The sequence below is a fragment of the Melozone crissalis genome, unplaced genomic scaffold (genome assembly GCF_028551555.1).
Source record: "Melozone crissalis strain CALT ecotype California unplaced genomic scaffold, PUWL_Pcris_2 ptg000139l_1, whole genome shotgun sequence".
NCBI classification, from domain to species: Eukaryota; Metazoa; Chordata; class Aves; order Passeriformes; family Passerellidae; genus Melozone; species Melozone crissalis.
Window position 1 is genome coordinate 4,041,124 of NW_026535912.1, and position 71,351 is coordinate 4,112,474.

At 50.4% G+C, this 71,351-nt stretch overlaps 1 protein-coding gene across 1 annotated transcript; it reads left to right on the forward strand.

Annotated features, from left to right (window-relative positions):
• Positions 1–20,860: 20,860 nt before the first annotated feature.
• On the forward strand, positions 20,861–33,132 carry LOC128948600 (serine/threonine-protein kinase pim-1-like; the record flags this gene model as incomplete). The annotated part of the gene is made up of 5 exons (XM_054293371.1): positions 20,861–20,947; positions 31,547–31,639; positions 31,763–31,813; positions 32,011–32,377; positions 33,020–33,132. Coding segments are annotated over exons 1-5 (711 nt in total), but the record flags the coding sequence as incomplete, so codon positions are not given.
• Between the last annotated feature and the right edge of the window lie 38,219 nt (positions 33,133–71,351).

Sequence of the window (71,351 nt, forward strand, 5' to 3'; positions counted from 1 at the left end):
CACTGGTTTAGAGAGGGGTGAGATGGCTGCTCTGAGCAGGGTTGGTGCTTCCTGGTGCCTTTAGTTCAAATCCTGCGCTGGCACAACCTCCCTGAGCCCTGCCCTCCACGCTTCTCCAGAGGCTCTGACACGGAGTCCTCTGCTGGGGCAGAGAGCAGGGAATAAACCTGACCTTGTGCGAGTTGTGTCACCATGCCGGGTGTCCCAGTTTTTGCTGAAGTTGGTGGATAAATTTACTGCAAGGTGCCAGTGGAGGCCAGGCTGAGCGACTCTTGAAGGAACAGGGGAAAAAAAGAGCAAAAAGTCAGGGTAGAAGTCCAAATCACTGACTGAATGTAGCACCAGTCTGCTGGTATTGGTCCTGACCCACAAGAAAAACAAGGAGCACAGCATCAGAGGCCAACCAATTGAAAAATCACAGTAACTCCAGTATCAGAAGGAAAAGCTTGAATGACCCCTGATTAGGGAGGCCTAAGAGGAGAGAAGGAGCACTGTGGATCCATTCCTTAGCCAAGCTGGTGCAGCCTGCAGGCCTCGTAGGGAGCTCTGTCCCTCCCAGCCCTTCCTGCCAGAGCTGATGGTCGAGTTGGAGCAGCTGCTGCTCACTGCAGAGGGCAGTTTGTAGATGCCAGGTAATGGAGCTGGTTCATGACTCAGCTCCCAGCACCTTCAGCTTCAGCCATTTCAGGGAGGACTGAGGTCTCTCTGTCAGCTCAGAGAAAGAACAAGGCCGGGCTTCCTTGTGGCAGCGGGGACTGTCTGTGTTTCGAGCTCTCCTGGGTGCCCTTTGCACTGTGGGGCTGAGACTTTATCGAGATACTTCAGTGTTTTGAAGCACACTTTTGAACACTTGGAATGGTCCCATTCTTTTAAGGGCACATTGCTTCAAATTGCCAAGTGAGAGTCTGCCTTTCAGGTCATCTTTGACAGCCCCTGGTAGAAGGACAATTGCTGCCCAAGGGAAAGGTGCAGAAGGGCCAATATTGACTGAGTGTTCCCTTTGCTTCCCAGATGCCATCTGACCAACATCTCCAGGAGGGCTGGAAGAGACAGGGGAGAGCCTGTGACCATCAGGCAGGTAGAACTCCTCTGTTTGTAGATATATTTATAGATTTATATGGTTATTTATTAGTGGTTATAATTCCATTTATAGATGATAGTGTTCTATTTATGTAGACATATATCGATAGATCTGTATAGTTAAATGTGGATATGTATATAGTTATAGATGGGATATAATTATATTTTATTATATATATACATTTATAGATGTATATTTACATCTATAAATGTGTAGACATTTATAGATTTTCAGAGTTAGAATTTTATATGTGTAGAGTAAAATATTTATATTTATATATATATATATATATATATATATATATATGAAGTTAGATTTATAAATGTGTATAGTTATATAGTAAGAGGAATAGGAATGTTTAGATGGAGAGATTGATGGAAGGATTGCTGTTTGTGTAGGCCTAGGCTGCATTTGTACCTCTTTTTCCCCTCGGCTGCCTTTTTCACCTCTTGCTTTTCCCCCGGTGCCCCCTGTGTCCCCTGTCCCTGTGCTGGGTCCGAGCTGGCGGCCAGGCCGGGCGGAGCAGCACTTCCAGCCCCGGCTGTCCCTGGAGCGGTGGGAGCTGCCGCTGGCCCCAGGCACTGTCCCTGAGGAGCTGCTGAAGGACGGTGAGACTGAGGGGGCTCAGGGGGCTGAGGGGGCCGTGGCGCTGAAGGGACGGTGACCCTGAGCTGCTGCTGGGGCTGAGGGCTGTGGGGCAGCCGCAGGCCATGGTGGCACCGAGGTGACAGGGAAGTGGCACAGGCTGGCAGGGTGGTGGGTCTCAGGGGACGGTATGGCTCAGAAGGGACTGAGGGGCGTGAGAGGACTGTGAGGGGCTGAAGAAACTGAAGGTGGCTGGGGCTTCACCAAGAGCATGGTGGGGTTGAGGGGATAGAGGGGGCCAGCAGGGAGCACAGAGGGCTCCGGGGCTGCAGCTCTGCCAGGCCTTGGAAGCAATTCCAGAGGCTCTGCTTTTGCCACAGCTGCCATGAAGACCTTGAGGACAGCCGGAGACTGACGGGAGCCAGCAGGGAGGAGCTGAAGGCCAGCAGCAAGAGCAGTGAACGGGGCCCAGCTGCTGCCAGCCTGGAGAGAGCCCGGCTGAGGCCACAGGCCCGGGGAGGCAGGTGGGGCTGAGGCTGCCGTGGGCTGTGGCTGTGGGCACTGCCCGGCGGGGCAGGAGCGGGCCCTGCCCGTGCTGGGGCTGCTCAGCGCAGCTGCCCCGGCTGGCACAGGGACTGTCCTTGGGCAAGGCAGCTGTGCCGGCAGGGCCCGGGAGCTGTGCCGGCTCTGCCGGGCTGCGGGACAGTCCCGCCGCGGCTGCGCTCACCACAGCCTGGCTGCTCGGCTGCTTTCTCTTTCTGACCCCCTGGGGAGGCTCTGACATTTCCTCTGCCCTGATGGAAGTGCAGCTGCTGCCAAGGGAAACGGTCCCCACACTCACTGAGTGTTCCCTTTGCTTGCCAGATGTCCCATCTGCTGTCCCTGTCCAGGGGAGCTGCTCTGCACGGGAGGAGGAGACCAAGCGAGAGGCTTTGAAGATGGGGCAGCTGGGATCCCTCTGCTTTGAGTTCCGTGTAGACATGTCTAGAATTGCATTATCCATTTGGATAGACATGTCTATCCATCTCTAGACGTGTCTGTTACGTATAAATGTCTAGAGATGGATTATCATTTGGATATGCACATTTGTGGGTTCCCATTTGTATAGGACTATTTCTGTATGTGTGCTGTTTAGGGATGTATACTCTGTGTATATGTACGTGTATATATACGTATTTGTTTGTAATTACATCTATGTGTATATTTCTATCTAAGTATACAAGGATGTTGTTATGTCTGTGTTTAGTTCTGTTTCCTATATATACAGTTGTGTTGCTATTTATTCGTTTGTAGTTATATGTAATAAATTAAGTTGTTAAACGCCTAATTGATCTTTGTGTATAGTGAGTTGTTGTGGAGTTTGGCAATAAATTTAGTTTTGTTAACTGAAGTTAGTATTTGTATATTTTTACACAGACTGGTTGTAATAATCTAATAAATTCCTGGTTTTAACCTAAATTGAGATTTGTATAGTTCTGTATTGTCAGCGTGGGTGTAGCAATTTGTAATAAACAACATTTTTCAGCTGAAATTGATTCTTGCGTATTTGTGGATCAGCAGTGTGGCTGTAGCAATCTGCAAGAAATGCCATTTGTCAGCCGCGATGGGTGTTCTGTGATTTGTGCTAAATTGGTGTAATTTACTGAATAGTAAAAGAGGCAAAGAGAAACAAAGAGAAAAGAAAGGAGGAGAAGGAAGTGTGCATGGGTGGTGGGGGGACAGGGAGAGGGTGGCAGGGGTTATGTGTGACAGCTTTATCACCCATCCAAGGGTCCCACCATGTCTCGCTGCTCTCCTCCATCTGGTCTCCTTGGTGGTGAGGGTCCCACACCACACTGCCACACATCCTGACGAGTGAGGGATTCCCTGGATTAACGCACGCTTTGAGAGGTGGAATGCCCAGGTGCCTCCCTTGTGGGGGGCCAGCTGGACACTGTCCCTTGCTGCCCTGAGGGTCTGTGGCATCGTGCTGCAGTGCTCTGGTGCAGGGTCTGGGCACCCCTTTGGGGGCCCTTTGATGGGGCACATCACCCCCTCTGTTGTGGACAAGCTTTCCCCCTGTGAAGGGCCCCACAGCTGGGCTCTGCCCAGCAGAGGGTGGGCGGCCACTGCCTCTCACCAGAGGCTTTCCAGCACTCACCCAAAGCCTCTCTGCCCCCAGCTTTGGTGCCAGGGTCTGTGTGAACCTGGCAGCTGATAGCCCTGGGGCTGTCATCTCCACCCTGAAAGCATTGGCTTGTGCTTCCTGAATGCCCCTGAGCTGTTACTTTATCTCCTCTTCATCAGAGAACCCTGTAGGGCCTCTCAGAGCCCAATTCAGGATGTGGTGGTCATCTCTGCAGCTTTTGTAACAAAGCTCTGCTGTAGTAGGTCAAAGTCTTTCATAAAAATGTTTAAAGCATAAACTATTGTATTTCAGTGTCTGACACCGGGGAGGACAAATCCACCCCCCATCCCACAAGCAGCTCTTTAGGAAGTGCTCCAAGTGTCCCCCTGAAGCTCATCCCAGAGACCAGAAGCCAACAGGGATCCTGAGCCAGCTCTGCTGCCTTTGGCAGCACTTTGGCAAATGAGCTGCAGCAAGGGGGAGGCAGCAGCGACTGTGACTGCTGCAGGCCGGGGATGAAGGAAGGGCCATGGACACAAGTGCTGAGATGCTCCAAAATCGAGGACAACTGGGAAGCAAGAAGGTCTCACAAGCACTGATATGATGGAAGCCCTTTGTGTGAAGTTCCCTGAAGGAACTGTCAGGGGACTTGCTGCTAGGATCAGCAGTAGCAGAAGGCAGCAGGATTTGCTCCTTTTCCTGGCTCTGTTTCAGGACACAGGCTCTGATGGCCCCTGCTCCCACAAAGCCCTTGCCCATGGAGGCTGTAGGGCAAAAGCAATCCCACTGCAAAGAGAGGCTTTGCAGTTCAAGTCCACTTGTGTTTAGGGAATGGAGTTTAGGGAAGGAATGACTCCCGTGCCAAAGCACTGGCAGGTAACCGGGACTCTGAGAGGCAGAGCCATTAGAGGGAAAGAGAGATCAGGCACTCTCATGCCTGAAACTCCTTCAGCTCTCTTCTTTAAATAAGAAAGCTGAGGAGAGGCAAATGCAGTCCTTTGAAAAAATATTGTGTCAAACAAGTCCTGAGGGAAGAAAACCTAGGTAACAATTTGGCCTTGTTTTCATAGCCTGTGTCTTCTGCAGAGGAGACTGGGATGTACAGCTTTCAGGAACACAAGGCATTGCATGGAACTGTGCATGTGCTCAGCAACTCAACCCTACCGGTGCACTTGGTAAGGACACAAACAGCAAGTGGATCTATGTATCCACCCATTACAAAAGTGTTGTTAGCAGTAGGATCGAGGTGTCCACTCCCTGGGGAAACCTTTCAGCATTTAGAATCTTGACAAGGCCATGTCTGGCCCTGCCTGGAGGTGCTGGATCTAAGCCAGCTCTCTTGGTTCTTAGGCAGGCTCATGGAGAAAAACCAAGAGGAGAATGACACCAGCTGTGCCCCCAGCAGAAGCTCTGGCACATTGCTCGTCCAGCACTGTCAGAGCCGGGCTACTCTCACAGCGCTCTCGGGAGCCTCGTGGCCGCCAAAGGTGGAGGCACCGCAGCATTTCCCAGTTCCCGGCCGTGGCTCTGCAGGGCTGGGCTGGGACAGCTTCCCCCAGCTGATGTGCAGCTCTGGATGAAGGGGAAACCATTGGGCTACCTGGTGATGGATCTTCCTAAATCACCAGAGGCACCCTTTTGTAATAATGCTGAGGTGCATTGCTTAGCTTATCCTTTCCTGACTCTTGTTTGCACTTTTGCATTACAGTAAATTACACTGTTCCTTCAGCTGGTGTCTGTGTCTGCATCTCTGACCCTCCCCACCACCAAAACAAACACACAGCCAGTTTAGCATGAGACCTGCCTCTCTGCCAGCCTGTCTCTTGACAAACACCCCTGAGACCTACCTCCACAAATGAAATTCCCATTTTGCAACTTCCTTTTCTGCAGGCAGGTGAGAAATGAGCCACTCCCAGCTCTGGACACCTCCAGAAACCAGCTGCTTTCAGCAGTCACAGCCCTGAAATATCAACCTCCTTCCTTAACCTGCCACTGGCAGCTCCCACCAAGAGGCCTTTTGTCCAAGGATACCCACAGAAGACCTGGAGAAGGGAGCAGTTTGAAACACAACTGCTTCAGAGTTAAAACCTGCCTTTACCAAATGAGCACACACCAACCTGTCCCAAAGGGAAAGCAGGCAGGAGAGAGAAGCTCCACTGCCACAACAGCAAACTGTGCTTCCTTCTGTTCCAGCTGGAGAGTGGAGGGCATGGGCTGCAGCTCACTTTGGGAAGGAGCCCTGGGAATTGGGCTGATCTGGGAGGGCAGCAAAAGGAATCCCCCAAAAAGTAGGAAAAGATTCTCTTGAAGGAATAGATGATGACAACATTTCTGCAGAAAAGCAAAAAAAGAATAACTGAAGCATTTCAAGAAGCGCCCAGACTGTAATTTGTTTGCCAATATGACAACCCCAAAGTCTCGGTGGTGTGTCAGGAAGCTCAGGAATGAACCTACAAGGCTTGGATAAACATCATAAGTGTCTGTCCCCCTGAGCACGAGCAGCTCCCCAACAAGACTTCAAGACTAAGGGACAAAGCTTCCCCCTTCAGCTCTCCACAGCAGCTCTAGGGAGTCTCTCCCCACTGCAAGATCTCCTTTGTCAGTCTACAGTGGCAGAACTTGGCTGCAGGAGGCATTTGCATTGGAGCTCTCCCCAGATAGGGGGAAGAAAAAGAAGAGGTGATTCCTGAGGAAAGAAAAAGGCAAGTCTGTTTGGGAAGACACCAGTATGAATTCACTACAACTCAAGGCCAGAAATCTCTTGAAGAAAGCAACATCCATCCATGGGGCAGCACTTTGGCTTGGATATCAATGCTGACAAAATTGCTGCCCCTTCCTGCTGCTGTAGCTGACTCCGAATCACGAGAAATGTGCCAATTCTGCCAAAGACAGGGAGACATGGTGAGATGAAACCAGCTAGTCTGCTGAAAAGGAGTCCAAATGAATGTTTTCTAACTCTCCCTTTTCCTCCTTTCTGCAGCCAAGAGCAATGTCCTTCCTCTCTGCCCCCGATGGTGACCCAGGCACGGCATGCAGCGTGGGGACAGAGCCTGTCACTGCTCCCAGTGCCCTGCCCTGCCCTTCCGTGCCTGCCTTGCCCTTCCCTGTCCTGCTGGATCCTGCTGTGCTGTGCCGAGCCGAGCCGAGCCCGGCCAGCAGTCACGCATTTGGGGAATGACCCTCCCCTGTGCCGCCCGCTGGCGTAATGAACGTACCACTTTGTAACTTTGACTAGTTAGAGAGTCTTTGTTCCTGATTTTCAGTTTTAACAATTCAGGGAGCTTTTGTTTCCCCTGACAGTACAGTTGCTGCCAAGGGAAACACACCCAAAGACCAATAGTGACCCAGCCTTCCCTTTGCTTCCCTTTTCCTTCCCTCACTGCTACACAGCGCTCTCATACCAGGACCTCAGTGCTGCCTCACCTGAGGATTCAGAGCTGCCTCCAGGCCCTTCCAGGCTAAGTGCAGGTGCTCAGGACTCTGAGGTTTTCCTGGCTTCTTGGGAGAAGGTGTTTGCTTCATCTGGACTTCTTGGGGTTTCCTCGGAGGAGCCAGGCACAGGCAAATTTCATCTCCACTGTGAGCTCTTCATTCTGCTTGTTCCCATGAAGCTTCAATGCCAACCTGAGCTCATCGTTCCTCTGGTTCCCATAGACCATCACAGCCCTTCCATGGCCTCTCCAGAGAGGAGCAGCTGCACATCTTCAGAGCAGCAGTTGCCAGCCCACAGTCCATCAGGGAGGGAAAGAGTTTCTACCCTTGCTTTCCAAGCAGGTCCTGATTAATGATCCTTTAAAGTGTTTTCCTGCAGTGCTCTATCATGGGTAGATCTCAAGTGAGAATCAGGTAGAAAGGGTCAAGTCGCCTAGGAAGGGGGACCTTGAAAACAGAAAGATTCTCTGCCTGCTTTTCCTGTCCTTGCTGCAGATTTGGATGGTGTTCTGGGCATTTTGCAGACAGCCTCTCTGTAGGGGTACAAGGGCAAGGTGGAAGATATTGCCTAACAAGTGGTCAGTGTTAGGTGCACTCTCCTCTTTCTTTGAATGAAGCCATACTAGGACTCTGATAGGATATTGCAGATGTTTAAGACTGCCTGCCCTGCAAATCAAGCCGTGCCATTTGACGCTGGCAGGGGCTATGTAGAAATCACGAATGGGCCGGGACTGCTGTGGAACGCGCCTCAAGCTGTTTGTTTTCCAGCATCAGTCTCATTGCATGGGTATGACCATGGGAAGATGCCAGCAGCTCACATCCCAGGCAGTAGACAAAGAACTTAGCGTTACAACTTACTTTATAAGTTTTTTGACCAATCACACAAAGCAAAAGCACATTGACAGTAGTTCTATCCAATCACTATAAGCACAGGTACCTTTGGTTAAAACAATGCTCGCTTATGTCAAATACAATACCTACTTGGAAGCCTTAAAACACAATGCACTGAGCTCCATTATTAAGCTTCAACCTTCCCAATATCTTGCTAGATAAACTTTTCTGTAGCTTAGAGGGGTCTTCTAGACCAGCATTAATACACAGATCATTGTTCTATTTGTCCTTGCTTTTCTACAGTTTAAATAATTTTTCTGCTGACCTATCTCATGGCTGCTGCTTAGCTGTAAACAGCTCTACTGTATCTGAGACCTGCCTTTTTCAGCTTTCCCAAAACCCTCTAATTTTGTGGATTCCCACAGAGGACTCAGTGCCAGAGCCTCTGGAGAAGCGTGGAGGGCAGGGCTCAGGCAGGTTGTGCCAGTGCAGGATTTGAACTCAAGGCACCAGGAAGCACCAAGCCTGCAGAGAGGAACTCAACCCTTCTCATCTCCCTCACTGCCAGAGCAGGCTCAGAGCAGCCATCTCACCCCTCTCTAAACCAGTGGGGGCTGTGTCCTTACCAGGCTCCTCGGGCTCCTGGGAATTGTTCCCACAGCTCTCGGTGCCAGGCAAAGCTCCTTCTGCTGCAGCTCTGTCCACAGGCTGCCCTCCTGAGGACTCAGGGGCAACATTAATATTCCCCTTGAAAGAGAAACAGAAAGGAAGAAACCCTTCTCACCACTTACACAAAACACCTGGTCCAACAACTCCATGGCTCACACACTTAATCCCTTGTTCCTAACAAGAACTCTGGGCCCCAAAGCCCTTCAACAGTCAGAAAAATTTGACTTCTCAAACACAGTCCAAAAGCTGTCAAAGCTGACAGTGACAGTGTGGAACATGGGGGTGACACTGACCACATGGAATGGCTGCTAAGGAAATCAATTGCTGCTCTGTTCTGTAAGGCTGCATGTCTGACAGCACTAACATCAGTCATCATGTCACTAATTGCAATGGAAGTCGCACTGTCTTCTTTCTTCAGCCAACACCCCAATCGGTGTAATGGTTTCAATGCCTCGCCCTAGGCAAGTTGATGTAGAAATAAATTCGATGTACCTCATTTTGCAGGGCCCTAGGGTCTGAAATTGCGATTACAGTTTTCTTTATAATGATGGACAAATCTTTTTTCTCTCTGTTTTCTCTTGATGGCTTTTTTAACGATAGGTACTATCACAGTGAGTTGTCTGATGCTACATGGGCCACCTTTAATTTTTGAGGGAATGTCCTGCCAGGCTCTATCTCCACAAATGAGCCAATATTCTGTTGCTCATTGTCATGGGGACTCATCTAGGTCATCTACTCGTCAGCAGTTTCACCCTTAGGGGGCACTGGGGTAGTACAATTGCACCACAAACTTGAGTATCTGTCCTCAGGATGATGGGGAGTAACATTTAACTGTGGATCTCCCTGGTACTGAAACTCAGCACAAAATTCCATCACCAGTGAACCAAGAATTTGAATTCTTGAGGTTCAGAAGGTGCTTTAAGAAGATCAGGGGCCCAATGATGCCAGCTGGTTATGGGATTGGTCTCGTTGGCAGCCTCGCACCAATATTTGTCACCATTGGGTATTGGCTACTCCTTGGCTGGCACAGGCACACCGACCAAACAGGTTGCAAAGGGTTTGTCTGGGCTCAAATTGGTCAAACACATGATGCCTGCGCCTGCTGACTTGGCTGAAGCAAGGCAAACATTCATTTTTGGTTCATCTACAGGCATGTATGCACAGCAAAAGCAAGCAAGAAAAACCAACAAGTGCCAGTGTATCATTTGATCAAGCTCCATGTTCCTGTTCAGCTGTTTCTTGGCAGAAGCTTCCCCATCTATTTCAGTTCTCAAGCAAATCTTTTAGCACTTGTTCAGGGACTGGCCAACTATAGGGCACTAAACTGTCCCTCTAACCTTCAATTTTTACAAATTTGGATATCTTAGAATTCTTTTGAACACAATGGACACCACGCTTTTGATGAAAGAGATCTATGATACAAACCATTTTCACAGTCCAAAAATCAACATCAAACTCAAGATTTGTAGCTTTCACAGGCTGAACAGGGAATGTCTGGCATAAAGCATCGCTTCTCCGTGCGGCTCACGTCTGCGTGCTCATTTCCCTGCTGGTGGAATTGTCAGTGCACTCTTGTGTATGAGACAGTTTCACGTCCTTCGCGGGGACCCAGTTAAGTCTGGCACCTGTGCAAATACAAGCCTACCCTTTGCCCCAAGTGATTAGCGAAAATGGTCCTTCAATTTGTCCTAACTCAAGGTTTCTGATCAAAACTGAAGGATTTTCTTTCAATTTTTCCTGTGTGCTGTTTGAAAAGTGCCTCAAAATTAGAGGATTAGGTCCTGCAAATGAGCTATTCAAAACATAAAGACATATAAAGCTTTGCTCAACCTTATCAGAGGTGTTGCTTGGGCCACTTCCCCTTTTGTTGACCTAGAATGGGTTTTAGAGTGTGGTGCATCCTTTCAACAATTGCCTGATCTGTGTGGGAATAGGGAATTCCAGAAGTGTGGCAAACGCTACAGTCCATCAAAAATGTGGCCAATTTCTGAGCTGTGTATATGGGACCATTTGTTGTTTTTCATCTCGTGGGGGATCAGTTTGGCGAGCTCTGGGCCCAGTGACACTGACAAGGACAAAAGCAAAAAACGAGAGGCGCTCTCTCTTCCCAGGACCAAAGTCCCACAGCTTTAATGGAGAACAGCTCCAGGAGAGAAAGGGAGTGTCCAGGAGAGGAAAGAGGATGTCCAGTGGAGGAAAGAGAGCGTCCACCTTGTGGCAGGAGATTTTAAACCCTTGGGGAAGGGGGTGGTAGAAAGGAACTACCATAGTTCAACATAATAAATCACCACACTGTAGTTTTCTGCATAAATTGCTGCACTTGTTGAAAACAAAATCCTAAAATCTCCCCAAACAAAACCGTGTGGGAGTGTGGGAGAAAAACCACTCAACCCCCTTGTATACCCAAGCACCAGGTGTCACAGGGAACACCAACCCCTGCAATTAGAAAGTCCACACACACAGGCTCACTGGGAAAGGAGTATCTCGTTACGAGGGGACAGAGTGCTCACTTTTCTCAACACAACACACACCATAAATCACAACAGATCCATCCACATCATCTTCCTCAAACATTCACACACTGAAAACACAACCACAATTACGACACACAGGAAAGAATGCAGCAATAAAACAGGATTTGCTCAATTCACCCCCAGAATTGCTAGCAGGTCCTTATTGACACAGCAAATCCTTTCTGCCAGCAGCCAGACCCAAACCCAAACGGTACAGGTGTACGTTGTGCACAGGACATCTCTGTGTGACTTGTGAACAGCCCTTCCCCTGCATACACCTTACGGGTTACTTTATACAGAGTTAAACGTTCCCTTTCTCCACAGTCCCAGCAGTCTTGTCTGTCCCCCACGAGGAACAGCCGAGAGCGGAGGTGCCTCCAGGAAAGGAATGTCCTGGCAGCGCCCAGAGACATCCAGAGCCCGGCTGTTCTCGCTGGAGCAGAGAAGCGTTCCTGCCGCGGTCACCAAATGAGGTGTGGAATAGAACTCACCACAGTTAAAGGTAGAAGGTGGTATGTTTATTACAGCCAGGCACAGGAGGAGTTGTCTCCTAAAGACATGTGTGAAGAATCACTGGCTCTCTCTCTCATCTCTACTCATCTAAAATATCTTACACATTCATATAATTCCCAAAAAACCTAACACATATTCATTAGATAACACTGCCTACCCTCCTTTGAATTAAAATGTATTATAATTGAGTCCAAAGTTCCTTCACATTTCTGCAGTCTTTCACTTCACATGGGTTGGTGGGTTTCAAAGTGGGGAATGGTCTCCTTCTGATGAAGGCCAAGATGTCTTCCTCAATTTGACCTCTTTCCTTATGACATGTTGGCAGACTTTCGCACCCCTTTGCTAAAGCTGAAATTTCGGGGCCCAGGTGCAGGCTACAGTCCTCTTCTTTGTCACAAAGAAATCCGCATCCCATCCTGCTTCTTTAAACATAGTAAAGACAGGCAAGTGATATATTACCCTAGCCTTAACTACCTTACCTGCAAAAAATTAACTATCCCTTATTATTTCTACTCTTCTTCCTATACTCTTTCCCCATAACTAAATCTTGCTAAAATTTTAACTCTTCCAGTTCTTTTAAATCCTGGATTCATTGGCCTCATCTCACACGCCAGCCATGTGTGAGCCGATGCTATACCTGGGAAATTCCACTCCTGAGCAGGAGATACAAGGCCTGGTTCTGAGCTAGAAGGGTGAGAAGGATGAGATGCACAGCATTTTGATCCAGGGGATGTCCTGAAAGTGCACTGCCTACCTGCCCCTGCTGCTGAGCACCACGCTCCACCTCCTTCTCCTGCTCAGCAGATTTTTAGGAATCCAGTGGTTGCTGTCTATTATTTGCTATTGCAACAAATAGAATGAATTTTCTTTTCAAGCCCCGTTTTGTCCTGGGTTATTTTGTGCATGGGTCTCCTCCTGAACCTGTGACAAAGGCCAGCAGGGACCTACAGGACACTCCTATACTCATGTCAGTAAATATGTCAGATAATTAAAGCACTCAGAAGTGCTTTAAGTATCAATAAGGCAAAAGGTATCAATGAGTTAATAAAACAATTTGGGGGAATATTTAGCCTGTGAGTTTCAGCAAAGTATTGAATATGTCTTAGATCCATGGATACAAAGTAGTAAGTGAGACTGCTGGGTGTGCACGTGTTAGGGATGTGATTCCCCACACACCCAGTGCTGGGATCAAGGATTGCCTCTCTTCTAACCCTGAGCTGGCAGCAGGGATCAGGCTCTTCTTGGTAACATTCATTTTGAAGACCTATGTTGAGCAGGTAAGAATGGTCAAAATGAAATCTTGTCCAGCTGTTTCCCTTTGGTTTACCTGTTTGAGGGTTAAAATTCTGTGCTGCAGGTGTGCTGGGTGTGTGCAGAGCAGTGCAGCCCCAGAAACCCCTTGGCTTGCCCACAGGTTGTCATGCCTTGTTGCCAGGTGTGCCCAGCTGTGGCAGGAGAAGGAGCCCGCAGCACAGTGGGCACCGTGCCCTACCCAGCTCCTCGCTCCTGCCTTGGCTTCCCCTGGCACACAGAAGCCTCTGGAAATCAGCACCGCCAGTGGCGTTCCCAGCTTGGAGCAGCTGCTGCTGGCGGGCAGATGCTGCCAGTTCGACTGCTGCCAAAGGGGAAGAAAGGCAGAGATGTACCCGCACCGGAGTCCGGGGCATGTCCAATAAAGGTGCAAATATGTGGGGAGATTTGTTAGGAAGCATTTCAGCTGTGATGCCAACAGTGGCTTCTCTCCTGGTTCTGTGTATTCTAGACAAGTAATGCAATGGTTGGCTCTGACAATTAAGAAGTAGATGTTATGTGGATGTTCAAATGTGCAGTGATGGTATTGTAATATATCCTCCCATAGTCCTCTTTCCCGTCCCCCTTGTAACAGCCTTGGTAGTCAGGGCATTTGGGGAGGGCTGGCTTGTGACCAGCAGGCAGAGTGTAACAACACCTGACCTCCAGTCAGGATGCAAGAAAGTAATCTCCGCCAATGGACAGCAGAGAAAGAGTTGACTGACAAAACTTTTGGAGGGGCTATGGGTATAAAAGGCAGAGCATCCTTTTTGTAGATGAGCATATGGCTGCTAGTCACAGAGACTCCCAATGCTGCAATTTTTCCTTATTCAGTCCTTTGTTAAGGTTTAGTAAACCTTTAAAATGTTAAAAGTGAGAGTCATTTCTCACATGTGCAATGCTGTGGGCCATTTTCTTGGTCTGGTTTCCTTTGCTTGTGTCCCATCTGCGTGCTCAGCTGGGGTACAGGCTGTAGGTGCTTGGGGCACCCTTGGTATTCCTCTTGGATCCCTGAACAACAGGGTTTGGCCCATGAAGGGAGTTTGTGCTGCTTTGTGACAGAGAAGAACTTCCCAGGCTCTTTTGTGTTTGCTGTAGGGAAGGTTGGTTATTGCTTTGCATAAATTCACAGACTAACATGCTTTGTGATGCTTTGCTTTGTCATACTTTACTTTGTGATATCAGGGCATGGTTGCCGTATTTTCATGGTGACATCAGAAGGTTGCCTTGGTGCACGGAAGGTCTCAGTGCCAGAGCAGCCCTAGGGCTTGCTGAGATCAGGCGCATCTTCCTGATTGTGGCCTTTGTCAGCGTGTAGCTGCACTCTGACAGGAGTCTTGGTTTTTGTAGTGTTGGAGTAGACTTGAACAACAGTGCTACAATGATTGAGCAACTCGCTGCTGCAGTTTGCACTGTGTATGGCACTGTTTATTCTGCCTATTTCATTACCAGCCTGGCAAGTAAGTAGAGGTTTCAACTCTGTTTAGATTAGGGTGTAACCTAACCTGGCTTTTGTATGTCTTCTTGTTCTTTCTTGGTGGCTGAGTTTCTGATTTTGAAACAGAAAGAGCATTAGGATGCCACTGGTTTGGTAAAGCTCCTGTCAAGGCATTCAGCTAAAAAGGGGGTGTCTGTAGCCACAGGGGCAGCATTTGCAGGGGAACGTGCAGGGCTTCTGTTCCCTCCACAGGAGAGTCTGTGGCAGCAGAGTCTGTCATTTCCTCAGTTTGCTGCGACAAGCAGGACAACTTACAAAATGCAGACTGGGAGGCCTTCTCAGAAGGCCTTCTAAAGACTTTGTAGCTCTCTCCAGAACTCAGGGAAAGCTTCTTTTATTCCAAATTTTGTAATGAAAGGATTTGACTGTCCGTTTTGACCCTTGGCTGAGTGCTAAAAGAGTGATTCCCTTTGCAGTGAAGTGCAAACACCAAAGCAGTGAGTGTCTGCTCCTGAGGCTGGAGCTGCTGCTGTGCTGTTTCACAACAGAACTGCCACAGCTCAGGGGGATTTGGGGCACGTTTTTCTGGGTGACTGTTTTCAGCAACTTAATGGGAATTAGTGCATGCAACTTCTTTTTTTTTTTTTTTAAAGTACCTGAAAGACAAGAGAACAAAAGCTGCTTTATCTGTTGGACAGAACAGAATAGAAGCATTGAGTGTTAAAGAACAATTTGCATTTTCTTGATCATATTTTTATTCATTTACTGGCTAAACAGGCTGAAGTGTAGGCACAACCAAGATTATTGTCCTGATCTCTTGCTGGCTGTGTGAAAGAACTATGTCACGTGGAGGGATGTTGATCAAGAAAAATACTCTCTGTTTGGGTTGACGACTTCTCTTCTGTGAGATTCAGCAGCCCAGGCAGTTTTCTCACAGCACTTGTTCATTTTCCGTTGCCCACTACAAGTCACCTGAAGCGTGTATTCAGAGGTGCTGATCCTGAGGTGAGTGAGAAAGGAACATTTCATGTTCCTGGTGCTTAAGAATTGTAGAGCAAGCTGAGAGCTTGGCCTGTGGCAGTAGAGTGTGGAGGGCCAGCTAGGAAGGCTGAAAGAAAATCCATTTCCATGTCTGCAGCAGCAATAACAAAGGCATCTATGGCTATTTCCTAATTTTCCATTTCAGAACTTTCAAGGAATGAAAAGCTCATGTTGCAGAGAGAATGTTGCTTCTCGATAGTAGCCAGGGCGTAATGTCTAATTCAGAACTATTAGCAATTCTGTTGAATTAGCCCATTTAAATTTAGCCACAGTGACTTAGAATCCCATTGTTATCAAAGTTTCTGATTTGTCCTTAGTAGAGCTGGTTGTAGAAATAGAGCTGAATAGAATAAAGTGCTGAATAGAAATAAGGTTATAAATTATAGGTAACTTTCTGTCCCTCACACTGCTGTCTGTCCAGAGATCACAGAACCAACAGCAGTCTCTCCTCTGGCCCCCTCTGCTCATGGAGAGGAGGCCGAAGAGGAGGCAAATGAGGTGGATGAGCACCAGCCTCCATCAGTGCTCACACCACAGCCTGAACATTCTGAGCCAGTAAGTGCCAGCTGTGTGTGCTGCTGTCTTTAGTGCAGGGCAGAGCTGCAAGTTTCTGACCAGCCAGCACTTTACTGTTGCTAGCAGGGCTGAGGATGCTGAGTGCTGGAGTCCTGCCAGGACCCAGTGATTGCCCCCAGCCTGTGACAGCTGGACAATGGGCTTTGGTCTGTCATGTTTAGGCACCAGCTTCCTGGCATTTTGATAGGGGCCAGCCTGAAGCACGAAGGCTCCCTGTTCCCAGAGCAGGGAGCATGTCACAGACACTGTGCTCAGCCTTGTTGGATACACAGGGGACACTGTGGCTTGGAGAGACCTGTCCCCCTGCACAAACTGGCCAAGTAGCTGCAGGCACAAAAAAATGTTGATCTGACCACACAAGTTCTTTGCAGTACTTTGTCCCCACAAACTTCTTGGGTGTGCTTACTTGGGAGTATTTCAGAGACACACTGGGGATGTAGAGTTGCTGCTTGAAGTCAGGGATTTTGGTGCCTTTGTTGCCAGGTTGCTCTTTTGCCTCTTCAGGCAGAGCAGCCAGTAGCAGAGCAGATAGGTGCTCTGAGTCTGCCTGTTTCTTGGTCCTTGATAAGCTGCAAGGAGATGACTGTGTTGTCCATGAAGCTGTGAGGGGCCATTCTTGTCTAGTGTGGAAAAAGAAACAAAGTGAGTAGTTCTGAATACTTCTTCTGAGGCAAAAACCAGACGCTGACTTTGTCTGTTGATACATTCTATTGTGTAGTCTGCTTTGAAAACTGTATTGGAACCCAGAATGGGAGCAAAGCTGCAAGTCCTTGACTGCTTTCTTGTAATGCTAAACCCAGGATGTACACCTTGCAATGGTGCCTGCTGGATCTGAAGTGAAATGGGCACCTTTGTGGCTGGGGAGCTGCGTGGGCCAAAAGGACGCAGGGCTGGCGGCCTTGAGCAGCTGAAGATGAGGCAGCGTGGGGCCAGGGGGCCAAGAAGGCCAAGGGCACGGTGGCTGTGCCGGCAGCAGTGGGGCAGCAGGAGCAGGGCAGTGAGCGTGGCCTGTGCTGGGCAGCGCTGCGGCCACAGCTGGAGTGCTGTGTGCAGCTGTGGGCCCTGGGAAGCAGAGAGTCATGGAGGGGCTGCAGCGTGTGCACAGAAGAACAGGGGAGCTGGGCAAAGGGGTGCAGCACAAGGCCAGGGAGGAGGTGCTGAGGGAGCTTTAGCCTGGACAATGGGGGCTCCTGAGGGACCTTCAGGCAGACTGCCATAGATCCCTGCCTTAGATCCATAGATCCAATGCTCAGCACAAGGGGTGTTTCCCTGCCAAACATCCCTTCACTGCATCCAAGTGCTTTAGACACTGGAGTAGGTAACACTTTCATATTTTGTTTGTTTGTTTGCTAGAAGGGGAAGCCTTGTGTAATTTCTCCTTCTGCAGGGAGCAAGGGAGCTTTTTCTCAGTTTTCCTGCCCTTTTCCAGCACTGGCAGAAACACATCACTTTCAGGGTAACGGCTCCCGTGTCTTTTGGCAGCCCAGGGAATCAGTGTGCATTGTGTTTGGGAATTGAGCAGGAAATCAATGCCCTTGCATTCCAGCTGGTGCTCAGAGATCACAGGAGCTGGGAGGGGCTGGGCTGCATTTCTGATTCCAGCCACTTCAGCACCACCAGTGTGATCGAGTCCAAGAGAGGAACTTGCCCGAGCACAGATGCACAAAGAGTGCAGTTCCCAGCAATGCTCTGGGTCTGGTTGCATTCCATAAGGACCAACATGCTCCAGATTCCCCAAGAGTGTGCTTTTTTGAAGCAACAGGAGAGCAATCTCAGGATTGTAGTTGAGCGGGGCACTGGCTACCAAGTTCTGATGTGTGTAGCAGCAGAGAAGACAGTAAAGAGAGATTTCAGTCATGAGATCTGTCTGTCTATCTATCTATCTATCTATCTACCTATCTATCTATCTATCTATGTAACATTTACATAATTAAACCTTCCTGGCTTGGGTCCAAGGCAGCTGGAGGTGCAAAGGTCACCTAAAGCATCCCTTTCAGGAGAGGATTAGAGACATGCTCCCTCGACCAATTCTGAGCAGGCAGAGATGTTTTCCCCTCCAGATCTGGTGGGTTTTTTTCCCCTCAGAGTTGTTTTCCTCCTCCATCCTCTTCTGCCCTCAAGTCCCCAGTTAATTCTTTAAATTTCTGCCTGTCCTAGAGAGGTGCAACAATTCCATGTTTAGGTGGTGTTTGTTGACTCTGGTCGCATATGCATTATGTGACACATGGTTTCCTTCACTGGCATTCCCAGGGCTGTGTAAGTGCATTTGTTCATGGGGCCTTAGGAGAGTCTCTTTCCCTCAAGAGCAGCAGCAGCAGCAGCAGCAGCAGCAGCAGCAGCAGCAGCAGCAGCAGGGAGCGCTGGCAGGGTCAGGACGAGGAGCAGGTGGCTGTCCTGGCCCTTTGCTCCCAGCCCCCAGGCCAGGAGGGCTCTGGCTGCAGCAGGGCGCTCTTCGGGCAGCCCCTGGCAGCCTCTGCACGGAGCACGGCACGCTGCCCCGTCCTGCTGGTGCCACTTTTCTTCAGCAATACCCTAGCTCCTCTTCACAAGGAAAAAACTCCAGCAATCTAAAAAGAGATCATTCAAGTACAGTTCTACCTGCCTTTGCATTGTAGTTCAGGGCATGTGGTTTTTTGGTCTATAATTTCATGATTTTCATGAAAACATGCATTCATATCTTCACATTTTTGTGGTTTTAATTATTCATATACCTAAACACTGCATTTTAAACTCTTGATTTATTGCAGTTGGTAATTTTCAGGTAGTATATTTTAAAATGTCACAAAACAACACCTTTTGGGTAGTTTTTCTCACTCTTAAAAAAAAACCCCATAAGCCATTTTAGTCTCTGTCTCTCCAAATTGGTTCGTATCGGCCTATTTTAAATCAGGGCTACAATACTTTTATAGGATTGAGAGAGCTCCAATGAAATGCACACCAGTGATTCCTCTTGTGGAATATCATGGCCCCACCGTAAAGCCTCTATCTACTTTTTTTTTCTCTCATTAGCTCAACTGCAAACACGTTTAGTTGCAAACTTACACAAGATGAGCAAAATCAAAATGATGTGAGGGGCCTTTGGGATCTCCTTGCTGATCCTTCTGCTTCTTCAGCTGAGCAAGGCTCTGATCCAGGCAAAGAGATTGCACTCAGTGCTACACAACCATTTGGCTGGAACTCTGCTGATTTCTAGGCTGGAGGCCTCTCTCTCCCCAGGATGTTTTGGCTGAGACAAGCTTTGGTGGGTTTTGGCTGCAAATACCATTGCCCTTGCTTTTCTATATCCACAAGTACCATGGCTGGGCAAAAACTGCCACGTGGGCCATCTTCCAAAGGCACTTTGTTCTGGAGTTTGTGAATGAACGAGAGCCTCCTCCACTTCCAAACCACATGAAAAAAATCATGAAAGAAAACTTCCCATCCTTAACAAACAACTGACAATTCACAAGTGGATCTAGAGCTTCTTTACGCAATGAAAAGGAAGGCAGTCTTCCAATGGAGTTGTGCTTTTGGGAGTTTTTCTTCTGACTCCCACTCCCAGCTGGCACTGGAAAAAGTCACGTCTCTGCAAGCGTCAGTGTCTTCTGTCTGCCATGAGTTGTTTTGCTGCAACAATCAGAACAGGCATCAGGCTGGAGAGAGGCTCAGCTGATGCTAGGAACAGGTGCTGCCCGAAGGAGAAAAAAGACATGAACTTTTACCTCCCAAACCCATCTCCCCAGAGGCTCAAGCAGGATTCCTCTGGTTCCCAGAAATACAAAGAAATAGGGCTGAGAAGACCCTTTGCAGCTATGTGTTCATGCCCAAGACTTTCCTGATGGCATTTGAGTTTTGCCTTTTTTCTCTTCTGTCTTTTCTGTATTCCCTGCACATCAATTTAGAGCTCTGTAGGCTACTCGATTAGTGACTACTTTTCCCAGTCCTTTTCCATGGCCTTTGCCTAAGCAGAAAGACAAACTTCCAGAGCTCCAAGCGCCAGGGGGTAGAAGGCCCCAGTGTTATCTTGGTTCTTCCTGGGACAGACCCCTCCAGGGAGCTGGTGGACTCACCATCCCTGCAAGCCTTTGAAAGAAGACTGGAAGTGGCACTCGGTGCCGTGCTTTAGTTGAGGTATTAGGCCACAGATTGGACTCGATCATCTTGAAAGTGTCTGTCTTCCAAGCCAGGGATTCTGTGATTCTGTGACTGAGGCAGCTTTTCCTGCAGCCCTGGAAAGGGCTGCTAGGGCCCTTGGCCAAGGACGGGGATCAGGGCTCATGGAAAAGAAGCAAAGGGCTCAAGGCGAAGCCTGACAAGGCAGAGCTGCCCCAGCGCGGCCCAGAGTGAGCCTCATGTCCTCCTCCTCACCCTGCGCCCTTTGCGCTGCCCTTTGCGGCACCGGCGGCTCCTCTTGCTGCGGGGCTCCAGGGAGTGCTGGGGGCCGGGCCCCTCGTCTTCGGGAAGCGCCAGAGCCTCGGAGGCGAGCGGCTGCTGCCGTGGCCGGCAGGGGAGAGCTGCGGCTGCGGCCCCGGGCACGGCGAGCTGCTGCGATGGCCAGCTCCTGCCGCGGCTCCTGCCTCGTCTGCGGGCTCTGCTCCTGCCCTGTCCGCACAGATACGGCCGAGGGCTGCCCGGCAGCTCCATCCCGCTCCGCAGCGGGCCCGGCAGGGCTGCTGCTCTCTGCGGCCTCTGCCCGCCGCTGCCGGCCCCACCGCGCTCCCGCCTGCCTCTGCTGCAGCCGGGCTCACACGGGAGGCAGCACATTACCGCTGGCTCGGAAAAGCCCTGCCCGCAAACCGCCCACCATGGCCTTGGCCTCAGGGCACAGGCTGCTGCCGTCCTCGCAGCTGCGAGCCGCCCCGGGCCGCCGGCCGGCCTCGGCCACAGCTCCCGCCTGTGTCTCCATGGCCGCGGCTGCTCGGCACAGCAGGCTGAGCACAGCCAGCGCCAGCAGCACCTCCTCACGGGCCCAGGCCCCGCGCGCTCCGAGCCCACCCAACCCCGAATTCCAGCCCTGAGGGGCTTTGCGTCCCAATGCATCCCCTGGGGACAGCAGAGTCGGCCGCTGAGCTCAGCCCATGGTGACAACACCAAGTGACCAATGGAAAATTCACCAAATCCTCATCCGAGACAAGAGAAAACTCCCATGGTGCCTGACAGCCTGAGGCAACTGCCAATTCCAGATCATTCCATCCATGTATGAAAAGAGGCTTTTGCATTAAAGCAGAAAAGACTTATCGAAAAGGAGGGCAGGAACAAACAACAAAGTTATTTGGACTCATGCTTCTTGTGTCTGTTAGAAAGGCCAAGAAAATGCACTCCTTGCTTTTCTGACACAGCTCTCTCTGTTCTGTGGGGCAGCGAGTGCTGATGATGTGCAGGAGCTGATGCGAGGGACAGGGACGAGGATGCAGCAGGCACAGTGCCAAGCTGACAGAGGGATGATCTCTGGCAGTGGAACTGAAGGAGAAGAGTTTGCAGGCAGGACAGAAAATGGCTCTTTGTTTCCCCTCTTCTTTCAGTGCTGCTAAGAATGTAGCCTGGAGCAAGCTGGGAACACCAGAGCCTGGAGCCCTTTCCAGGCAGGGCTGCATCAGACACAAACCAGCAGGGGACTGAGGAGCCCCTGGGGTAGCAGTGAGCAAGCTCGGGCTCTGCTCACTGCTGCTGGCATTTTCTATTGACCCATTTCCAAGGACTTCTCTTGAGTTCTGTATTTCTAAGGGTTTTCCCCCTTGGTTTTTTTTTTTGTTGTCTCCTGCACCTTTTTTTCTCCACGTTTTCCTATCCTGCCAGCAGCAGCCCTTGTCCAGAACTGGCTCTAAAATATCAGCAAAGTAGCTAGAACGACAATGGGTGGAATCCTGTGGCTCAGGAATTCATATGCCAGAGCCCTGCCTCTGCCTCATGCTTTGTCAGGACCTCCTTCTCTGTGCAAAAACTAGGGATTAGTGGAGTCTTTTTGCCAAAGAACTCCTGAGAAGCAAATGTTGTGCTAGGTTTCTCAGGAGTGTATCTGTTAAGTTCATTGCTGGCAAACAGAAAGTAAGGCCAGGGTAGCAGAGCAGCTGGGAGCTGGTCACTCCCTGCAAAGGGCTGGTGCAGGATGTGGGAACACCACGTTCCAGGAGGGGCAAGCAGGGTCAATGTGCTCAAGGTGCTGCCAATGAGGTTTGGGTTCACTTAGAGAGTAGTCAGGAGCAGTGAGCACTGCAAGATCCAGCTGCAGTCCCCATCCATGTCCCTTTCAGTGCTGGCTTTAGGGTGTCTGCAGCCTGGATCCAGAGCGCCCTGGGGGCTCCTGAGGCTGCCTTTGCACTCAGGGTGAGGATGCCCAGGAGCCCCTGAGGCCGGCAGTGGGCACCAGGGCTGGGGCTTGTGGCCTGGCAGGTGTGGCTCTGGGGGCTGTGACATGCCAGGCCATGGGTCACTGTCACTGCCCTCCGCAGCCCTGGCTAGCTCTGTCATGCTCCAGAGACAATGGCAAGAGGGGGGAATTGGCTAGGATAGGGTTTTGCCTGAGCCAGAACCTCTAGGCCAAATGCCGAGCAGTAGAGACCCTGGAGGACCGAGTGAAGGAAGCAGAGGAGGCTCTTCTGTGGTGTAAAGGGAAGGAAATTCATCAGGAGAGGCGGGGGGAAGGTCGTGCAGGCAAGAATTCCCAAAGGGAACAGATGTTTAAAAAACCCCCAACATCCCTGTGACCGGATTTTTAAAATCTTTCAAAACAGGGAGTGGACACCATACAGTAACCAATAAGTGACTCTTGGGGTGTGGTTTTGAGGGCTACAACAAATCAGAACAAGGGGAGGAGAGAGCGTTGGCATATGGATTGGATCGAAGGGTGAGGGACAGGGAACTTTCTGGAACAAAGGGTAGGGTTTGGGCTGATGGATGGGGCAAAGGGGCTGGGTTGTCTTGACAGACAGGGAAAAATCTGGTGAGGAGGGAGGGGATTCCTCGAGGGACACTTGGGTAGGAGGGCATAACATAGGGGAGAAACTAACTGTAATAACTCGGGGAGCACTTGAACATACCACTATATAACAGAACATTTGACTCAATAAACTAACACAGTGCAACACAGAAATTCAGGCTTTCGGCAGCTGAGAGGTGGCACTATTAGAACCCGCAGCAGCTGGTGAAAGCCATCTCTGTCCTTCAGGTTCTTGCTGTGTGGGAAGGTGCTGCGAGTTGTGGTGGCTGCACTCCCCCTTTGCTGGGAGGATGATCTGTACCAGGGCAGAGCAGAAAGCTGCCATGGTGAGCAGAACATGCTCAGAGCATTACAGTTCAGAGAATGGCACTGCCCCTGAAGCGCAAAAAGCTTGAAAGCATAGAATTCTGTGCAGAACTGTTGCACAAATTTTCTCTTCTAGAACATGCCCGTTTTTGTATGCTGTAGATGAATACTCTGGATTTTATAGAATACATGGGGTTTTTTTCTTAAGGTTTTTGGGAGAACTCTCAAGTTTATTTCTGTTTGTATTTTATATCTAGCATGTATACAGTTTTTTTATTATTATTTTTCTTCAGTAAATACTTAGGGAAAAAATACCTAAGCATTTTTTAATCCTTTGGGATATTGTGATTAATATTCTTAGAAAGAAAACCTTGTTGAACAAGTGTGAAAACACAGAGAGAGGGAAAATAGCATAAAAGTCTTTTAGAACAGGGTGTGAAATAAAGACTGCAGACCTTAGTAATTCCTCCAAGTGCAGAATTAGAAGATATATTACTGTGATAAATAGGTACGATTTGTGCTGATAAAGATTGAAACAGTAATCAATAATGATACTGTAATTAATATTTGAGAATAATAAAATAGTTAAAAGTTTTGATGCCAAGGAGGAGAGGGAGAGGAGGGGCTCCACCCCCCCCAAAATGAGCCTTCCTTGGTCTTATCCTAGGCAAGCTATTGCAGCTCCAGAGCTCGGTCTCCAAGGGGACTGGGTGCCAGAAGCCAGCTCGCTCTCAGGCCAAGGCCGCGGGACAGCCCTAGCAAGCAGGGAATATTCAGCTCTTAGTGATTAGGCAGCTCTTGTGATTTCAGCATTGCTTGCTAGGTAGCTTTTCCCTTGGCCTAAGGCTCCAGCAGACGGTAGAGAGAAAAGAAGATGCCGGCTGTTCCACAAGTATGGCTTTAATGGAGGGGTTCGTGAAGGGTCTCAGCTCTTCTTCTTCCGAGTTAGTAGGGGTACAGTATGCTACTTTTATACCCTTGGCCCGGATCCAGTCCTGACCAATGGCAAAGGTGTTAGAGTGACCATAAGTGACCAATAGTAGGGTTAACAACATATTGCCTTACATGGCTATAGGGATAAGGTACAAGGCGGATGTCCCTGGAGACAGGAAACTTCTTTGCCGCTGTGTCAGCTTTCTATTCTCCAAGGGGCCCTGGCTAAAGCTGAGGGGTTTACTACACCCCCCCTTCCCAGCAGATGTTCTCAAGGACCACAGGAAAGAAGCTGAAGATACAGTTGCTGAAAATGACCAAGAACCTGGTTGGGTACCAGAAAATGCTAATTATAAGGGATTTATTGCCTTGATATGTAGATGCAGTGATACATTAGTCTTGGCTTACATTGTACTGGCTTGATGCGCATGTGTAACCCAAAGGTGAATTAAAAGACAAAGAGGAAGAGGAGAGGTCTTCATCCAAAATGACCCCCAAAGACTTGAGTGAACACCAAACCAAGTGGTGGCGCATGCGTGATAAGGGTGGTAATGAGGGCGGAGATAGAGATATGATCAACCGAAAATGAGAAGAGATGGTATTGACACATGACATATAAGGGGTGATTTTCACTTGGCAAGCTTGTACGTGAGGTGGCAAGAGTCCCAGAACCCTGCCCTCCGTACCCCGCGGTTATCGTTTGCTTATGCGCTATTATTGGAACCAAATTATCTCTTATTTTAATCAAATTATATTGTATCCAATTTTATATTTTTTTTATTTTAACTATTCAATTAAAATTGCTACTACTTTTAATACTATTGGGTTTTTTTATGATGAGATAATTGGACAAACATAACACTTTCCATTTTCATTTCACCTGTGGAAAGCTGTTTCACTTCCCCAGGAATCTTCTCCACACTCCTGTCTGCCCTTTTCAAGAACCTTTCCTGGAGAACGAGGTGCAGCTTCTGTCACAAGATGTGCCCCCAACTGCAGCTTCTCTTTTCTTTCCACACCGTGAGCAGCATGACTTCTGCAGCAAAGCCAGACAAATGTTTGGATTCCTTGACAACTTGTCCTTTCTTTTCCTTGTGGGCTGGGCAGTTGTGCCATTGCTGAGTTTTTCATTGTGCCTGTTCTAACCCAAGAAAACAGGAGGCTTTGTTGGGGACTTGCTGGGGAATGCAAGCCTGATCGAATGCAGAAAGAATCTCCAGGACACTCTGGGAGCTCCCCGGCCTGGGCTCAGGTTCCCGCTGGGACTCTGCAGAGGGCAGGGCTCCAACTGGGATCAGCAGCAGTGCAAAATACCTCTGGGCATCTCCATTTTCTGCTGCTCTGAGGAAGCAATGAAGGCAGCCAACTTCAGTATTTTCGTTCTCCTGGTGGATTTTTTCATTTGATTTGCCACTCCAGAGGCAATTTCTGTGATGGTCTCTGTAGGTTGATTCTATTTCAACAGCACCAGCAGCAGGGCTGTGTTTGAGTGCTGCAAAAGTGGTCTGTGATGCTTTCATTCCCCTCGACTTGGTGCTCAAGGACTTGTGAGCATTTCAGTCTCTGCTAATCATGATGCCTGTGACAAAAACACTGAGTTCACCATCACAAAAGCACAGTGGGCAGCAGTGATTGAAAGAGGCAAGTGCAGTTGTACTGATAAAATTCAGGTGGCAAGCAGAAGAGGGCCAAGAGCAACCGTGATCTCCAACTGCCAAGGCAAAGGGCACCAGCAGCCTCCTGCTGTCAGCTCAGGGTGAGTAAAAGAGCGTTGAAAACAGCGCTGGAGCCCGATCCTTTCTTCCTCTGAGGGCTGGCTCAGGGCAGCACAGGCGGGCCCTGAGCAGTCAGGGCTGTGTGTGGGTGATTGCTGCTCTGCTCCAGAACTGAGCTGTTAAAAGCCCTTGGGAGCCGAGACAGGAGCAGGCGGGAAGGGGCCGGCGCTGCTGCTGCTCCTGGCCGGGAGCCCCGGCTGGGCCGGGCCGGCGCCCCCTGCGCTGCGGCTGCTGCTGCTGCCAGAGCCGGGCGGGACTCGGGGACAGGGAACGGACACGGGGGGACAGCAAAGGCCTGGCGGCTGCAGGGATGGTGGCGCTGGAGCCAGCGCCAGCACAGAGCTTCAGCCCGCAGTTAACCCCGAGGGAAATGCTGGGGAAACGCTCCATTTCAGCTTTCTTTGCTTGTTGCTGTAATGAAGGGACTGAAATGAAAGGGGAACAAGCAGGGCCCGACCCCTCCTCTGGGAGGAGCCCCAGGACTGGGCCTGTAAGGGGCCATGAGGGGCTGTGAGGGGCCGTGAGGGTGTTATGAATCAGAAGCTTGACTAGTCCAATATTCAAGCAGCAATCGATTTATTATTTAATATGGTAAAGTATGAGCAATACAGCGCCAGGTACAGTGGGGGAAGTTTTCCCTCCAACTGCATACCGATAATTGATGGTTACAGGTATTTACAGGGGTACCCATCAGTTTTTTTCAGCAGTTTCTATTTCCAATCTTTTACTCATCAGCAATTTTTATTCCAAATTATTACATCACAATTCTATAAACTATTGTGATTTTAATTTCTCAGGATGTATCTCAAAGGAGTATCCCCAGATGGTGACGGTCCAGTTTCCAAAAGAAGAAAGACTAATTCCATCTGGTGGAGTCCAGCTCCCCAGATATGGGTCCACCTTTTAATTGCAGAGACTCCAAATCTCATAACAGTGATGTCCAGCTTCCCTTTGGTCGAAACCATAAACCCTTGAAGTGATGTTCATCTTCCTTTTTCAAGCTGTTTTTCTCTGTTTCAATAAGGCGTGAGATAAGCATATTTCCTTTATATATATTCCAAAGCTACAGTTTCAATAATACAAGTAATATTCTAAAATTATACTTCAAAAGGTTATTATTGCAGAACTCTTTATGGATTAAATGCAAGCAAAAAGCAACATCTATAACACTTTAATTCAAATGCTCCTAAATCAACTAGGGTTAATTTGCAAACAAAAGATAGGTTCAAAAGTCTTTTTCATAGCTTTATTTTCCTCAGTTATTACTAGAATTCACAACTATCCCATTGTCGGTATCCACACATTTCTCATTCACAAGTACACACATTGCCTGTTTGTACCACGAAACACAGCTTTGCATCTCACAAGGGGTTGTGAGGGGCCGTGAGGGGCTGTGAGGGGCCATGTGGGGCTGTGAGGGACCATGAGCAGCTGTGAGGGGCCCTTGCCCCTCTATGGAGAACTGTCATTCCTGTCCAGGAACCCATGGCTGAAATGGAATTCCACCCCAAAACTCCCCATATATCCAAGGGTTGCTTTCAGACAAAAGCTGCAAGGACAGACAGGTCTGGCTTGCCTTGGCCTCTGGGGACTGCTTCTCATGTGCCTTCAAAACCCTGGAGTTCTGTGATTTCCTTCCTATAGGAAAGAACTGTCCCCATTGTCCAGGTGCTCCTGGCCTCAAGCACTTGATCACTATACAGGGATGCAGTTTGACAAGAAAGTCTCACAGATATGTATGCTTGGCTGAAAGATTTTTGAATGTAATGTCTGAAGACGAATATAAATGAAAGCAAGTTTTGATATAAAAGAAAAGAATTGATGAGCCAGTCTTTTTGGATAGCTAAGAAGGCAAAGTGTATGTTAGTTAGAAGGGGTTTTTATGACTTAGAGCAAAGGATAAGCCCACCTCAAACAAGAAGATTTTACCAAGCAGAAAGATAGCACAGGCAAACAAGTCAGCAAATTTTGCAAGTAGGAAAAAAGGTCTCAGAATTTTCCACTGCAAGAAAACTGGAAAACAACTTTTAGCTTAAACTTTAATGTACTAACTTTTAGTGATTGGAGAACAGTAACATGAATATGGTAATGATAGTAGTTATGATTGGCTATAGGTAAAAGTTAAGGTATAGATTGGTTCTATTTTGTGAAGATGCTCAGCAAAGAAAAGTATATAATGCATTTGTAACCTAAACTAAGGGTCTCCAGGCCTGCAGCTGGAGCTGACAGCTGTAGGCACAGGCTCTGTCACCCATGACTCTGGACTGCTGTATCACCTTGGATACAATAAACTGCACTTTGAAGAGCCGCCTGGAGTCCCACATCCCTCATTTCAGCTCTCACAAACTGGTGTTGCCTGGAACTGCCAGTGCCCAGATCCAGAAATTTCCTGGTGCTGGTGCAGCCCAAGTGCAGCAATTTGCAGGCAAAACCCCCCAAAATCTGGCAATTTTCCACTGCTGGCTCTGTTGCTGCCCAGACCTGGAGTTTCCCAGCACTGCCATTGCCCAGATGCAGAAATTTCCCAGTGCTCGCAAAGCCCAAGTGCAGCAATTTGCTGGCACAGAAATCCAAAACCTGGCAAATACCTGGGGCCGGCACCACCCAGATCTGGTGTTTTCCAGCACTGCCAGTGTCCAAACATGGCAATTTCCTGGTGCTGGCACAGCCCAATTCCAGCAATTTGCTGGCAAAGAAAGCCTAAATCAAGCAAATACCTGGATTTAAAAGGGATTTAAAGCAACCCAATCTCATGTTTGCTGACACCGCCAGTGCCCAGATCCGGAATTTTTCAGATGCCTGCACAGCATAATTCCAGCAATTTGCTGGCAGAGAAGGTTCGCATTTGGCAATTTCCCGGTGCCAGCACATTCCCCACCCAGATCTGGTGTGCACTGGCACTGCCAGTGCCCACATCTGGCAATTTCCCAATGCCAGCAAAACCCAAAGGCAGCAATTTTCTGGCAAAGAAAGCCCAAACTTGGCAGCGCCCAGATCTGCTGTGTTTGGGTTGGTTTAAAAGAAGGAGACCTCGGCTTAAGGCTGTGGGAAAACCCTCTTTAGGGTGAGCAGGAGCTCCCGCCCATAATCCTCTTGTTCAGTTATGCAGATTGTTACTAGAAAGTTCTGAGTTCTCTTTGCTACCATTGGTTACTTTTTGCTGCAAAATTGTAATATTCTTAATCATTCCTTCCTATTGGATCCTTCTCTCAGATCCCGCCTTAACCCCTCCCCATAAATAAATGTATAAATATCCCTGCTAGATCCTGGACCCAGGCTTTTTTCTGCTTCACTCTCTGTACTGTGCACGCCATCCTGTTTGTTGTGTTTGCCTTCAGTAAAGTTCTGTTTCCACACAACCAGATGAAAGCCATCTCTGTCTGTAAAGTGGCCAGAGCTGGTTCTCAGGGAAACCACTGGTCAACGGTCCGGACGAGGACCAGAAGGTTTCACTGGTGTTTGCTGGCACTGCCAGTGCCCCGATCTGGAAATTTCCCTGTTCCAGCACCACCCATGTCCAGCAATTTGCTGGCACAGAAAGCTAAAACCTGTGGCAGCTTCCTGCTACTGGGTCTGGCACCACCCACATCTTGCATTTGCTGCACCAGTGCCCAGATTTGGAAATTTCCTGGTGCCAGCAGAGCCCAAATCTGGCAGATTTCTGTCACTGGCAATGACACCACCCAGATCTGGTGTGTGCTGGCAGCGCCAGCGCCCAGATCTGAAAACTTCCTGGTGCTGGCACAGCCCAAGTCCAGGGATTTGCTGGCACAGAAAGCCAAAGTTTGGATATTTCCAGGTTCTGGCATCAGCATCATCCAGATCTGGTGTTTGCTGGGACCGCCAGTGCCCAGACTTGGAAATTTCCTGATGCCTTCACAGCCCAGGTCTAGCAATTTGGTTTTAGCTAGCTGGGGCAGAGAAGTTCCTCGGACTGTGACTTTCCTTTTTCTTGGAATTGTTTAAACCCGCTCTGGAGGGAAGTCTTTTCCTCAGCTAGTAGGGGGAGGGGCCGCTGGAACTTGCTTTCTAGACTGACCCCTTTTGGAGGTTTCCTCCCAAAATTTGCCTGAAACCAGCACAAACAGTCACAATGAAAACTTCACCAGTGGCACAACTCCCCAGCCCAGCAGGAAAAGAACGGACATGTAAAGTTCTCCTAACATTTGTCCTGCTTTGCTGCAAAAGTCCTGCTGCACACACTGTGCACTGTGGAAAGCTAAGAGAAGCTGCAGCTGGTAGCAAATCTTGTGACAGAGGCTCAACCTTGTTCTCCATGAGAGATTCTTGAGAAGAGCAGACAGCAGATGATTCCTGGAAAACTGAAACAGCTTTCCAGAAGGGAAATGAGAATGAAAGAAACAATCCAAGATGTTTTCCTCTATTTATTTCTATGCTCCTCTTTTCCATGTTGCACTGCTTCTCCATCCCATTCATTCCAAATGCACCTCACCTCTAAAATCTGTGACTTGGCAAGTTTTAGACACTCTAAACCATGAGCTACACACAGTTTTCCTTTCCACACAGGAAAGCAACACTGGAGGTGTAAGTGCAGTGCTTGGGTCAGGTAGGAATCCTACCCCAAGGGAAGGTGGCCCGGCAGTGTCTGACCCTCAGCAAGGACAATGCACAGCAGCGAGGAAGGAGATCGCTGTGCCAGTGTGCAGGAGTCAGGGCTCCGCATCTGGGCTCAAGGCTGCAAAGTTCCAGTGTTTAGGGCAGACGGAGGGGCTGTCCCCGGGGCGCGCGGGGCTCGAACGTGGGGCTCGTGGGGCGAGCGGGGAATAGACACGGGGACGAACGGCCCCGGTGCTTCAGTTGCAGCAGCGGCAGCGGCGGCGGCAGCAGCAGCGGCGGCAGCAGTAGCGGCAGCAGCAGCAAAACAGATAGTTTTGAATAGTCTTTCTCTCTCTCTCTCTTTCTCTTTCTCTCCCTTTTCCGCTGTCGGGCACCCTTCTCTCGGGGTCCCTTGCCCGGCGTTCCTCTCCTCTCCCCGCCTCCCTCTCCCTTGCCGGGCCGGGCCATGCCCCCGGCCCGCCCCCGGCCCCGGGCGGGGCTGCCCCGTGCCCAGCCCCGGCCGTCCCGCCGCGGTCTCGCCTCCGCCCGGCTCTGGCCGTACTGGCGGTGGCGCTGCTGGGCGGGCATCAGTGCCTGGGGCCGGGGCGGCATCGCCGCCCTTTGCCTCCGCCTGGCCCGAGCCCGGCCCCAGACCCGACGCAAGGTCCAGCCCCGAGCCCGGCCCCGGCCCCGGCCCCGGCCCCGGCCCCGGCCCCGGCCCCGGCCCCGGCCCCCGCTCCTCCCGCGGCCCGCGGAGGACACAGGCGGCGCGGCCGCTCCCGGCGCCTCCGCTGCGGCTTCCCCGGCCCGAGCTCCGCCGCTCGGCAGCGCGGCCGCCAGCCCCGAGCCTCCCGTGCCGCGTTCCGAAGATGGAACGCCCTGGGCATGGCCGGCCCGGGGCGGGTGAGGGGCGCTCGGGGGCCGTTGCTGGCCCCGGGCCGAGCGCTGACAGCCGCGTCCCGCCCGCAGGGACGGCGCAGGAGGCCCTGCAGGAGCGGTACAGGCTGGGATCGCTGCTGGGGCGCGGCGGCTTCGGCAGAGTCTTCGCGGCCACGAGGCTCTCGGACGGCGCCCCGGTGAGCGGCGGGGCCGGCGGCGGGCGCAGGAGGAGGGGATGGAGGAGGAGGAGGGCGGAGGGCGGAGGATGGGGCTCGCAGTGCGGGCGGCGAGCTCACCCCGCTGCTGCCCTTGGCTTGCAGGTGGCCATCAAAAGGGTGCCACGGAACCGCGTCCGGCACTGGGGCGAGCTGGTGAGTGAGCGGGGCCAGCAGCCGGGGCTGCCGGCCAGGGATGAGCCGGCGCCCGGCACGGTGGGAGCCACCAGGACGCCCCGAGAGAGAGCGGGCGTGGGGCCAGCGCAGGGCGCAGAGCATCCCGGGCTGGCTGAGGGCTTCCCCAGGCCTGGCACGGCATCGGCCCCACTGACGGCATCGTGCTCCTCCCGCAGCCCGACGGCACCAGCGCACCCCTGGAGATCGTGCTGCTGGCCAGGGTGTCCACTGGCTTCCCCGGTGTGGTCCAGCTGCTGGAGTGGCTCGAGCTCCCCAACTGCATCGTGATGGTGCTGGAGCGGCCAGAGCGGTGTCAGGACCTGCATCATTTCATTCGGGCACGGCGGTTCCTGCCTGAGGAGGTGGCACGGGAGCTGTTCCGCCAGGTGCTGGAGGCCGTGCGGCACTGCACCAGCTGCGGGGTCCTGCACCGCGACATCAAACCAGAGAACATCCTGGTTGACCTGGACACCGGGCAGGCCAAACTCATTGACTTTGGCTGTGGCACCTACCTGCAGGACACAGTCTACACTCACTTTGCAGGTGAGCCTGCAGAGGGCTGTGCTCCCGCTGCTGACATCTCATGGCCCAACATCTCCCAGCCCAAGCTGGCTGTGGCAGCGGGGATTCTCCCTTTTGCTGCCAGTCAGGGCACTGAATCTTCAGCTGGGTTGCTTTAGAGCAGGGCTGGGTGGGCAGCCATCTTCCAGCCCTGCTGGCAGCCTTTGCCAGCCACTCTGCCCAGGACTAGGGCTGGGCTGGGGCAGCCAGCCCAACCAAAAGCCCCGTGGGTTGGGGTAACAGAGAGGGAGGGCGGAACCTTTGCCCCAGCCACTTTGGTATGCAGATGACAGGAAGGGCTTGGGCTGCTTCACTCGCCCTGTTTCCCTTGGCTTCATAATATTTTTGGGGAAATGCAGGCAGGGAGGATAAGGGCATGTTTTTTCCCCAGCATGGAGTGGGTTTTTCCTTTGCATGTCATGGTCGGGCCTAGCCAGGGCTGCCCTCTTCCAACACCAGAGGCTTCTTTTCCAACCCTAACTTTGTGCACAAGTCCCAGATGCTGGCGAGAGGGCAGTGGTCACGCTGTGTGCCCCTGATGCAGCCCCCGCACACCCAGGGATGCTGGGGCCAGGCTCTGGGAGCAGCAGCATCCCCCTGATGAACTCCATCTGTATTCCATAGGAACACTGTCCTACAGCCCCCCGGAATGGAACGACTTTGGCTGGTACCATGGCAAGGCAGCAACAGTCTGGTCCCTGGGCATCCTGCTGCACCAGATGGTCTGCGGGGAGCACCCTTTCAGAAGGGGCCAGAACCTCAGCTGGGGCCAGCTCCCGCTACCACAAGGGCTCTCTCAAGGTGGATCCTCTTCTCTGGGCATGGGGGGAATCCCAGTGCTGGGAGCCAGCAGCGGGCTAGTGGGCATCCCGCTCTGGCAGCTGCTGAGGAGGTGGCACATGTCCTGCTCTCCTCCAAAACAGGGAATTGATGGGAAAGTTTAGGCCCAGCTCTGAGCACATCCAGCATGGCCTGGGCGTGGGAATAGTGGGGCAAAGCAGACAGGAGCCTTCTCTGGCTGACCGGCAGTTTCTGCTTTCTCTTCCCAGAGTGCAAAGACCTGATCAGGTGGTGTTTATCCGTGAACTCCTTGGACAGACCCACACTGGAAGACCTGTTCTGTGATCCTTGGATGTGGGATATTCCTCTGCCATAGAAGAAGGGAGAGAGCCACAGGCACACTTTGATCCAGGGCCCTGGTAAGTTCCTGCTCCACATATGCCTTGGCAATGAGAAGCAAAGGAACCCAGAGCTTTTTGTGCTGCCTGTGTCACTGCACCGGGGTCATGGGATGGGAACACACAGCCCTTGTGCTGGGGCTGAGCTGCTCTGCCCAGCACTGGTGGCCGCCATCCCAGCTGGTTTTGCTTGTCCCGGTTCCCTGACAGCTGGGGCCCTGGGCAGAGCCCTGAGAGGCTGGTCTGCCCCCAGGGAAGGAGAAGGAGCCCCTGGAGAAGCTGTACCGGGTGGGGATGCTGCTGCTGCTGCTGCTGCTGCTGCTGGAGACAGCGAGGATGACATCAAGGATGACAAGCTCTTCCTCAGCCTGGCCACTGGAGGCTGAAGGTGGTGCACTTTGATTCTGGCACCTTCTTCAAAGCCAAACTCCACAGGGAATTTGCAGATGAGTCCCACCCGGGAAATTCTGCCAGATCTGGGCATGACCCAGCGTGGCGGGGAACCAAAGGCTCTCCCTTTGCTGGGGCAGATGCAAGTAATTCTTCAGTGACTGCCCAGCTGCTTTTGGCAGGGTGGGGCATTTGCTGGGGTGGGTACGAAATGGGAGTGGGCTCCTGGCCCTGCCAACAGCCCCCAGCACCCACTGTGCCCCGGGCTGGGGCTGGGGCTGGGGCTGGGGCAGCCAGCCTGACACAAACAAAGCCCCATGGTGGGAGCAGAGGTAGGACTCCAGAACCTGTGAACAGCTGCTTTGCTGTGCATGCAAGAAAGGGTTTGGGCTGCTCCACTGCCCTTGTTTGCTTTGGGGTCACCGTGATTTTGGGGGGCAGTGCAGGGGGGAAGAGAGAAAGTGTGGGTTTCCCACAGCCATGGCTGGGTTTTTCCCTGGCATGCAGGGGTTGGGCCTTCCTCAAGACCCTGACAGAGATAAGACTTTTTACCAATTTTCTTGTTTTCCCATTTTGTCTCTAAACTCTTTTCAATAATGTGTTGTTTGTTATTCCAGAGGAAGCGTTCCAGGTGGTCCAGTGTGGATGGGGAAGTGCTGGGGAGCAGCTGTGGTGTGGATGGGCCGTGCCCTTGGAGAAGGCTGAGGCCATGGTTTGGGAGCAGCTTTTCTTGCAGCCGTGGTTGGCGTGAGGTGGGTCCCTGTGTGCTTGGCAGGATGGGATCAGAGCTTTTGGGAGATGGCAGCGAGCACAGGAGCATCCTGCTCCGGGCAGCTGCTGAGGGCTGGATGTGCTGTGGCTGGCTGCAGGCTGGGCACATGTGCTGCCCTCCTGCTCTGTGCCTTTGGCAGCAGGGATGGGCAGCTCTGGGCACAGCTCTGGGTGCAGCCAGCATGGCCTGGTCATCGCAGGCCTTGGCACAAGGGCACAGGAGCCCTCAGCTGACGGGCGGTTTCTGCTTTCTCTCCTTGCAGCCGGGCTCTGCGGGTGCTGAGGCTGCTCTGGGCTCTGCCAGGGCTCTGCTGGGCTCAGCCCTCACATTGCTCTGACAGCTCTGCATCAGACCAGCCCGTTGCGAGCACAGCGCCTGAGCTTTCTGCTTTGGCAGGTGAGTGAGACTCTGCTGCAGGCCCAGAGATTGCAGCTGGGGACACACATGCAACTGGCAAGAACTCAAACTCTCCACAGTCCCAGCTGAACGCCTGCATCTGTACAGGGTGTTTTGTCTGTCCCATTCTTCCTTCTTGATTTGCTGGAATTGTGCAGTTCCACTTTCTTCCTTCTCTAGAAGTGCCACGAGTGGGCCAAAGCTGGTGAGTGGGCCGTGTTCCTGAGGTACTGCAGTCTGGAGCTGATGGATGGAGAATTGCCCTTCTGCACTGCCAAACCAGAGCAAAAAGCTGTCAATGGGACTTCGTGTCTCTAAGAAACTCCTGGCAGTTACAACAGGAACGTGCAGCTCATTTGCAGGGTGAGACGGAAGGTGATCTTCTAAATGATTTGGGGTTTGACAGAGTTTCCATTCCCAGTCCTGCTTGGAGCTGGAAGGGCACAAAGCAATTTCCTCTTGCTTCAAGCACAATTTCAAATACCAGTGTTGGGAACAAAGCCCAAAATCTTTTAAGAGGCTGCTGAGGTCAGTAAGATGGATCCATGCCATCAGCACATTTACAATGTAAAGAACTGAGTTCTCTTTTGAGAAAGATCATTTACCTCTTAATGCAAAGAATGTGTCTTTGCATTTATGTTTTGTTTTTTTCACTAACATTGTGTTATGTTTTTTCACTAACACTTGGATTTTATTCTTATCTTTTACAATTTACCTAGTTTTTTCCTTTTTACTTTTTTTCCTTCTAAATAGAAAACATGTCCTACAGAAGAAATGTCCTTTGCTCCTGGTTCCCGTGTGGAGCAGCTCCCTTCCTACTGGCTGAGCTGCTCAGGCAGAGCCCGGCAGCTCCTGGCCCTGCAGGGCTGAGGCTTTTCCCCGTTGCTGGGCACAGACTGATGGAGCAGCACTGCTGAACACGGGCACACAGAGGGACCAGCAGCAGCTGCCTTTGGCCACCTGAGGCTCCAAGGCCCAAACTCTGAGCAGCCAGGGCTGGAAGAGACTGGCAGGATCTGATCCCTGACTCTGGGCCAGGGCTGCACAAATGACCCCACAGCAGCAGCAGCAGCAGCAGCAGCACCAACCACAGCAGCAGATGGAGCTGACTTTGAGCACAGCCCCTGCCCCTCTTCCCTCCCGTGTGCAGCGGTGTCACAGCAGCCTGAGGCACCTGGGAGCCCCCAGTGCCAGCAGGGACTGGAGATGGCAGCCCTGGGCTCCTGGAGGCTGTGCAGGGAACGGAGCTGGGCACTCCCTGTCCATGGGGAGCTTCCAGATGGAAAAGGCTGCTGTACCCAGGCAGCTCCAAGGGCACAGAAAGGAGGCTCTGGAGCACTGGATCTGTGCCAGTGCCACAGTCCTGGGCAGCAGCCAGCGAGCCCTGGGAAAACAGAGGGCACAGCAAGAGGGACAGAGCCAGGCAAGGGCAGAGACTGGAGAGAGCCAGGCCTGGGAGCAGGAACAGCTGCTCCATTGCACTCTTGGAGAAAGCTCTTGGCTGGTTCAAAGCGCTGAAAGACGTGAAGGGCAGAGAGGAGGCCACAGCAAACAATGCTCCTGTTTGCACAGCCTCCCCTCTCCATGTCCCAGAAGGAATTGCATGGACTGTGCTCTTCTCTCCGATTCGTCTCGTTCAGCATGAGCAGCTCAGCACCAGGAGCTGAAGGAGCTGAAGCCTCAGGCCACAGGAGCTGGGCAAGAGGAGACTTTCTGAGCAAAGTAATGCTGCTAAAATAGCCCCAGCTGAATGCAGTGGATATTAGCATGGAACCACAGAATCCTTTCTGTTGGAAAAGCCCTCTGAGCTCACCCAGTGCAGCCATTCAGCCAGCAGTGCCAAGCCCAGCACTAAACCTCGCCCCTGAAGTGCCAAGGTCTGAACACCAGCCCCGAGTGCGGCCTGAACAGCAGGCCCTGAGCCAAGGATGGCCTCTGGATGAACCTTCCAAGCAAAGGTTATCTTTGTATCTGCTCCCTGATGAAATATGCATGGTCATTAGCACTGAGATAGATGTAGCCACTCATTAGGGAAACACGGATTGACCTTTGTGTATTTAGAAGCCAGACAAGGCCATGAAATCTGACATCTGGCCTTGTTTGGGGCTGTATGGTCAAAGTCAGCTCCCTTGGTTCCTCCTTGAGCCCTGGCCAGGCTTTGGGAGGAACCCAAGAGGAGGATGAAAGCAGATGTTGCCACACTAGCAGTGCTGTCAGTTTGTTCATTCAGCACTGTCAGAGCTGGGCCCTCTCCCAGCGGGGTTGGAGCCTCACCTGGGGCTGGAGGCACCTGCAGGAATTCCCAGTGCCCAGGAGTGGCTCTGCAGCCCTTGGCTGTGACAGCTTCCCCAGCTGCTGTGTGGGTCTGGGGGATGGTAAAGGCTGAGGGTAAATGCTGCTGGATCTTTCCTAATCACTGCTGCAATCTTTGGTGGGGATGGTTGGGTGCATTGCTGAGCTGCTCCTGTTGCGATTCTTTGCTGCTCTGAACTGCAGGAAATGACACTGATTCCTTCAGTTGGAGTCTGTGGCTTTGGTGCTGACCCTGCCCACTGGTAAAACAAAACTGGCACAGTCTGGCCAGATGCCAACAAAATGTCACTTGTTCAGTGTCAATGTGAGGAATCAGTCCCATCAGAAATTCCCGGCTGGGAAGCCCTTCCCTGGAGTTCCCTAGCTCTGGAGTGGGCTGAGGTCGGAGCCCCATGGGTGCAGTGGGGCAGTCGGGTAAAAGAAGCTGCACCCCTGGATGTCTTCAAATGCATCCAAAAATTGCACATGGAAAAGGAAAAGACCGTGTGGGTTTGGGCAGACAAAGATGAATTTGTTGAGAGTACATAGGAAACAGCACCTTCAGAAGGAGCAATGATTGTTGGAATGCTCCCACATGGAGCAAGAGAAGAAGGTTTTAATCTTGAACTGATATGCATTTGTGCAAGTGAAATATCTATGTACATAATAATTATATATGTATTTATAGTATAATAAGACCTCAATATATCTATTTATATAAATTTATTTATGTCTCTATCTATCTATATTTCTATATCACTATCTATCTATGAAATTATATAATAACGTGAAATAGTGCTGACAATACTAATTTGGTAGCTTTGGCTGCTCAGGGATGTAACACGAAATACCCTACAGAACAGGACTGGCCAGGACCCTAATGTCAGTGGTCAACTTTTTGAGATTGTATACAATGAAAAAGGGAGAAAGGGAGAAAATTGGCTATTTTTGACGGGTTGCTGATACTGTGGTGCAGGGTGCTTTGTCTGTTCCTGTGAAAAATACAGTGATTTTGCCTGCAGGGTTTTTCATGTACCAGATTATGCACAAGGTGCAGGATTGGGTGCACGGGTGAAGGGGTTGTTAAAAGAGCAGTTGGAAAAATAAGGAGATGGGAACCTTTGTCCATGGAGAACCCATCTCCCAGATGTGCTCCATGCCCTTCACAATGGCCCACTGGGGAAATGGAAACCCCCAGGCTGTGCACGGCTGCCCCCAGTTTGCAAATCCAACCATGGGCAGTGAGACTTGGGCTGCCTGGGAAATTGTTCTGGCTGTGATGGCCCCTGGCAGGGCCAGCCCAGAGGCTGCAGGGCTGGGCCTTCATGCACTGGAATTAATTAGGAGAAATTCAAAGCAAATGAGAGCTATCAATTCTGAAACAGGAATTCAGATTCCTCCAGGACACTTTTCTTTGGTAACTGCTCCCTTGGAGCTTGGCCTTGCAAAGTGTTCCTGTCATGGCAGGAGGAAATGATGCAGAATATCAAGGAGAAATTACAGTAATTCTGTAAACAATAGTGACCAGGATTGGATTAGTCAACCCTGTGACAGGGTAGTACAATTATTGATACTGCATTTTTAGGAATGATTGTGAAAAAAGGAGATCCACCTCCAATCACCACTGTTTGTGCAAATAAAGGGTTTGGGTGCAGCAGTCCTAATAATGGAGCCAGAGTGTGGGTCCCGAGGCCAAAAGGCCCTCCCAAGGCAGCTGAAGGAGCAACTCCTGGGAAAGACAACTCTGAGTCCTGAAACCTGGGCAGGAACAATGGGAATGTGTCCCTGCATCCAAGGATTCTGTGTGAGAACAAGGAGATCTGACAGGATATGGTTTTACACATCCTGCCAGACCAGATCTCCCTGTTTGCCCCAAGGGCCCCTTTGGGAAATGCTCTGATCCACAGGGCTCCATGTGAAGGCTGCTGTGACGCTGAGGGACTTGCACAGGAATTCCATCCAGGAGCCTGGGTGCCCCTCAGGGACTGGGACCCGGCCCCTTCCAGCCAGAGGGGAAAGGGCCCCCCCAAGCCTTGTTAGCCACAGACAGCATGGTAAAGATGAACAGCAAAGGGCCTGGGGGCATTATTCTGGAATTAAAAAGGTGCCAGCTCCATGCACAACAGAATTCTTGTTCCTAATTGGAATGAGATTGAGAAAAAAGAATGAAGAACGGTGTCACTAAAGTACTGCTGATGTCTGTAAGGTGTACCTTGATAGTCAGCCAGAATCTTTGTCTGCCACAAACACCTCTGGTGTTTCACCAAGGGATTGGTCATCAAAATGTAATGATGGGTTATGATGGATTGCTGAGCTTCTTTTGTAATTCATTGCTAATGATGATGTGCTTTGCTGAGCTTATCTTTTTGTAAATCTTTGCAGCTGTGCATGATATAAATGACACAATTCCTTCAGTTGGTGTCTGTGTCTTTGGTAGTGACCCTGCCCACTGGTGAAACAGGGTCCCCTCTTGCCTAAGTGTTCCCTGGGAAGGCAAAAGCCCTCCCTCCAAAATTCCCCCCTTCCTCCCTGTTCCCCCCTTTCTCCCCTGAGCATGATGTGCTCTGGTCTGGGGTACCCCCGGGTCAGTTGGGGTCCCCTGTCCTGGCTGTGTCCCTGCCCAGCTCCCCCGCAGCCCCAGCCCCTCCCCAGCGTGGCTGGACGAGGGGCAGGACAGGCCTTGGCTGTGCTGCAGCTCAGCAAGAACAAAACCATCTCTGCGTGCTCAGCCCTGTGCTCAGCACCTGGCCCAGCAGTGTCTCAGTGCCAGGGGCTGTGCCCTCAGTGCCTGCCAGGGGTTTCCATGGCAACTGCCAGGCCAGGTGACCCAGGTGTCCCCCCAGTGCCGGTTGCCATGGAAACAGTGCCCAGCCCCGCCCCTTTCTGTCTGGCTGAGCTGGCCTTTGGCCCTGGCAGTGCCGTTGGCTGCTGGTTCCTGGTGCCTGAGCGGCCAGCGCGGCACAGGACAGGTGGCCATGGCACAGCCCCCAACAAGGGATCCCCTCTGGCTCTGGGCACTGACACCAGCCCTGAGCAAGGGCCCAGGGCAGCTTTCCATGGCCACCAACCATCACAACAGCTCCGGCATTGGTTGCCATGGCACCAAACCAAGGAACGGGTCCCCGTGGCCATTGCCATGGCACCTGGTGGCACCAACGAGTGTCACTGCAATTGTACCTGGAACAGCCCTGGCACTGCTTTGTCCCAGGGTTGCCATGGCTGGTGAGGACAGCAACAGCTCTGCAGGCAAGTGGCCATGGAACCTGGCTGCAGAAATGGCTCCTTGGGCTGGTTTCCAAGGAAACCTGAACTGTTGGGGGTTGCCATGGCACCCAAACCCAGCAGTGGGGTCATTGCAGTGTCCATGGCAACAGTCCCTTGCAATGGCACCACTGCATGTTGGGATGATGACCCACCCTCACAGCTGGCCCAGGGCAGGTCTGGAGTGCTCCTGGTGGCAGCTTGGGCTTGGCACACACTTGAGGAGGATGTCTGTTTGCAATGGGGAAACTCAGGAGTTTTAGATTGCTTCAAAACTCAAAGAAGGAAAATCCCTCTTTGGCTGTGTGCAGCCAGTTCTTCAAGCAAAGCAGGTTCCAGGTGAGTGAGAGACACAATGGGCTTGGGGAATGTGGAGCAAGGTTGTCTACACTGGCTCAGAGCTCAAGGCACAGCTTCTCTGAGCAGGCCAGGGCTCCTTAGGAGAGTCCCTGGATCAATATCAGTCACTGAATGCTGCAATCACCTCTTGTGTAATAGGAACAGCAATAAAAGACACCCTTTAAAATAGGACTACATATTTCCTGGAAGCTCTTTGAACTATTTCTCCATAACTGTCAAAGGAAACCGTCCTAATGAACTGCACTGGAGCAGAGGGAAATCAAGGCAGAGCCAGGGTTTGTCAGGACTTGCTTGATCCTCATGAGCCTCACTGTGCATTTGGAGCTGTGCCCTTGAACATCAGGGCCTGGGAGGAGATTGCACAAACCTTGCCAGGAGTCAAAGGCAGAGGAAACACCCCAAGTTTCTCCAGGCATTCATGGCTCCCACTGAGGTCCCTCTCCAACACAGGCTCCTCATGCACTCCTTGCAGGAGAGAATTGGTGGCCAGGATGGCACAAAAACCTCTCAGACACTCAGTGTGGAAAGGAAAATCCAAAGCACCTTCAGCACCTTGAGTGTCTCAAAGCATTCATGAGCCCCACTGAGTGTCAGTACAAAGCTCTCCAGGGACTAATTAACGCAGATAATTGGGGCCATGATTGGACAAATATCTCCCAGAGTCTATCCAAAGGGAAACACCAAGTACCTTGAAAGAACTGAAGTACTTTGAAGCATTAATGAGCCCCACTGAGTGGTGTTACTGACAAAGCCTCTCTAAGAACTAACTACAACACATAATTGGAGGCCATGACTGCACAAAGCTCTCAGAGACTCCAAAGCAAAAGCAAAACTCCAAGTCCTTTGAAAAACCTGCAGTCCCTGCAGGGAGCATTCAGGAGCCCCCAGGGCCATTGCTGAGCAAGGCTCCCCAGGGACTCCTTCCAGCAGATCCTTGAGGCCACTGGGATGTGGGCTAGGGGGAGATGCTGAGGACAGGACAAGGGGGTGACAGTGCCCAGCCTGGCTGGGGCTGTGCCAGGAGGCCCCAGTGCCTCAGGACAAGGTGTCTCCTCCCAGCCCTTGGTGACACAGACCCTGCTGCTGTGCCCCAGGGCACCAAGACTTGGCTTCTCTTTGTCCACAGCTGCCATCAGTGCCTGCAGTTCTCTGCTCTGCCTGGGGCCTGGGAACACTTTCCCTGTCGTGTCCCTTACAGGGATCTCTTCAAAGTACAAGAAACTTCAGTGTTTCAATAGAACTGAGTTCTTGAGGGTTCTTGAAGGTTCTGTGACATCCCAGAGCTGGCTGTGACATCACAGAGTAGGGTCTGAGGTCATAGAACACAGTCTGCCATCATAGAGGGTGGCTCTGTGGCATCAGAGAGTTGGTTGTGACATCACCTGGTGGCTGTGGAACATCATAGAGCAGACTATGACATCACAGAACAGATTGTGACATCAGAGGGTGACTTTGTGACATCAGTCTTCTGTGATGTCACAGCACTGCTGTATGACATCACAAGGTGATATCGAGTTGGCTCTGTGACATCAAAGGGGCAGTGTCACATCACAGAGAAGGCTGTGTGACATAACAGGGGCTCTGTGACATCACAGGGGCAGTGTGACATCACGGGGGCTGTGTGACATCACGGGAGCTGTGTGAGGTCACTGGGAAGGTCACTCTGCCCCGGCCCCCCTCACAGCTCCCCCCACAGCAGTCCAACCCTGCTCGTGCACAGCGGGGTCCCCTGTCCTCCCGGGTCCCCCCACCCCTGGCCCCACAGCCTCCCCCAGATGATGTTCCACGAGATCGCCTCCAGAGCCTGACACGGGGATGGGGGGCCGGGGCCCTGGGGGTGGCACAGGGGGACAGGGACCTCCCGGCAGGGTCCCTGTGTCGTCCAGGGCCAGAGCCTGGGCCAGGGCTCCTTCACCCTGTTACGAACGAGGCCTTGAGAGCGCTGAAGAAGTCCCCAGCAAGGGAGCAGCAAAAACCAGATTTAATATTAACCAACAGCAGCACAAAGTTCCTTGGCAAGAGTCGCTCTGCTCCTGACTGGACTCTTCAGGCACACCAGGGAAACAAAGCAACAACAAAACCAAACAGAACCCAGGCAATCAAACCAGAAATTAACTGAGAACTGTCCCTCTGTGTGTGTGTGTGTGACACAAGGACAGCAAGGGCAAGGATAAAAGGAACACGGCCTGAAAGCTTAACAGAGCTCAAACTTAACCAGACATTACTTATACATTAACCTTAACTGATAGTTTCAACCTCACAATTTAGCAAAAGAGCAGAGCGTAACAGCATGTAACCTAACTTAAACCTATGACTTCGCAATTTAACAGAGGTATAACATTTAACAATATTGAACTTAACATAAAACTTATATTAAAGGTAACCACTTAGCAAAAGAAAAACTTTCAGCAGCATTTAATTTCACTTAGGCCTTGTGATTTAACCTTCCCTACAGGCCTGACTGACTCAGCTATCCAAGGCACAACAACCCCTCAGAGAGCAGCATTTCTGCCACATTTCCCCAGCACAGGCACTCGTGTGTGCACACAGACACAAGAGTCAGTGCAAGGCACCTGTGAGAAATTCCCCTGAGGGCAGGAAATGCTCACTGTGGATCCTTTGGCATCTCCCCAGTGGGCAAAGGGTTGAGCCTGGAGGAGTTGGGGGATCAGCCCAGGCTCTGTCGTTGTTCAGGATCCCCGAGTGCAGCAAACGGGAGAGTTCCTGGCTGGGAAAGGCCCCACCCAGAGGGAGTCGCTGGCCCAGGAGAGCTCCAAGGGTTCCTTTTGGAGTGCTGTGTGCAGGGCCCCAAGAGAGGGGCTTCAGTCCCAGCAATGGTTCATCCTGGCCGCACTTGGCATCAACAGCTTTCTTTGGCAGTGTGAGAACAGGGATGTTGTGCCACGGAGGGAACAAAAACAGTTCCCAGGGCTGCTCCTACAGAAACCAGGAGCTGGTTGGGCAGCAGCAGTGCCTGGAGCAGACAGTGTTTGTGATGAGCTGCAGAGGAGCTGAGCCCAGGGGCTGTTGGCCAAGGCCCAGGCCCAAGGAGCATTTCTCAGCTGGCAGGGCGGCCTGAGAAGGGGAGGGGGGAATGCAGCAGCACAGGGCCATGGAACCAAGGGACCATTGTGACACTGTGGAGCCTTGTGACACCAAGGGACCATTGTGACAGTGTGGGGCCCTGTGAGACCAAGGGACCATTGTGACACTGTGAGGCCCTGTGAGACCAAGGGACCATTTTGGCAATGTGATGCCTCATGGTGTCATGGAGACCACTTTGACATTGCTGGGCCTCATGGAACCAAGGGGACTGTACTGACGCTGTGTGACTCCATGGAATGTAGGGATCATCATGACATTGAGAGGCCGCATCGGACCAAGGGTCCATTGTGACACCACCGGGCCTCATGGAACCATGGAGACCATTATGACACTTTGTGGTGTCATGGAACCGGGCAGCCATCTTGACACTGTGGGACTCCATGGAACCAAAGGTTCACTGTGACATTGCAAGGCCTCGTGGAACCATGAAAAGACAATTAAGACACTTTACAGCCTCATGGCACCAAAGGGCTATTGTGACACTGAGGGGCCCATGGAATCACAGAGACCATTGTGACACTCAGGGGACTCATGGAGACCATTGTGACACTATGAGGCCCCATGGAATAAGCAAAGCATCGTGAGACTGTGAAGCCTCATGGAACCAGTGAGACCATTGTGACCCTGGGAGGAGCAATGTGATATTGTGGGGCCGCGTGAAACCAACATGCTTTTGTGACACTGCAGGGCTGCATGGAACCAAAGATCCATTGTGACACTGCATGGTCTCATGTCATCAGTGGTCCATTGTGACACTGGGCAACCAAAGGAGACCATTGTGACACTGCAGGGCTGCATGGAACCAAAGCTCCAGGGCGACACAGAGTGGCCTCCTGTCATCAATGGTCCATTGTGACACTGTGGAGCCAGAGGAGACCATTGTGACACAGCAAAGCCCCAGCGTCCAAAGGTCCATTGAGACATTGCAGACTTCATGGAACAGAGGAGTCACATGACATTGTGGGGCCTGGGGAACCACGGAGACCATTGTGACACTGCAAGGGCTCATGGAATCCTTGGGACCATTGTGACACTGTGGGGCCTTATGACACCTGGGGGCCACTGTGACATTTTGGGACCCCATTGAACCTGGGGGCCAGTGACACTGCAGGTCTTCTTGCAATCAAGGGGCCATTGTGACACTGCTGGAACCCATGGAATCAAGTCACCATGATGACACTGCGGGGCCCCATGGATCCAAGGAACCATTGTGACAATATGGAGCCCCATAAAACCAAGGGAAAACAGAACAGGTCTGGCTGCTTTGGCTTCCCATGGACTGCCTGACTGGTCCAAGTGACCTTTGCATGTTGAGGGTCACTTCTCATCTGCTGCTGAAACACTGGGGCTCTGTGCTTTCCTTCCCAATGGAAAAGAACTATCCTTCTGCTCCAGGCACCCATGGCCAGAATTGGGATTTCACCTCCAAAGTTCCTTATATCCAGAGATTGTTCCCATAGGCATATTGCCAGGATAAGTCTGGCTGGCAGTAGTTTCAGAAGGGTCACCTCTCATCCGTCCCCAAAACATTGGGAAAGGCTCCATGCTCTCCTTCCCATGGGAAAGAACTGTCCTGCTTCTCCAGGTGCCCATGGTCGAGACTGGGTTTCCACCTGCAAATTCCCTAAATCCAAACTCTGCAATTACTGACAAGTCTAGCTGGCCTTGGCCTACTGAGGCTCTCACCTGCCTTCCAAATCTTGGGGCTCTGTGCTTTCCTTCCTATGGAAAGAACTATCCTTCTCAGCCAGGTGCCCATGGGCACAATTGGGATTTCACCTCCAGCATTGCCTGTTGTGATAGACTGGAGGAGATTGTTGGCTCTAAACATTTTGGATGTGGGGGAGGAAGGGGCAGGTCCAGCCTTGCCCTGCCCTGTAAGCCCAGCCCTGCCCTGCCCTGCGACCCCAATCCCCCCAGGGACCTCCAGTGGGTTTAGGGTTTCTACCTGACCTGCGGCACACTGAATCCCCAGCACCGCCGTTCCACCCTGGGCACTGGGGCCCTCTTGGCTCTACTCAGTGCTGCTGCTGTACTCGGGGCACCCTAAGCCTCGCTAGAGACCCGTGTCCCCGCACTCCAGGGATTGTGTGCGACTCACACTGCCCCGATCCTCCACGCACCCGGAGCTCCGTTCGGGGTTTGCGTGCCAACTCACCAATTCATCTGCCACCTTTACTCGAGTTTGGTGCACAGGGAAAACACCAGCCAGATATCTGCAAGAGGTCAGGAATTACAAAAATTTTTACAGGCAAAGAACAAAAAACCAAGAAACTTTGGAAGAGGATTTCATGCAACATCCAATTACAAAGAAAACACTTATCATAGCAATAACTTCATTAACTTAGTTCATTTGACGTAGAAATCAATGAACACGTAAGCTGTTGAGGTACCCAAAAATGTTCCATATAAAGAGCATTAGAAGGAGAAGAAAGAGAGAGAGACAGACAGAATCTCTATAGAAAGACACACATATGACTAACAGCTCCTAGGGTTCCAGCGTGTGTGAGACACAAACCCCAGGAGAAGGCAGAGTCCATACCAGGGGCTGACCTTGCACTCCATGTTTTTAAGCCTCCAGGCCTTTGTGGGCCTCCCCCCAGGTGGGATTTCTGATCACACAGGCAATCAGGGCTGGGTTAGCACTGTACCCACTGTGTGACTGATTGACAGCTCATCCCAGGGTGTCTCAGGACATTGATCTCATCCATCCTCTGATAGTGACTATGGTGACACTGGGGAACCTCATGGAACCATGGGTCAGTTGTGACCAGGTGTGTCCAAGGACACCATGGTGACATCAGGGAATCTCGTGGGAACAAGTGGCCATTGTGATGCTGTGGATCCCCATGGAACCAAGGGAACATGGAACAGGCTGATGCCTTCAGTTTTAGCTGTCGTATTTCCAGATTCTCTACTGCATTAGTCTGTAACTCTGGACTTCATACACAGTATTAGCAAGTTCTCTTCACAGTGTAGTCAGACAAAACAATCCTTTTCCAGCCCCAGAACTGGACACTGTTGCAGCTTCAGGCACAAAAAGTGCAAACAACAGCAAATTGAGGAGAGCAAACCGGAAGGATGGGACTGCATAATCTGAGGCTGTAACTGGAAAACTAACCCCAATATTTAAATGGACCAAACCTTATAAAAGTGTGAAAACTCCTGACCAGTCATCCATTTTGAGTGTAGCCTCAACTGGGCTCTTGTCCTGCTCAAGGTGAATCCTTTGAAGGCCTTTTAATAAATCCCAGCAAGAGGAAGAAGCCATGAGAAAGCTGACAACTCTTTGTGAGAACCGAGTTGTGGAGCAGTGAAAAACAACTTGTTTTTCCTGAGAAAGAGCTCTAGGACTGTGGAAAACAACCTACTCTCCCTGAAAAAGAGCTGTAAGACTGTGATAAACACCAGCCACCCGTATAAACTGTATTTTCCCTCTTAGACAGAAAAATGAAAACTATCTCTCACAAACAACTTTTCCTGCACATACACACCAGGGGTTTGAGTGACCAGTCAATACTGGGTAACAACTTGTTGCTGACCAACTGGGGATAGACAGGGGATGTTCTTAAAAAACCCTACAAAAAGGCCTATAAAAAGACTGTATAAAAATAGCACAGGATCGATCCTTTCTTTTTGCACCATAAAACGTGTCCTGCATCCCTCTATATTGGGCGCTGTTGCAGTGCCCTTTTATTTCATAGCTTTTTGGATGGTCTGTTCCAGTTCACCCCCTGTATGTTGTCTTTCCCCAAACTGGATTATTCCCAGGTTATATCCCTCCCCTTTTACCCTTCAATCATTATAATCCCCACCTTGTATTCCACTGCTTTCCCTATCCATCCCTGTAAACTCTGCCCCTGTTCTGGACCCTTCCCTGTCAGTCTCCTGTAAACCCCTCCCCTGCAGGTTCCGCCCCTTGGGAATTCCCCTCATGGATGATGCCCCATTGGCCCATGTGACCTGCCCTCTCCACCCCCTTATCCCATTGGTCCCTGAGATGTATTCCCCTCCTTTTGCTCCTCCCTCCCTGATTCCCTATTGGCTCAGTGATCATGCCCACCCACAGTTCTAGTGCTCTATAAAATCCTGAGCACGCTGGTGCTTGAGGCTCTTTGGTGCCTGTTCCCTCTGATGAGTAAAGCTTCCTCAGAATCTCACACCAAAGGCTTCCCTCTCCTCTTTAGTCTGCTCCCTGACGCTGACACCATTCCAGCTGTGGAGCAGGTGGCTCCAAGGTTCAGCTCTCCCTGTTTCAGGGGAAGCTGTTCCCCGCTCATGGCACGCAGCACCCCTGAGCCAGCTGTGTAGTCCATCGCGGTGTCAGTCCGGGGCTCCTGCTGGGCTGAGTCTGCCCTCAGGCAGGGCTCAGCTCCCCCACAGCATCTCGGTGTCACCTGTGAGCCCCGAGGAGAAGACACCTTTGTGCCCTCTGCTCAGAATTTCACTGCCAGGACAGCAGGAATGCAACCCAAACCTGCCTTCAATCTGCTGGGGTGGGCAACTCCTGCACCAGCGGCTTTCTGGCCATTCTGCTGCTCATGGCCAAGACATTTTCCCTGCCCCTCTGCCAGGGGAATGCCCTGTGCCAGTTCTGCTGTGAGGCTTCCTTGGGGCGATGCTGGCACCAGTGGTTCCTTCAGTACTGGAACTGGAGTCAGCGAACATGACTGGTGAGCTCTCAGGATGGCTGGGGACAACTGATCCACCTGGCCCATCCTAAAATTCACCCAAGTCCTGCTGGAGCTGATGGACCCAGTGGCCAAGAACGACCCAAGAGCCAGGTAGAACCACTCACCCTTTTCCAGGACACTGCGGTGGCTCTACCCCACTGTGGCCAGGCATTACAGGTGACCGTGTAGGGCCCCTCACCCAGGAAACCCCAGAGCCCCACAGTGCCCCATAGACAGGTAGACCCAGCAGCCCCATCCCGCCAGGAAACCAAATTTCAAGACCAATAAATAATTTCAACATACTTTTGACATAGGAAGATTTTTTTTGGCATTTAAATTCTTTTGAGTAAATCAAGAATTTTGGGGGTGTAATATTCTATTTGCAGGGTTGCCCAACGAAGGCAGGAATGATGCATTTAACTCCATGTTCTCAGAAGGCTAATTTATTACTTTATAATACTATCTTATAATAAAGTATGCTATACTATACTATACTATACTATACTATACTGAAGAACAGAGAAAGGATTCTTAGTGAATGTTCAAAAGATAATGATGAAAACTCGTGACTCTTTCCAGAGTCTCGACACAGCTTGGCCATAATTGGCCAATGAGTCAAAATAACTCACACCAGAATCCAATCAAACAATCACCTGTGGGTAAACAATCTCCAAACACATTCTGCACATGAGCACAACACAGGAAAAGCAAATGAGATAAGAATTGTTTTCCTTTTTCTCTGAGGCTTCTCAGCTTCCCAGGAGAAAAATCCTGGGCAAAGGGATTTTTTCAGAGAATGTGAATGCCACAGTGTTAGAGATGAGTAATGAGATGGTTGGCTCTCCCAATTAAAGGGTGAACATGATAAGTATGTTAAGAGAAGTTGTACAGATGTATAGTTATGTTACTGCAATGTGTCCCCCCCACCCAGCATTGTTATCCCGGGCTGATATTGGTAGTCCGGGCATTTGGGGAGGGGCAGATTGTTCCTAAGAGGCACGGCCTAGCAACACCTGCCCTCCAATGCAGTTCCATGAAAGCAGTCTACACCAATGGACAGTGACCAAGAGTCAACAGACAGCCTTTGGAAGGAACTAGGGCTGCCTGTTGCAACAGCAAGGATATAAAAGGGAGAGCAGCCATTGTGTGGATGAGCCAGCCACGTGGTTACCAGCCACCAAGTGGGGGAGGCTCCCAGCGCTGTAACTTTTTCCTTATTTAGTCCTTTTGTTGTAAGTTTTATTAAGTTTTTAATAGACCTTTCAAAATATTGAGAAGTAAATGGTGATTTCTCACGGGGAGAAAAAGTTGTAAAAGAAAGTTTCTTTGAAATTACTTCTTTTTGTTTTAAACCCAGGTCATTCCTACCATGCTGACAGTGAACCACTGCCTTTCTCACCACTTGGACATCCACCCCCCCCATCAACCCACACCCCCTGGACTCTGCACAACTCCCAACACACCATTTGTCTGGGGGAAGGCACAGACTGTGTAAAGGTAGCAAAGCCCAGACCTGGCCTGACTTCCCTGGACCACTGGAAAGGAGGAAATCCAGTTCCATGGACACACATGGACACAGAGCAAATCTTTGCTCAAAGGATTTATTGATTCTTGATGATTGATTCTTCAGGGGAAATGGCCCAGGGCTCAAAGAGTTCAGGGGTTTTCTCCAGTGATGATCATCTCCTCATGCCACTGGAGAGGAAAAAAGTACACTGGTCCTTCACACCCTAAAAGACAAACCCCAGAACGTGACCTCTGGAGCCCACTGGGACATGGATGGGCTTTGTCTCCAGCCCTGTCCCTGCAGGCACGGCTCACCTAGGCATCCAGAGAGGCAGCCAGGCGCTTCTGCCGCAGGAGAGCCCGCAGCTCTTCAGCCACAGGAGGCTCTGGAAAAGGCAGCGTTAGAGACACAATGGGGGCACCGGGCTGCACTGGGAGGCAGGGGAGAGCAGGGGGGCCTTGGGGAAGGGGCTGTGGCAGCAATGGGGTGCAGAAGCTGCTGTGCTGCTGCCCAGAAGCACTGGGCTCCTGGCCAAGAGCCACAGCTGGGGCAGGGGCTGCGTCCTGGCTCATCCAGGGGGTCCTGGGCTGACAGGGGTGGAATGCAGCAGGGCCCTGGGCAAAGGCTTCACAGGGGAGGAGCCCTGGGGCAGGGCATTGTCTGGGCTGTCAGGAGGGGTGCACTGGGCTGTGCTGGGACACACTGGGATGGCCTGGGCTGTGGTGGCCATGCAATGGGAGGGTCTGGCACCGGCAGAACTCGTGGTACCCACCAGAGGTGTCTCCAGGACCGCGACATTGTCTAAATCCAACTGCAGAGAGACCAGTAGACCTCGCTGGCCACTGGGATGTCCCCGGTGCCAGCAAGGGATGGGGGGACAGCACTGCCCCCCAATTCCCTGAGGGGATGTCCTCCAATGCCAGCAGCCCACTCACCTCCCGCAGATCATCTTGGGTTCCTTCCAGGAGTGCCTGGAAAGGAGAACAAAGGCTGGGTCCGGACTGGACCTTGTGGGGCTGGGGTGACACACGGGTGCAGGGAGCAGGGTGCAGGCAGAGGGATGAAAATTCAGGGCCTCCAAAAAGATCTGTTTGAGGTGGGGGGAGACCCAAAAACATTGAGAGTCCAGGGGACAGGGCTGGGGGTGTGGAAGGAGCAGCGTGTGAGGTACAGGGGAGGAGAAAGGAATTGAGGTGTAGGGACATGGGAGTGCAAGGGAGGGGCTTGGTGGGGACAGGAGAATGAGGACAGGTGGGGACAAAACCAACAGGACTGGGAGATGGTGTGGGATTGGGGGGTGAGTCAGGGAATTGTACAGGGGGACCCCTCTGCAGTGGCCAGAAAGAAAGGCAAAGGATTGAGGGGGGACATGAAAGGAAAGGCCTCAGGAATGGTCAGTGGGAGGGCAGCTGGGGACCCTGAATGGGACACAGAGGAGGGACCAAAAGGGTGGGATGGGAGGCCAGAAAGGGCAGGATGTGGGGACAGCGTTTGGCTGGTGCCTTACCTTGGCCTGTGGATGGAGGAGGATGGAGAAGAGCAGGGCCACGCTGAGCACAGCCACCTTCATCTTCCTCTCGCTCTGGGCAGCGCTGCCTGAGGCTGCAGCAGGTGAGGAGCACCTTCATCCCTGCCGGGACTCCTCCCCGCACCCTCCCTGCCAGTCCCCAGGCCAAAGCCCGGCTTGGCACAGCCCCCAGCCCTGGCCACAAGCCCAGCCCTGGCACAGAGTCCATCCCACCCCACCTGTGGCACAGATCCAGCCCCCTTGCTCGGCATCCCTCCAGCTTCCTGCACGGGGCAGCTGCCCCTGGAAGGGCCCAGGCACCTGGAGGGCCAAGGGGGGCAGGCAGGGAGTCAAAGGCACCTGGGGACCCTGTGGGGACAACCCCCACTCCAACACAATCCATCCTCCAACATCCCCCAGTGCCAGATCCCCCATCTCCTGCTGCCCCTCCCCTCCCAGAGCTTTCCCTGGGGGATACCTCAGAGCTGAGCCCGGCCGCAAACCCAACACGTGGGAGAACAAGGGGAACAAGGGACATGTGATCAGATGGCTGATTGGCATCTCCGGCACTGCAGACACTGAGGAGCACTGGGCAATGCTGATCACCTGCAGACAAGGCTGAGGGCTGGGGAATGGCTCAGCAGTGACAATTCCCACATCCACACAACCCGATCCCCCTTTCTCTGCAGATGGCAAACCAGACCAAGCTCCATGACCAGAGCACTGTCCAGAGGAGAATATGCCCTGCCCTGCCCCTCATGCTATCACACATGCAGCCACGGAGCCCTCCCAGAGCACCTGGGTCATAGCCCTGGCTCTGGGCCCAGGCCAGCACTGGCCCCGAGCAGGATGTGCCCATCCCAGGCACATGGGGAAGTGGGCGCCTGTCCCCAGGACGCCACTCGGAGCTAATTGGGGTAACAGAGGTGCCCTGTGAGGAGGAGGGGTGTTGGTGCCCTGCCAGCATCTCTGACAAGCCCTGTTTACCCAGGGCCTGAGGCACCAGGAGGACATTCAGACATCTTGGGCTTCCAGGAAGGAAAATCCACGGTGAAGTGGTTCTGAAGAGCTGTCTATGGCTGTGATTCCTGTTTGACATTCCAGGGCATTAGTGAAGGGTTCTGCACATCTCTTTCCCCAGGGACAATGTGGATCCATCAGAGAAGTCTTATGACTCAGCTGGGAAAACATTTCAGGCCACTGCCCTGACTGTTTGCTCTGGAACTCACCTAAGGAGGCGCAGGGCCCAAGGGGGAAGATTTTTCTAGGGGATTTTGCTGCTTTGTGCCCTTGGAGAAGACACCAGAGTGTCCTCATGGGGGGTCCTTGACCAGATGGACAAGAGCTGTGACATCATTGGTGGGTGGGGTCACCTTGGAGAGAAATTGAGGAAGTGTCTGCAGGGCCCTAAATAGTGAATGAATGGATGAAGGAGATTCTCCCTGTCCTGACCCACTATCCAGCAAAACCACATCCAAGGGAAGAGGCCTGGTGGAATCAGGGGGGAAGCAGACCTTGTTGAGCCTGGTGCACACTGGGCAGTGTGGGGTGATCCCCTGCTGGTGTCCCAGCTCTCAGTGCAATACCACCGCTCTGATGGACTGGGTCCTTAAGAAACAAAAGAAGTGATCAAGCTCAGGGGAGGAGGGGATCTGGTCGCACTTCTCTTGTCTGGGAGTTTCTCTCCGAGGGGGGACATTCCATGAGAATTGGGATGCAATAAAGGACAGGGCTGAGGGCAGCTGCTCCCTCTCTCTCTGGGTTTTGGAGGAGGACGCTGGGAGCTGCTGCTTGGAAAAAGGAATTGGTTGCTGCGGGTGGCCAGAGCAGCTTCCCCAGGCAGGTGCTGTCAGGTGCCTGCAGCACCGAAAGCGTCTCCACTTGGGGCTGCCTTGACAACTCCCCCAGCCCAGCAGACCCTGAGCCCGGATGGTGCAATCAAAGCCTCAGCAGAGGGACGAGAGGACTCCTCGCAGAGCAGATCCAGCTGGGTTTACTAAGGGAAAATCCAAGGGTCCAGGGGAAGTGAGGGTGCAGAGGGAAACAGGAGCAAGCAGGAACACAACATCTGCTGAAGGGAACCAGAGGCGAAGAGCCAGGAGCAGGACTGGGGCCAGGGTATATAACTGGAGGAAGGCAGGAGGGGTCAGGGTACAAATGATGCAATGGAGAAGGGAGCCAGGGCTGGAGATAAGGTGGGGTGACACAGGATGCACCAATAGGGGAGCAGCAATTTTTTGGAAAAAGAAGACAAAACACAGCAATTTCCTGGTGCCAAGTCTGTTACCACCCAGACCTGGTATTTGATGGCACTGCCCATGCCCAGATCTGGACATTTCCCTGTGCCACCACAGCCCAAGTGCAGCAATTTGCTGGCAAAGAAAGCCAAACCAGGCAAATACCTGGTGCCTACACCAGCCCAATCTTGTGTTTGCTGACACCACCAGTGCCCAGATCTGGAATTTTTCAGATGCCTGCACAGCATAATTCCAGCAGTTTGCTGGCACAGAAAGTTAACATTTGACAATTTCTCAGTGTCAGCACATTCCCTTCCAAGATCTGGTGTGCGCTGGTGTTGAAGATTGCAATGCAAGATGTTTTCCATTACCATCTGTATGGCAGATTACCTTTGTCAAGTAGGCAGTTTGCCTTATCTCTCTCTTTGAGTGACCACATTCACACCTCCCTCGGGAGGGGACATCTGCTGATAACAGACTATTGAATGTCACTGCATGACTGATAAGAACTATAACATCCCATTGTGAGATGTTCCGCCCAGAGGGAGGAGCCAAGCATTGCTACCCAGATATAATCCAGAGGTTTTTGAGACACCGGCACGGCTTTCTCCATGGGATTCCCCAAAGGAACAGCAGCTGTCTCTTCTACCACTGGGTCTTCAGAGGAAGAATACATCCTTCTCTACAGATCCCCCCCGCTCCAGCAGAACCACATCTGACGCTTCAGGAGGGCGTCAGCCACATTTCCAATTGGACTGTCACCAACACTGTGACCCACAGGGTGTCAGGTTGGGTTCTGACTCTGTCAGTGTTGTTCTAGTGTACTGCATTGTTTATTTTATCTTTTTTTTTTTCCTATTAAAGAACTGTTATTTCCTGCTCCCATATTTTTGCCTGAGAGCCCCTTAATTTAAAATTGATAGCAATTCGGAGGAGTGGGGAGGGTTTACATTCTCCATTTCAGGGGAAGCTCTTGCCTTCCTTAGCAGACTCCTGTCTTTCCAAACCAAGACAGATTTTGGCACCTAACGTGCGGCTGGAGGGCACAGAAACAAAAAAGGAATAACAGTTCTTGAGTAATCTAATTTTTGTGTGTAGCTATAGAAACCTCATTATGCGACGCCATGTGGTCCAGCTGGCCCTGCTTTGGGTGGCACGTGATCATGGCTGTATTTCTCCCATTCATAGGCCCTTATCTAAACATTGGTCCTATAACCAAGGCTACTGTGTCTGTTATCCGGTTTGTTTTATGGGTGAAAAAGGTGAGGAATTAATGGAATTTTAACTTCCTCTGGAAAGCAGGCACACAGATTCACAGCTATCACACACTAACAGTATGTTTTTGAGGTTACTTTAATAATGGCACCTGCTATAAGGAAATGACACCAGGTGAAATCTTCTCCCAACCTTTTAGCCATCTCTTTGGGTCCGCCCCACCAGTTTTTGAAGGGTTCAGATCCACTCTAAATATTAATGATATCATACAGTGGCTGGTGTTGCTGATAGGCCTGCTCTATTTAGCATTTAGAGAGAAGGGGTGACTAACCTGGATAAGCACCCTGACACCAACCCCAGAATCTAATACGCCACCAGAGTCTAGGGATGCTGCTGCCCCAGAGCCTGACCCTGCCCCACATCCCACCCCAGATGTGAACTACCCAGATTGGCTGGGGGGTCTGGTGAAGGAGATACGTGAGATGGGCCGGATGCTGAAGGAATACACTTCCCCAGCTGGTGAGAAGCCCTTCCTCTGCCTTGAAGAGGGAAAGTCTAATAGTGCGGCAGCAGAACCCACAGATGTTACAACTGTCCAGGTTCCAGCTGAATTGCAAAGGCAGACACAGCCAGCAGCAGTTGCCCCTCTAGAAACAAAGAGATCTAAGACAAAAGCAGAGCACCCAGATAAAAGAAGGCCCTCACAACCCACAGGGGAGCCAGAGGTTGCGATCATCACCGAGTCCCTGACATACAAAAGTCTCCGTAATCTGTGCAAAGACATTGTATGACAGGGACGTGAGGCTTATACAACCTGGCTACTTCGCATCTGAGATGTTATGAGTACAAGCGTCCAGCTGGATGATGGTGAGGCAAGGAATTTGGGACCCTTGACCCACGACTCAGGTATCAATCAGATTGTTGTAAAGGAGCCAGGGTCTCTTTCCCTCTGGGAGCGGCTTTTAATGAGTGTCAGAGAGAGGTTTGTCCACAGGGAGAGAATGCAGGACCAGCACCATAGAATGTGCTGGAAGACCCTTGAGGAAGGGATTCAACAGCTGAGAGAAGTGGCAGTATTGGAGGGACTCTTTGGGAGGGATGGACAGCATGATAATGACCCCGACAGAGTCAGGTGCACAGGGCAAATGTTGTGGAGACTGGCAAACCTGGGACCATCCCAATACACCACCTTTATTGCAACAATTAATGCTGATAACAACCAAGAGACAGTAGGTTCTGTAGCTAACAAGCTTAAGAATTATGAAAATATGATCAATGGACTGATGCAGGCTCATGTCTCTGCTGTGATTAAGGATATCAAAGAGGAGATGAGGGAGGTGGTGAGGGAAGAGGTGAGGAGGAGCAATTCCCACATTGCACCGCTGTGAGTCACAGGCCCCAGAGTCAGAGCCCAACGTTCCCCAGCTAGAGAGAGGGGGGGTACACCCCACGGGCTGACCTGTGGTTTTTTCTGCATGACCATGGCGAAGACATGGGAAGGTGGGATGGAAAACGCACTTCTGTCCTGGCAGCACGGGTGCGTCAGCTCAAGGAGGGAAACACAAATCAAGGGAACTCCAGTAAAGTGAAGGTAGCCTCAACCTCCCATGACCGAGCTGCTGAGTATGATCTGTCAGATCCCCTGGAAGGTACCTCTACCATGAATGCCCAGGGTTAGAGGGGTCCTGCCTCCAGCCAGTGAGAGGCACGGGAAAACCGGATTTTCTGGATGGTGTGGATCTGATGGCCGGGCACATCAGAACCACAAAAGTACAATGCTTTAGTTGATACTGGTGCACAGTGTACCCTAATACCATTGGGACATGTGGGGGCAGAACCTATTTCCATTGCCAGGGTGACGGGGGGATCACAGCAATTGACCCTGTTAGAAGCTGAGGTGAGCCTGACTGGGAAAGAGTGGATAAAACATCCTATTGTGACTGGCCCAGAGGCCCCGTGTATTCTGGGCATAGGTTTCCTCCTGAACGGCTATTACAAAGACCAAAGGGACTCAGATGGGCTTTTGGCATAGCTGCTGTGGAGGCAGAAAACACCAAGCAGTTGAACACTTTGCCTGGACTATCAGAAAACCCATCTGCAGTAGGACTCCTGAAGGTGGAAGAGCAAAGACCACCAATTGCCACCTAGACAGTGCATCGCCGGCAGTATCAGATGAATCAAGATGCCATGATCCCCATCCACAAAATGATCCGTGAGCTGGAGAGCCAAGGGGTGGTCAGCAAGACCCACTCACCCTTCAACAGCCCCAATTGGCCTGTGCACAAGTCTGACAAAGAATGGAGATTGACAGTGGACTATCGTGGCTTGAATGAAGTGACTCCACCACTGAGCGCTGCTGTGCCGGATATGCTGGAACTCCAGTACAAGCTTGAGTCCAAGGCAGCAAAGTGCTTTGCCACCATTGACATTGCTAACACATTTTTCTCCATTCCTTTGGCAGCAGAATGCAGGCCTCAGTTTGCTTTCACCGTGAGGGGAGTGCAGTACACCTGGAACCGACTGCCCCAGGGGTGGAAGCACAGCCCCACCATCTGCCATGGACTGATCCAGGCTGCACTGGAAAAGGGTGAGGCTCCAGAGCACCTGCAGTACATCGATGACATCATTGTGTGGGGGAACACGACAATGGAAGTATTTGAGAAAGGAGAGAGGATCATCAGGATTCTGCTAGAAGCCAGCTTTGCTATCAAGAAGGACAAAGTCAAGGGACGGGCCTGAGAGACCCAGTTCCTGGGAGTAAAGTGCCAAGACAGACTGCATCAGATTCCCACTGAGGTCATCAACAAAATCACCGCGATGTCTCCACCAACTAGCAAGATGGAAACACAAGCTTTCCTGGGTGCCATAGGTTTTGGAGAATGCACATTCCTGAATACAGTCAGATTGTGAGCCCTCTTTACCTGCAAGAGGAACGAGTTCCACTGGGGTCCTGAACAGCAACAAGCCTTTGCCCAGATCAAGCAGGAGATCACTCATGTGATTGCCCTTGGCCCAGTCAGGACAGGAGCAGAGGTGAAGAACGTGCTCTACTCTGCAGCTGGGAACCATGGCTTGTCCTGGAGCCTTTGGCAGAAGGTGCCTGGGGAGACTCGAGGCCAACCACTGGGATTTTGGAGTCAAAGCTACAGAGGGTCTGAAGCCAACTCCACTCCCACAGAGAAGGAAATCTTGGCTGCCTATGAAGGAGTCCAGGCTGCCTCAGAGGTGACTGGTACAGAAGCACAACTCCTCCTGGCACCCTGACTACCGGGGCTGGGGTGGATGTTCAAAGGCGAGGTTCCTTCCACCCACCACGCCACTGACACAACATGGAGTAAATGAATTGCTGTTATCACACAGTGCTCCTGTGTTGGAAACCTGAATCGCCCTGGGATTCTGGAAATAATTACAAACTGGCCCAAAGGTGAGAACTTTTGTCTGACTGATGAAGAGGAACAAGGACCAGTGACACGTGCTGAAGAAGCTCCTCCCTAAAACCAACTGCCACAAGAGGAAACACGCTACGCTCTTTTCACTGATGGTTCCTGTCTCATCACAGGGATGAACCAGAAGTGGAAAGCAGCCGTATGGAGCCCCACCCGACAGGTTGCACAAGCTACCAAAGGAGAGGGTGGATCAAGTCAACTTGCAGAACTCAAAGCTCTTCAGCTGGCCCTGGACATTGCTGAGAGAGAGAAATGGCCAAAGCTCTACCTTTATACTGATCCATGGATGGTAGCCAATGCTCTTTGGGGCTGGCTGGAAAGGTGAAAAAAAGCCAACTGGCAGCCCAGGGGAAAACCCATCTGAGCTGCTGATGAGTGGAGAGACGTTGCCGCTCGGTTAGAGAAGCTACCTATGAAAGTCCACCATATGGATGCTCATGTTCCCAAGAGTCGGGCTAATGAGGAACACCGAAACAACGAGCAGGTAAATCAGGCAGCAAAGATAGAGGTGTCAAAGATAGACTTAGATTGGCAACATAAGGGGGAGTTGTTCTTAGCTCAATGGGCCCATGATGCCTCAGGTCATCAGGGTAGAGATGCCACCTATAAGTGGGCACGAGACCAAGGGGTGGATCTAACCATGGACAGTATTTCTCAGGTTATCCATGACTGAGACGTGTGCTGCCATCAAGCAGGCCAAGCGAGTGAAGCTGCTCTGGTAAGGTGGGCGGTGGTCCAAGTACAAGTATGGGGAGGCCTGGCAGATTGACTCCATCACACTGCCCCAGACACGCCAGGGCAGGCGCTACGTGCTGACCATGATGCAAGCCACCACTGGATGGTTGGAAACCTACCCTGTGCTTCACGCCACTGCCTGGAACACCATCCTGGGCCTGGAAAAGCAAATCCTGTGGAGACATGTCACCCCTGAGTGAATTGAGTCAGAAAATGAGACCCATTTCAAGAATGGCCTTATCAATGCTTGGGCCAGGGTACATGGTATTGAATATATCATATTCCTTATCATGCACCAGCTGCCAGGAAAGTTGAACAGTGTAACAGACTACTTAAAACAACCCTGAAGGCACTCAGAGGGGGACTTTTAGAAATTGGGAAATGAACTCAGCAAAAGCCAGCTGGACGGTCAACACCAGAAGCTCCATAAATTGAGCTGGTCCTGCCCAGTCTGAACCCCTGCACACAGTGGATGGAAATAAAGTCCCTGTTGTACACATGGAAGGTATTTTAGGAAGGACTGTTTGGATTGATCCCATCTCAGGCAAAGACAAAACCATCCATGGAATTGTTTTTGCTCAATGACCTGTTTACACTTGGTGGGTAATGCAGAAAGATGGAGAAAGCCATTGTGTACAAGAGGGAGGCCTAGTCTTAAGTGAGAACTGTGTGAAATTTTGTTGTTGTTGTTGTTGTATTTGTTTTTGGTTTTTTTTTTTTTTTGTGGTGCAGATGGAAATAGAAAAAGGGGTGGATAATGTTGAAGATTGCATGCAAGATGTTTTCCATTACCATCTGTATGGCAGATTACCTTTGTCAAGTGGGCAGTTTGCTTTATCTCTCTCTTTGAGTGACCACATTCACACCTCCCTCGGGAGGGGACATCTGCTGATAACAGACTATTGAATGTCACTGCATGACTGATAAGAACTATAACATCCCATTGTGAGATGTTCCGCCCAGAGGGAGGAGCCAAGCATTGCTACCCAGATATAATCCAGAGGTTTTTGAGACACCGGCACGGCTTTCTCCATGGGATTCCCCAAAGGAACAGCAGCTGTCTCTTCTACCACTGGGTCTTCAGAAGAAGAATACATCCTTCTCTACAGATCCCCCTTGCTCCAACAGAACCACATATGATACTTCAGGAAGTCTGCAGCCACATTTTCAATTGGACTGTCACCAACACTGTGACCCACAGGGCGTCAGGTTGGGTTCTGACTCTGTCAGTGTTGTTCTGGTGTACTGCATTGTTTTATTTAATCCTTTCATTTTTTTCTTTTCCCCCTTAAAGAACTGTTATTTCCTGCTCCCATATTTTTGCCTGAGAGCCCCTTAATTAAAAATTGATAGCAATTCGGAGGGGTGGGGAGGGTTTACATTCTTCATTTCAGGGGAGGCTCCTGCCTTCCTTAGCAGACTCCTGTCTTTCCAAACCAAGTCACCAATGAACTCCTACCAAATTCGGTGAAACAAATTCCTTGGTAAAGGCCGCCTGGCTTATTGCTTGAAATCTGGCTCCCTGGTTGCAGACGGGGCAAAGAGCTCCGGAGTGGAGTGACCACCCACTCCGTTCTCGCCGTAAATGTGGCCCCAATTCGATGGCTCAAAATCCGGATTTTGTCCTTAGGGGGGCGGGGGTGGGTGGTCTGGGGGCTGCCAGTACGCCTGTCCAGGGTATCGGTGGGCACTCAGACTCAGATCCTAGCCTCCCACGAGACACTGAACCGTTTGTGCTTGGTGAGGGAAGCAGCAAAAAGGTGAGTGAAGGCACACCAGAGGCATTGCCTCTAGTGCCTGGGGAACACGGAGGGCAGTCACCGGATAACATGGTGAAGGTGACTGTTCCTGACAAAAATCCACCTTGTCCCTGTTGTGTGGTACCCGGGTAAACTCTGTGTTAAGCCTGATTGAACATCTAAAGGAGTCGCACTGGAAAAGGAGGGTTTGCTTTTGGTGTGCCAAGTGTGTAAAGCAAAATATTAACTATCATAGTGTTATTTGTCATTTTGCAAAATGCAGAGGTCCAGAAACTGAAAGGGTTCCAGCTGGAGAGTGGATATGTGAAGTATGCATCAGAGACTTCAGAACCAAAATTGGTCTGGGACAACACAAAAGATTGGCACACCCCTTGATAAGAAACCAAGAAAGGATCATTGCTTCCCAACTGAAAGAAACATCAAATCCAGGAGCCCACAAAAGATGCTGGACAAAAGAGGAGGAAGAACTGCTGATAAGACTGGAGGCACAGTTCGAGGGAAACAAAAACATTAATAAACCTATCGCCGAACACATAACAACAAAAACAGCTAAGCAAATTAGTTACAAAAGAAGATTGCTGCCTAGGAAACCAACAGATGGAGCTGACAGAGGACCTGAGGTGAGTCATCATACCAGGAGAGCAGCTGAGGGCATGGGAATGGAACCTGGGTTGAGTCAGCAATCCCAGGCAAGAACCGTGGACAATGGACCTGGGGAGAACCATCCACCAGGGAGGCCAGCTGCCAGAGAGAAAACAATGGATAAATTAAGACGACACCCTGATAAGGACAACCGCCGCCAGAAACCAGCAGAGGGCGGGGCAGCTGCAGGCTCATTACCAAAAGACAGTCAAGGAACGCTTATCAGCTGGAGCAATTAACCACTTCCCCAGAGCATTCAAGCAATTGATGGACGGCCAGGAGATGCTGACAATGATTAATCAGGCAGTGCAGGACTGCTTTGGATGCCTAGAATCAATAAGCCAGATAAGAACTGCTACACGTGGTAAAATGGGAAGGAGACCCGGGAGAAGCAACCAAGAAAGCCATTTCAGAAGTGGATGAAGGACAGAGCGATCAAAAAAGGTAATTACCTTTGCTTTCAGCATTTATTCCATCTTGACAGGGGGAAACTAGCAAAAATTATTTTGGATGACGTAGAGTGTTTGTCCTGGGATATATCATCCAGTGAAATTTACTCGGTATTTAAAGCCAGATGGGAAACACCTGGTACTTCTGCTGGCATCAGGGACTTTGAAATTAATGGGAAGGCAGACAACAGCACCTTCAGAGGCTTAATCACGGCCAAAGAAATTGAAAGAAATGTGCAGGAAATGAGCAAGGGCTCGACTCCAGGTCCAGATAGGGTTACTCTTGGAGACATCAAAAAGATGGATCCCAGGTATTCCCGGATGACTGAGCTCTTCAACTTATGGTTAACATTTGGGGAGATCCCAGACATGGTGAGGGGGTGCAGAACTGTTTTGATTCCCAAATCTACAAAACCGGAACATTTAAAGGACATTAATAACTGGAGGCCTATCACAATCAATTCCATCTTGTTGAGACTGTTCTCCAGGATTGTAAAAGCAAGGCTGAGACAAGCGTACCCCCTCAACCCAAGGCAAAGAGGCTTTATTAGAGCAGCAGGATGCTCTGAAAACCTGAAACTCCTGCAAACTATACTTCAGACTGCCTAAAGTGAACACAGACCACTGGGTGTTGTATTTGTGGACATCGCCAAGGCTTTTGACACCATAAGCCACCATCACATCATACATGCTTTGCAGCTGAGGGGAGTGGATCCCCACATCATTGGCCTTGATGCCGAATTTTGCCCCAAAAGGCGATAATAAGCTGCCCAGAGACTAGATTTGAGGTCTATAGGCAGGAGGTATTTATTGACAACGCGTTGGAGAAATCACCAAGTGGATTTCTAAATCAGGTACAGCAAAAGCAGGTTTTTATACAATTTTTGAACAAGAATTACATCATTTATTACATGCATATTCATAGGCAGGTAGGAATATAGGTGGAGTCTTCCGGGAACTCTTGGTCTTCCTTGGTTAAATTTTAAGCTTCTCCTAATTTGGGCATTTTCCTGTCATCCTTGGCATGTTTTTCCATGACTTGGCAGAAATCACTGTTGCACTTGGCTTGATTCTGACGGCTTGGCAGGTCACCTTAACTTTTTGGCTTCTACTTTCGCTTCTTCAAATATTCTAATTCCAAAGTTTCTTTTGTGAGTGTATTTTAGATTATTTATTAACTTATCTAATCAAAGTTTTCCCAAACAATGTATTTTAGGTTATTTATTAACTTGTGTTTCCCTTGATAGAGTGTCTTAATTCTTTTATTCCTTAGGTCTTTTAATTCTTTTCTTTCTCAGAAACTACTGTTCATTGTAATGAATGGCTTCATTCCCCCCTTTTCTTATAACTTACGAATTCTTTCGTCAAATTCTAATCCTATAGGGCGCTGGTATGCTCGTACCATAGCCCAAATCATTTGGGTCCTTTTCATTATGATTCTTAGTCTCCACCACATACAAATATTTGTGAGAGTTAATAGTAACAGAACTACAACTACTATTAGCATTGGGTGCACCAGGTAGTTAAAGACCTGTGTAGCTGTTGGGGAGTATCCTGTGAAGATATCCCACCAATGATGCTGGCCTACTTGTTCTACTTCGGTCAGGACATTCTTTATTTTTTCTGTATTATGTTCTACCTGCCATACCATTCGTTTAGTTGTTTGATTGACCTTCCGCACCAATTTCTCTATTTTAGGATGTGCAAGCATTGCTCTAAGAACTTTGACGTCCATCCCTATTTTTAATTTCGGTATCTCTTGATATAGGTTGAAATCTGCGTTAATTAGCTGTTGAGTCGTTATTGGGACAGTATAATGAAAGTCACAACCTACTATCTTGGTGAAGTTGCATACACAGAAGTTAGTGTTATTAGTCTCTTCTTGGCAATTATCTATAGTGATGTTGTCACAAGCTGTCCTCACGCAAGCGCACCCATTCCCTATATAGTATACTTGTGATTGTGTTCTATTATGTGGAAGCATTTCAAAAGTACATATACTATTCTCGGCATCTAAGCATAAATCTTCTGCTTCCACTACAGCGTTTTCGCAGATATAGCCTAATTGTCCTCTAGGAATGCATGCATCTATACTAACCGATTGCCATCTATTTTTGGAATTATCATAACTGGCCCAGACATTATGGTCTATTGGCTTAACAATGATATCTTGATGTATTGTCCCTAGAGTGAGGATAGGAAAGATAGCTCTTTCCTCTGCCGCACTAATGGTGAGGACATAGGCTTCAATGTGTTCTTGTTTAGAGTCATAAGTGAAATTTACTAATTGCCACCAGGCTTGGTGGTCTTTTTCAAATTGTGTAGTATGATTGTCTTTTAATATTGTTTCTCTGATTTCTTGAGGTAATATACCTGCCGTTCCTTCTCTCATTATTCCTGCCGCTACTGATTGTACCCATTGTTGCGTCTGAGGGCATTGGATAGCTAGTGCGATTTCCTTGCTAAGTTCTCCTGTATAGTCAGCGAATTTCACAAAGTCCTCTGCAGTGTGGTTTGCTACCATGGTTAGCAATTTTACTACTAACGATTGTGTTTCTGCTAATGTAAGTATGGATGAACTGAGGGGCATTTTAAGCTTTCCTAAGTTTGACGTGACGGTACTTAATTTGTTCACTAAAACCTCTTGGTCTATCGTATTTAATATACCAAATCCTGTACCAATCCACCCACTTAGATCTCGTTGTGCTCTTCTGTGATGAGACCTTGCTGCTAGCCATGCATTCCATCCCTTTAGGCTTTGCTGTATAAATGGTTGGCAATCCTTCTGTAAATACGTAATATCGGTGTGAACGTTCATCTGCACCTTTTTCAGAGAATTAGTGGGGTCTAACAATAATTTTTGTTCATTAGATCTTCTAATCGCCTGAGGCCCTATAAAGGTTAGGTTGTGTACTGCTTTACATTCCACCGGTGGAGTGATTTCTTGGGGCAGGTCTAGGTCTGGATACAATGGGACCATGTCTCCCGGTAATGCCACCTTATATTGGACAGCACGCCTAGGGAAGCCAAAACCCCGCTCTGGCATTTTCAACTCCCTTTCGCATGTGAACGTCACCGACTGGTCTAATCTAAAGGCCATCTCACACTGCGCTCTCCCTTCCTCAGGACCACTAGATACTACGATCTTTCCTGCAGGGGAGAGAAGAGGGTGGGGGTCGAGGGTTATGTTTCGAGGATGTAGTTCCCCAAGCGAATCTTCTGTATAGATTACCGAGTTTTGGGGTTGTGTTTGTGTTCCGAGTGGATCTTCCCTGAGATCACTCCACTGACATGAAATTGGGTCCTTCTGTTGGATCCAGGCAGTGGGCTTGCCCATTTTCACTGGACTATAGGTAATTAGGTTATTTTCAGAGGCTGCTATCAAGGGTTGAATTGTTAATACTAGCCGCCTTGTTTTTCCTTCTACTGGGTCAAGTTCTCGACACCCAATTTGGATTTGGTCTCCCTTATATGCTACCATGGAAGGCTGATTCCATACTCCACTCGCGTATGGCTGTTGGTTACGTAAGGCATATACCTCAAAATAGGGTCCCTTCGATTCCGTTTCCAATTCCGGGTGGATACACTGGTGTGCATTAGACCATGGGTCTATTGAGGCGGAGTCTTGGGGAAGAATACTTATCAGTCCAATGATCAGGAGGGTCTGAGGTGAAGTCAGGATCATGGTGTCTGCTCCTCTTGTTTATTCCCCGGAGCTTTCTTGACCCGTGAGTAATGGATCCACGTAGGTCGCTCCTTGATCCGAACCGCGGTGAAGGTAGTCAGCAGCACTTGGAAAGGTCCCTCCCACTTTTCTTGTAGGAGTTTTCCTAAAAGATTCTTAACATACACCCAATCACCGGGATTAAACGGATGCAATTTGCAATCAGGTTGTTTAGGCTGGTGCTCTATCACCACAGTAGCATTCTTATCGAACTGTTTCCCCACCATAATTACATAATCATAAATGTACTGATTACCGATTTGATCTATAGCGTCTCCATTTACCGCTTGCATAGCATAAGGTCTACCATACAAAATTTCAAATGGGCTTAACTTTTCTTTTGATCTTGGTTTGACTCTCAGCCTAAGCAGAGCAATAGGCAAAGCTTGATACCACTGCAAATTAGTCTCCTGGCATATTTTGGCAATTTGCTGTTTGATGAGATGATTCATCTTTTCCACTTGCCCACTGGCCTGTGGGCGGTAAGGCGTGTGTAATTGCCATTTGATTTGTAATGCTTTGCTTATTGCTCTTACCACTTTTGCGCAGAAATGTGTACCCCTATCCGAAGAAATGCTTTTTGGTACCCCAAACCGTGGAATAATTTCATTCAACAGCACTTTAGTCACTTCTCTTTCCTTATTTGTCCTGCAAGGGAATGCTTCAGGCCACCCAGAAAATGTATCAGTTAATACCAACAAATACCGAAACCCCCCTTTTCTTGGGAGTTCAGAAAAATCAATTTGCCATACTTCACCTGGGAATTTACCTCGATTTATGGCTCCTTGGTGTACCCTGGTTCCCGTATTCGGGTTGTTTTTCAGACACCGCTCGCACTGGGATGTGACGTGCTTTATAGTGGTAAATAATTTCGGTCCTGCTATCCTGGCTTGCAAATATTGGTAAAGCAGATCTAGACCCCAATGGGCCTTTTCATGCTCCGTCTTTACAACCTGCCACATCAGGTTCCCTGGTATTACCAACTGTCCTGTCTCTAATCGTCCCCATCCACTGTCTAACAGTTTACCTTTATTTCTTTGAATCCATCTATGATCTGATTCCTGATAGTTTGGTTGGAGGTTTACATCCAGCTCCCCTGGTATCAGAGCTGTTATATTTGCCTTTCCGGTCCTTGCAGCAGCTAATTTAGCTTCTGCATCTGCCTTTCTATTCCCAACTTCTGGAATAGTGTTACCTTTTAGATGTCCTTTACAATGCATTATGGCCACTTGTGCTGGGAGTTGGACTGCTTCTAGCAATCGTAGAATCTCCTCTGCATGTTTGACTGTTTTCCCTTGAGTAGTCAACAGTCCTCTTTCTTTCCAGATGGCTCCATGAGCGTGAACAACGGAGAAGGCATACTTAGAGTCTGTCCAAATATTTATTCGCATGTTCTCTGCCAATTCCAGGGCTCGAGTCAGAGCTATCAATTCTGCCTTCTGGGCTGAGGTCCCTGCAGGCAAAGGGTTTGACTCGATTACCTTTTCTGTGGTAGTTACTGCATAACCAGCCATTCTTATTCCTTGTTTTACGAAGCTGCTACCATCCGAGAACCAATCATCTGCATCTTCGAATGGCTCTTCCTTGAGATCCGGGCGACTGGAATAAACGGCTTCGATTGTTTCCAGGCAATCGTGCTCGATGGGTTCTGCTGAGGTCTTTCCTTCTAGGAATGAAGCTGGGTTCACAACGTTAGTTACCTGAATAGTAACATCATCTGACTCAGCCAAGATAGCTTGATACTTTAGGAATCTGGAAGGTGACAGCCAGTGATTCCCTTTCTGCTCTAACACAGCAGACACAGTGTGAGCCACTAACACAGTCATTTTCTGGCCCAGCGTGAGCTTTCTGGCCTCTTCAATGTTGATTATCACTGCGGCCACTGCTCTCAGGCAGCCAGGCCATCCTTTACTCACTTCATCCAACTGTTTGGAGAAGTAGGCCACAGCCCTTTTATGTGGTCCTAACTGTTGTGCTAGGACTCCTAGGGCCATTCCTTGTCGCTCATGAGAAAACAGCCAGAATGGTTTTGTCACGTCTGGGAGACCCAAGGCTGGTGCTCTCATGAGTTCCTGTTTCAGTCTCTTATAGGCTCCCTTTGCCTCGGGGGTCCAAACTAGAATACCCTTACTTTCCTTCAGTAAATCATAGAGTGGTTTGGCGAGTATTCCGTATTGATAGATCCATAGCCGACACCAACCGGTCATCCCCAGGAAAGCGCGCAAATCTCTCACCGTCTCTGGTCTAGGCATTTGGCAGATGGCTTCTTTCCTGGCTGCTCCCAGGGATCGCTGTCCTCTGGAAACTTCATATCCCAGATACACCACTTCTTCTTGCACCAGCTGTGCTTTCTGTTGAGAAACTCGATATCGACTTAAACCCAGAAAGTTTAACAGGGAAATAGTCCATTCAATGCATTCTTCTTCTGTTTCTGTTGCTATTAGGAGGTCGTCTACGTATTGCAAAAGAGTACCATCTCCCAGCGGCCTTTCCCACTGTTCTAATTCTTTGCTAACTGATTCCCAAAAATTGTAGGGCTGTTTTTGTATCCTTGTGGCAACACCGTCCAGGTGAGTTGGGCTTTTCTTCCCCTATCTACAGATTCCCATTCAAACGCAAAGATCTTTTGGCTCTCCGGAGCTAAAGGAAGGCAGAAGAATGCGTCTTTTAAATCTAACACTGTGAACCATGTCAAATTATCTTTTAATTTAGTTAAGAGTGTGTAAGGGTTAGCAACTACCGGATGTAGCGTCTTGGTTATCTCATTTACTGCCCTCAGGTCCTGGACTAATCTATAAGCTCCATTAGGTTTCTTTACTGGCAGAATTGGGGTGTTAAAATCTGATTCACATTCTATCAATAAACCTAATTCTAAAAACCTTTTGATTATGGGCTCAATTCCCTTTCTATCTTCTAACCTCAGTGGGTATTGTTTCCTAACTACCGGCCTCGCTCCAGGTATAAGTTCAATAATGATAGGTGTTGCTTGTTTCGATCTCCCAGGTATATCGGTAGCCCATACTAATGGATATGTTTTACTCAGGATACGCTCAATATTGTGGCCTTCAGGCTTCGGTTCTATACAACTGATTGTTAGGCTTAAGGCTGTAATCAGTTGCTCTTCACTTACTTGAAATTCCAATTTGTCTTTGTTGAATTTTATTATGGCTCCCAAGTTCTCCAGTAAGTCTCTTCCTAGTAGAGGCTTTGGTGAATTTGGCAAATACAAAAACTGGTGAATTCCCATTTGTTTCCCAATTTTGTATTTAATGGGTTTCAAAAAGTAAGCTTTTTCTGGTTGGCCTGTTGCTCCCACAACTTGTACAAATTCATCACTCTTAGGTACCAATTCCTGATTTAAAACCGAAAATGTTGCTCCTGTATCAATCAAAAAATCCAATTCCTTTTTACCTTCCCCTAGCTCCATTTTAACCAGTGGGTCTGCTAGGGTACGGCCCACCGGTCCCCCTCATTCACTGCCCTGATGTGTGATAGTAGTAGTGTCCATTGATCTTTCTCTTAATTGAGGGCACTCATGTTTCCAGTGTCCCGTTTGGAAGCAATAGGCACACTGGTTTGGCCCTATTCTAACTGGGTGGGGTTGGAACCTCCCTCCCCCTCTCACTGGGTAGCCTCTACCCCTACCCCTGGTGTTAGGCCCCAAATGGTTTGTATTTTGAGCTCCTATTGCTACAGCCACTATTCGAGCTAGCCTCTTATCTTCTTTTTTCTTTTCCTCTATTTCCCTATTATTATACACCTTCCATGCCTCATTCAGCAATGCCTCCAGGTTTTTATTTGCTGGATGCTCAAGCTTTTGTAATTTCTTCCTGATGTCTGGATTGCTCTGCCCCATCATTAATCCTAACAGGTGTTGTTTCCCTTCTTCCGTTGCTGGGTCCAGGGGTGTATACTGTCTCATGGCTGCCCTAAGTCTATCCAAAAACTCTGATGGGGTCTCATCCTTTCCCTGCCTGATGTCATATAGCATCGACCAATTGATAGCTTTAGGGATCGCATTACGCAAGCCCATCGCTATCAGTTTTCTATACTGCACCAGCCGCCGATAGTGCTCTTCGTTGCCCGGGTCCCATTCTGGTTTACTGCTGGGGAAATTATCTTCTAGTCTCCCTGATAATACTTGAGCATGTAGTTTTCCTGTTTCCAATACGAGTTCCCTTTCGGTATCTGTCAATTCTGAAAGCATCACCTCTATGTCTTCCCAATCAATATCTAAATTCCTCGCCATTGATTCAAACCTCTTCGCTACTCCCTCTGGATTCCTCCTGAAGTTCCTTGCCTCATCCCTCCAATTGTTCAAGTCACTCGTGGAGAACGGCACCTTTACCCTAGTCCTTTCCCCTACCATTGGCATAATTTGTCGGAGAGGAGCTATCGTATGGTTACCTTCCTCTCTTTGCTTCGCTTCCCTCCGTGCCACAGATCTGGTATAATACGAGTGACTGATCCCCTCCCCGGGATCTTCTTCCTGTGCCTCAGTGTCTTCCCTATTCTTTCTCTTCTCTTTTCTCTTTCCCTTTCCCTGTTCTTCATCTTCACTTTCAATTTCTGTCAACTCTTTTCCTACTACTCCCCTAGCATGGTTTACACAGTCCAACCGCCTCTCGCTCTGCATCTGTCGCCTTTCTTCCCGCATCTGCCGACGCCTGTCCTGTTCCGGGTTACTGTCCTCCTCATCTTCCATTCCCCTTCCGTCTCTCTTATCCTCTATCTGGATTACTATATTCAGCTTCTGTGAGTTGTTCTCTGTCTCTCTTTCGCATGCCTCATTGTCATTCTTCTCACTATATTTCAACTCAGAGACATCGCCTTCCAGTGATCTACTTTTGTCTCTAGTCCTCGGTGTGCTAGTTTCCATTCTACAGGTACCTGATTTCCTTAAACTTCCATTCTTAGGTGTGCTACTAGCCCTACATGGACTTAGTTCGGGCAGGCTGCGTGTCTCCCCTCGGCTCTCAGCTCCATGTGGACTGGCTTCTTCCCTCTCAATTTCTAGTCTAGGTGGGCTGTCAGCATCCCTGTAGTTCCCCGACCCCTGTGGACTATCTGGTCCCTGCGGGCTGCTTTCCCTCTTTTCAACCCCCGATTTTGATGGGCTACCTTCTTGCCAACTGTTGTCTAGCTTCTGAGGGCTGCGCCCAAACTTAGATTTCCACCATCGTTCCAGCTCCTTTAATGGGCTAGGGTCCCCTTGTTCCTCTTTTGGCCTGGGTAGAGGCCCTTCCCGTCCTGGGGCGAATGGATGATATTCCCACAGGCTTATCTCGCTCTCCTTTCCACTATCCC